General features: G+C 44.6%; 1 protein-coding gene across 1 annotated transcript; it reads right to left on the reverse strand.

Moving 5' to 3' along the window:
- Positions 1 to 38,029: 38,029 nt before the first annotated feature.
- ALDH8A1 (aldehyde dehydrogenase 8 family member A1) lies at positions 38,030 to 59,860 on the reverse strand. The gene is made up of 7 exons (XM_002915073.4): positions 59,035 to 59,860; positions 55,229 to 55,376; positions 53,806 to 53,961; positions 52,028 to 52,177; positions 47,684 to 47,940; positions 44,121 to 44,282; positions 38,030 to 39,129 (listed from the first exon to the last, which is right to left on the reverse strand). The coding sequence occupies exons 1-7, from the start codon at positions 59,281 to 59,283 to the stop codon at positions 38,677 to 38,679; spliced, it is 1,575 nt and encodes a 524-aa protein (XP_002915119.2). The 5' UTR covers positions 59,284 to 59,860; the 3' UTR covers positions 38,030 to 38,676.
- Positions 59,861 to 60,948: the final 1,088 nt, after the last annotated feature.

A 60,948-nucleotide genomic window follows, 5' to 3' on the forward strand; every position in this document is an offset into this window, starting at 1 on the left:
TCCTTACTATTAATTATTACTTACTTATTAGTTATTATTACTATTAATTAGAGTATGAACATGAACCTGTTGCTGGTCTGTTTGTCTGGAGAGCCCTGAGTAAACGAAGAAGCGTTACTATCACAGGACCCGATGTGGCCAAGATAGTTAGGTCTGTTGACTTAACCCAGTCCCCGAGAAAAGAGCAATGGAAACGGAATGTATGAGCCACCTCAGCTTTTTAGCCCAAGAGGGACTGCCGCCATTACAGGAGGGAAATGACACACAGGTCTACCGGTCACCATAGCCGCAGGGGCAGAAATAGACTTGGTTTTATGGGACTTGGCGTTCAGACCATGGGCTGTGTGTGTGGGGGGGCTGTTTTAAGAAAAAGAATCTGAAATAACAAAATTCTTCAGAAATAAATTCAGGTGAACACGTTATTTGGGCACCTTCCACAACCTTGGAAAGAGCTCATCTAAGGGACAGGCACTGAGGTTTAAGTTTCATTTGCTTTATGGTAAATCCACTTCTGCACAAGAAAACTGAGCTGGATGACCCGGAATCGTCCACCTAAAGATGCTGGCTCAGTGCTTACCCAGATTCGGAGTCGAGGAGAAGAAAGAAAAACAGGAGGGAGAATGAGGGCCACTGACAAATTTTGACAACTAACTTTTGAAATTATTTCCAGATTTAAATGAAGCAGCAGATGCCCTCCTAAAATAAAAACAAGTAAAAAAAAATATGCATTTTTACAAAGGAAAAAAATCCCCTAAATAAATAAAATATGGTTCGTAGATACAAATGAGATAGCAGCTGCTTACGAAACTGGCAGATTGTCAATTTCCAGTCAAGCGAATGCCGGGGGTGTAGATAGTGACTTCATCTCAAATCTGAGACAAGGGCACCCGAGTTGGCTCACTTCAGAGCTGCTCAAGCGAACATAACCATTCGCATGCTGTACGTGTTGATAAATGCAAGCTGTGGGGGTGAAGAACACTAGTCTCTTGTTTTTAATGCTTGCGATGAAAAGAATGGGTTGGTTTTCTGGAAAGTCTGAAGGGCTAATAAGTGTTATGTTTATACCATAAAGATAGTTTCGAAGTTTGGTTTACCTGAGATTGGGAGTTCATTTGGGTGAAAATTGACCCTACGTTCTCAAGCAACAGCATGCGTCCCTCCAAATTTCTTCTGAGCTGAACACAGGTTACTTCAACTGTGATGGGGAAATAGCTGTTTTGTTCTCTGCTGTGGCCATATAGCTTCTTGTAGGTTTCGTTTCTTCATTTTGATCCTCAGAATCTTAATTTATGAATGAAGGACTCACAACTACCAAAGCTAGTCACAGCTCTTGCCTTTATTCCTTTCAAAGATAAGGTGTTCTGGGGCGGGTAAAGATAACATGGCTTATTCCAAGGGGCCTCATTTCTCTGTTCTTGCTGATGAGCTAGTACAGAACGGAAGGCTGTCAGGTCCCCTTCTCAGCGGCTTCGACCCGCACAACCACCATCACCAGAAGAAGAGCAGGCAAGTCCTACTTTTCCCCAGCGGAATGTAAAAATGGTGGGCGCTATGTTGGGAAAGGTGATAGCACTGAGGAGTGAGGTGTTTATCTTTGTTATAAACCTCCCTGGGATAAACCTAACTATGGAAGGCTGGCCACACTTCTGTGCTCATTACATACCCAAGTGCTCTTTTCACTTGTTCACCATTGCAGAGCCTAAGGGAAAAAGAACAAGTGGCAGACCCAGTGCTTTGGGAACAGGAAGGAAGGCGTGAAGGAAAATACAAGCGAACTTGAAGGCCGTGATTACAAAGCCATTAGAAATAGTGACATATCGTCCTTTAGAATGTCCCCTCACTTCAGTGTCATTACAAGTCCCTTGCTTGAACCAGTCCTTCCCCTGCCTCAGAATAATGTGCATGGTGGACTTGTAAAGTAATGAGCTTGTTCCATACACCCCACAGACTGTGTGTGTGTGCGCGCGCACGCACCTGCATGTGTGTGGATACATTATGTATGTATCCACACACATACATATAAGCAAATGCCATCGATTCTCATTATTCATGGTAATTATGTTCTGTAAAATCACCGTGAACATCAAATTCGTGAATACTGAAGCATTGCTCCTAAGGAGAAATACAGGGTATACAGGGTTAGAGTCCTGCAAGCCTCTGGTCACATTTTCACCAACAGATCAATATACAACTTTGTTTTATGGGTGTATCTGTTTAAAAATGCCTTATTCAGTATGTGTTGTTGACTCATTAACATTGAACTCACAGCCAACAGCACAACTCATGACTGAATAAAGCTTATCAAACACACGTATCTTCTCCGAAAGGCACATCAGCCTTCTTGTGCTTGGAAACATTAGCACTTTAGCACTAAGTTTGGGGCCTGTTTTAAACAGTGAAATCATCAACAAAAAGTGCAAAAACGTGGCCATAAACAGAGCATGCAAAAGACACTTGTTTATAGTAGAGGAGCTGAAACAGAAGGCAGAACATTGCCTTTGTTCACCCTCAGCTGGGACGTGAACAACGAGCAACTCAAATTCATCACCCCTCCATGCATGTCCGTAAATGACAGCGAAAGCACTGTGAGTGTTAATTTTGGGGGTACAAATAAATTCTTCACAAATACAGAATCTACAAATGACGAGGGTTACCTGTGCATGTGTGCATATTCATAAAATTGGTGTCATTACTTTATAGTTTGACTATGATTTAATGAATATTTACTGATACTTAGTATTGGCTACAGGGTTCTGTGATGGATGCTCATCTTACAAAAAATATATAACTTACAATAGCTTTCTTCGAGGAGTGCACAGATTATTGGGAATCAAACACACACACATATATATATATATATAATGATAAAGCCAGAAGAAAGCCAGTGCTGACTGAGTGATAAAAGTGAATGAAAGCACAATTCCATTCCAAGTTTTGATCACTGTGTGATGAAGTTTACATAGTGAGGAACTGATAGAATTGTTATTAAACATGTGTCTTCGGCTTTGTTCTCCAGGACTCATACAGTACATGTGGACTTTCAGAGAGAATTAACTAACAAATAAGGGAGACAGTCAGAAACATGGAATATGTTTATTCACTTCTATATATTTCCCCCAGAAACTTCCAAATGTCTTCCCACCCACTCTGGGTCTACAGGAACCCTAGTAGCTTCTCCAACACAGATTCCCCAGGCTACCAGCATAGGAACGGCTGCCCTTTTGTGAGGGCATGAGGACAGTCTCCTCAAGGCCACAACACTCGGACTTTAATCAGGAATAAGACACAGATCCACTCCATAACACATCAATGCCCAATTTCATTTCCAAATTCTCTCCTCATTCCCATCCTAGCTTCAAAGGTATTTCTCCTATCTGGGGGAGACAGGGGGAAAGACACAATGGTTTACGTCCAATATCTTTCTAGCTTGCACTTGGACCTTTAGCTTTTAAGTTTAGAAGATCAAGAACTTGCTGTCTTTGTAGCTGACAACTTCCCCAAATCTCCCAACCACAGCAAGGTATGGACACAAGAAAAAAAGAGTATCCAGGTTGATTTCTCAAGTTTATTATCCCATCACAGACATCAGCCTATAGAGTGGATGTTTCTTTAAACAGATTAGTTATCAGTCTTACTTGAACCAGGATATCACATTGTCCCAATACCTGAGCAATTTCCTATCCAATTATCATCAGTAGCCATAAAGGATATAAAGAAGGAACTAACCTGGAGCCAGAAATGCATATTTGATCAGATCAACATGACAGATATGCCCATGGTCTATAGTTCAACCTTGGATACTTTCTCCATGCCCTGATCTACTTCATACTTCTTTTTTAAAAATTACTTCGTTTAGTCTTGAACTTCTAAATTTACTTTCAGAGACTGCTTGAGGAAAGAAACTAAAGAAATGGAGTTTATACTCCTGAAACCTGTAAGAAATATTGCCTTCCACCCCCTGCTTTAAAAAATAATCTGACACATCAAGAGGTTGAATTTTTTCCTTAATCTCTGTTATTCAAGAGAGGTTACCGACCTCTGATAGATTTAGTTTTTAGAAAGAAATAATGCAGATTTCATACGTGATTAAATTAAAGCATATTAAGTTAGAGACTCAGGGAAACTGCCTCAACTAGTAGTAGGAATTTAACATATTGCCCTAAAAACAAGTGTTCTTCAAAAGAAAGAATAAAAATTTTTAAACTAAGTCCTGAGTGTAAACTTTCTGAGTATGCAATTTTTTGTTCTGAAAAATGCTTTTCAGCACAACTAGCATTTTTCTAGTAACAGAACACAGCTGTACAGTTGTAAGCCCTCACCTAGGACATAAAAAGTGATTTTCATTCAAAAATAGAAGACAGCAAACGGAGTATGCAAATTTAAAATATAATAGGAGCAACCTTGTCACTTTACTGGTTTCCAGTAAGACAACTCATTCCAGGGATGAATTCCATCTCCAGGTATTATATCGTGCAGGAAACAACAGATTGAGTTGTGATCAGTCGTTTCAGTGATGAGATAGTCTGATTCTTCATTTTCCTCACTAGTAAATTACAGATGGGCAGAGTTCATTTCAGGTGACAATGCTGTCAAGAGGAAAAGATGCTGTCTTACCAAATGTGATCTTGTGCGTCTGTCTGTGTGCACGTGCACGCATGCATGTGTGCTGCTCAGCAGGTCGCCTAGAAGGACATTTTCATGTGCTCCTTTTTTTCTTAGACTCCTCCCATGCAACATCTGGTTTACAGTCTTTGAGGGGCCTTCAGTCTCTGAGCCTGCAGCGACCACTGTGTGCGGGAGAAAGAACTCAGGTGCGCCCTGGTCTCTTCCAGAGGCTCCTGGGAGTGCCTATCATTTCTACTTCCATGTTACTGAAGTCCATCACACTTGGCATCTTTTAGAATAGGATCTTAACACCTACCATGGATGATTTTCTCTTAAGGAATGTATAAAACATTATAGAAACAAGGCAGAGATGTTAGGGGGTGATTTTTTAAAAAATATTTTATGTATGTATTTGACACAGAGGAGAGAGAGAGCACAAGTAGAGGGAGCAGCAGAGGGAGAGGGAGAAACAGACTCCCTGCTGAGCAGGGAGACCGATATGGGGCTCGATCCCAGGACCCTGGGATTGTGACCTGAGCCGAAGGCAGACACTTAACCGACTGAGCCACCCAGGCATCCCTAGGGGGTGACTCTATACTGATACAAGTCTCTCATATTTACCTAGCATATCTACCTCGTGTACGTACCTAGAGTATTTAAGTCTCCTCCACTATAGGACAAAATTACTTTGAGTACAAATATAAAATGAAATAAGTAATAGTCAGAAAGTAAATCCAGAGGGTTAAAAATGTATTTTATTGAACTTTGTTTATATAATCATGCCAGTGAAAACTAAAGAAGTGATTTGAATAAAGGTGAAACATCCATAGAAGTTAAAATTTTGCTTCTAAATCATACCATTAATGTTTTCTTTTCTTCACCTTTTTGTTTAGTTTTAAAAAATTAACAATTAAAAAGAAGAAGAAAATTCTATTTTAAAGCTATTAGTCAAATTCGGAGAACTGTATCATGTAGGATGAAATTAGTACTAAGCAAACAGAAATATTATACCGGGCAGCCAACACTGTTCCGCTGTTTCTCATTTGAACGAAAATAAATACGAAGTGGTGACAAAGAATAAGGAATTGAAATAATTCATGTCCTATTTCTCCCTCTTCATAACCTCTGTACCTCGTTGTTTATTTCAAATCTATTATTTCAATGCAAGGAGTATGTAGCACCCTAGGGGTTGGAGACACGAACTTTGTCAGGAGTGAGCTCGAACAAATCCACACTATTGTGAGCTTAATCTAGAAAAATGTGTGCTGAACCCACATATGTTGGGGGACAATGAGATTGCTGGAAAATCTCCAAATTAATTTCCATGTACAATACAATGTTTATTAAAGGACAAGGAATAAATACTTGTGAATTTAGAGCTAATATATGTGTATATTATTAAAACTTAGTAGTAAGCATAAAAATTGTTTGGAACTTAAACCAACAACAGATTTTTTTCCAAGGAGCATTTCATCACGACATTGTCCAGAATTGCTAGCACGTGGTGATGATAAAAAGCAGACTGACCTGTAGTCAGTGTTATTACTGTTCTTAAATTCTCTATACACAATGCACTTCCGTATTGCTACACAGAGAGCTGACTGCTCCTAGCACCCCACACTCAGACCAGCACCGGCTTCCACTAATGGATTTATTAAAGATTTTATTTATTTATTTGTCAGAGAGAGAGCACAAGCAGGGGGAAAAGCAGACAGAGGGAGAAGCAGGCTCCCTACTGAGCAGGGAGCCCAATGCTGGCTGCATTCCAGGCCCTTGGAATCCTGACCCGAGCCCAAGGCAGACCCTTAACGGACTGAGACACCCAGGCGTCCCCCACTAATGGATTTAAAATAACAATATAACTGCAGAAACTGAATTTGCACACAAGTTAAAAAATACTGGAATTAATTCCCAATGGGATAAATTCCCATTGGATTTTTGCAGTTTCCTTTAATGAGATAACATGTAGGGGACCGTGGCTGGCACTTTGAGATGTTTGGAATTAACTGAAATTTTAGCTGGTTTTCCATAATCACTTACAGTACCCCTTTCATCCCAGAATTTCTCTGAACGCTTTTGAAACCTATTTATGTTTTCATCATGGCCCCCATTAGGGGCGTAGAAATACTGTACCTTTATGCCTGTTATTTATTTACTACCTCTACTTACAGTTCTCTTTAGACTTTATTCTTTCAAGCTTTAGGGGCAATCTGTGGGTTCTGGATTCCAGCATTCAGTTACATAATCGTGGTCACATTTCAGGAGTGTATTCAGAGATCGTCAAGTGAAACCTCAGAGGCTCCCTATTATTTTTAGGTAATTTTTTCACCTCCAGCTCAAGTTGCTAATCAGACATAAAACTGAACTGAGAAAGGAGAAAAGCAGGGGCGCCTGGGTGGCACAGCGGTTAAGCGTCTGCCTTCGGCTCAGGGCGTGACCCCGGCGTTATGGGATCGAGCCACATCAGTCTCCTCTGCTGGGAGCCTGCTTCTTCCTCTCCCACTCCCCCTGCTTGTGTTCCCTCTCTCGCTGGCTGTCTCTATCTCTGTCAAATAAATAAATAAAATCTTAAAAAAAAAAAAGAAAGGAGAAAAGCAATAACTCAGGTTTATTTGCCATAATACAACAACACGCTCAATAGTTTGGAGACTGTGATGATGTATCAGGATCCCAGAATCACGAGGCTGCCTCCAATTTGCATTTTAAACCTGAGATGATTGAACAGCAGTTGTCCCCTCCACCGAAAACACAAACACACCTGTGCTTCCTATTTATGTTCACCTGCTAACTAATTAATACCCCCGTTTTGTCACATAATGACTTTCCCGACAAACAACTTTACTATGTCTGATATTTTAACCTCTTACGTTCCCACTGTCACACCCATGTGCTCGTCCCAATCTGTCTATAGCTGGATATAAACAACGGGATGCTGGAGCCGGCTTGTACCAGTTCCCAAGAGCTGATGCTTCCGGAGAATCTCTCCCCAACTTATATTCAGTGATGTCGCACTGGTGGTTTGAAATTGGCCATGGTGGAAATATTTACACCACAGAAAATGACAAATGCCACAAATCAGGCCCCCCTTCATCAGAGAGTCAGTTTTGAAACGCTTACCAGCATACCCTTGGATATATACGTGTGTGTGTCTGTGGTTTTTGTTTTTGTTTTTGTCTTGTTAAGTCTGTTATGATCTCACACAGGGAAGCCCATCCCCACTCCTTCCTAGCCTGGCTCGCATGTGCCTGGTGAAAACCACAAGAACGCATATGCATGAATGATTAAAAAGGTGCAAGAGCTCACTGAGAGATGAGCGATGGTGACCTCGACTCTATTCCCTCTCCATAATGTAGCAGACGAAGAAAGGACACCAAAGCTTTCCAGAATACATGCTATTGCTTTAGTTAGCTCGTGTAAGAAGGCAAATGTCCTCTGAGCTATGAGTGTGGATAAGTGAGGATCACATTGGCATATTCAAAGGTTTACCCGAGAGGACAGTGTAATGAAGGCTATTTGCAAAGTGGCAGGTAACACTGAAAGAAATAGTGAGGAATGATGAAGCAACAGAAGGACGGGAGCAGTTACTTCTCCTAAACCTGAGGGGAAAAGGGAGGAGATACTCTTCCTGGAGCCAACCACTAGGAACTCTAACCACAGGCAGAGAACCTTCCAGAACTGTGGCAAGGCATGCAGAGGCAGGGGGAGATAAACACCCAGACCTCTCTCTATGCCTCCTTCCCTCCCTCCCTCCTCATGGGTCCCATGGGCCAGACCAACCAGAAAGCAGAGGGCAAGAGCTCAGGTGACAGGGTCCACCGAGGTGGTGTCCCAGGGCATAGAGCAGGGCACCCAAAGGCAGAGGAGGAAGCTGGGGAGTGGACACGAAGGCAGATAACGCTCCCAGGCTCCAAGGCTCTCCTTTCGCTTCGTTCTGCATTCCTTCTTCTGCCTCCCTGTCTCCCCCAAACAAGTAGGCAAGGGCATCACTTAGCTACGCGCTCACAAACTTCTGAAAAATAAAAAGATTTTTTTTTTTATTCTGATGAAAAGAAGGACCCTGAGAGAGACAGAGAGGGTCTGGAGGAGCTTAGCCGACCGTGGCTGTAATTCCAAACAGAACTCCCATCGCAAAGCATTTTTCACCTTTTACTTAGAAAAGCCATGTTGATTTAAAAGTGCAGAGTAGGCGCGCCTGGGTGGCACAGCGATTAAGCATCTGCCTTCGGCTCAGGGCGTGATCCTGGCGTTATGGGATCGAGCCCCACATCAGGCTCCTCTGCTGTGAGCCTGCTTTCTTCCTCTCCCACTCCCCCTGCTTGTGTTCCCTCTCTTGCTGGCTGTCTCTATCTCTGTCGAATAAATAAATAAAAAAATCTTAAAAAAAAATTTTTTTAAAGTGCAGAGTAGAAGGACGGTGTCCATGGTGTCAACTCTGGAACCTTCTTCAACAGGTCAAGGGAAGCTAGGACAGACCCTGCACAGAACAGCAGTGCCGGTCCAACAGTGCCTGACAAATGCACGACGGGGCCCGAGCATGAATCATCCCCCCGAATGTGTGGAGGACGTCTTCTTTACTCCAGCTCTCCACAGACTTATGCAAGAGCCGCTGCAGCATTCACGTCCCCCTCCAGGCGCAGAGATAAAGAAAATGCATTTTAAGATCATGGAAACTGTTACCATGAGCTAGCCCCAACACTCAGAAAAGGCTCAGTAAAATTATAACAGCAGCCAGCTCATCGTAAGAAACTCCACAGACTACCGGGCGCTCCCTCTCATGCCCCTGGCTCACGTCCCAGTTGGCCAGGGCGGCCGTACAGAGTACGACAGGCCAGGGGCTTCAACAGCAGAAATGTATTTCCTCACAGTTCTGGAAGCAAAAAGCCCAATGTAGGCAGGGCTGGTTTCTTCTGAGGCCTCTCTCCTTGCACGGTAGGGGGCCGCCTTGTCCCTGTGTCTGCCCATGGCCTTCCCTCTGTACGAGTCTGTGTCCTCGTCTCTTCTGATGAGGGCACTAGGCAGATTAGATTAGAGCCCACCCTCATGGCCTCCTTTTAACTTAGTCACCTGGTTAAGGATCCTGTCTCCAAATACAGTCACAGTCTGAGGTACCAGGGATTAGGACGTCAGCATATGAATTTGGAGGGGGACATAATTCAGCCCTGAAAATAAATAATATTTATTTCCTTTCTCCCACCCCACACGCACCACAGTCTCCTCCAGGGAGGACATTTTTGCCCTGGTCACCCACTCAAAATGCATCGTTCCTTGGTTCCTGTCTTTCAGTCCATGCTTTCTACTTTCAAGCATCATAGGCAAATTACCTGACAAGTTAGAGACTGCAATTTTATTTTTTCAATTTGTAAGTATATCTATCTCCCAGGTAACAGAAACCTTCTGAGGACAATGCTGTTAGTGAAAGAAAAAAAAATGGGACTAGCCTGGTAAGAATTTCTTGAATCTTTAAAGCTAGAAATGGGAATTTGTGAGGGACAGTGAAGATTTGCACTTGGCTTCCAATAAAGACCAGCATGGAAGTTCCCAGTGCAGGATCCTGGTACCCAGTGGGGTCTGAAGCCTCACCACGACTCTCCTGCACAGGGTCGGTTGTGTGTAGACCCGCCCACCATCCGGGATGGTCAGAGTCTAGAGCCTGAGAAGGGTGAGAGGAACACTTGCACTGCACGCCAGCCTGCTTGGGAGCCCTGGTCCGGTGCTGGGTGATGCCCACAGCCCAGCAGGGCTCCCATGGGTCTCAGTCACGCTTCCTGTTCCTCCGTGTTTGGGCTCTGCGTGTGTTCAGCTGTCCTGTGGTCCTTACAGTTTTCCAAAGCCATAAGAGCTTCAAATGCAAGAACTGTATATTTAACCTCCTGAAGGATGAAGAGAAAAATCAAGCATGGTCTTTCAATGACAGAAATGCTATGATTCTGATAAAGACTGTGATGTGTCGTGTAATCCTGGTTGGGAGCAGTGAGGTCTCCCGAGGCTTGCCTTTCTTTAGGTTCAAAGTCATTCATTCATCCTTAAATTGAAAATATACCATCCTCACTTGCCAACACACTCACATTTTCTTGTACACACACACACACACACGTACCCACACACATGCACCTTGTGTAAATGATTTCCCCTATGACTACACTCCCTAGTGCCCTTCATTCTACCTGCCTGGTTTCCAAAATAAAACTGGGAGTCACCCTAGATCGTTCCCCCCCCCCATCAGCTTTGGGCAGTTACCGTTGCTGTGGTCTACCTCCTTTCCAACCCTGAAGTCCATCCACTTCTCTCCCTACAGCCAGCACCCAGCACTGTGCGACTGGATCACCCAAATCCCTGCCTGTCTCTTCCCTCAAGGTACAGCCCTGCCTTCACGTGATCTCTGTGCCTTGGGCCCTGACAACATAGTGCCTGGCACCTAGCAGGTCTTCAATCATGTTTGCTAAATGGATGATTCTCTGATACAACCTCTTCATGCCTTTGCAAGAACATATGGCCGCCCAGGTGGTAGGACTGGCAGGCAACCAAATGCGGACAGGAGTGATTTAAACCCACCTCCCTCTCTACGTGATCCAATGCCAGAAATCTCAAAATGGCAGAATAGACATAACTCCTGAGCTGAAGCATCATGCTTCCAGGAGGCCTGTGTCTAACAATCAGATAAGAATTATCACCTCCTATCAATTTATTTGGTCCATCAGCAAAGTTCTGAATGGGACAGAAGACAAGCAAGTTTTGACAGCTGGTGAGGTCAAGTGAGATCCACGGCATAAGACGTCACCCCATGGAGGGACTGGGTCTGAAGGAAAATCACAAAAATAAAATACAGGGTTTAGGCTTTGCCTCTAGAATTAGATAGATCCTAAGAGAGAAAAAGCCAGTCGTCCATGTTGAGTCAGAAACAGAGGAGCTCTACTTCCTGTCTCGGGCATCGCCCCGGCCTCAGCTTCCGCGTACAGCGATAATCCTCATTCTAGACACGAATCTAATAAAATCAGGGCTCTGGATTTCCTGGAATTTTTCTGACTCTGAATATGGACTTGCTCCCAAAAATTTCCATATTCCATGTGCCATCATGAATGGGTCGTTTCCGTGATGTCAGTGGAGGGAACTCAGATGGCCTGCTCGCTGCTGCCAGACCTGACAGCCGGGGGGGGGGGGGGGGGANGGGGGGGGGGGGGGGGGGGGTCAAGATTGATCCTCCCCAAGCGAAGCACTGAATTCACCCTTCAGTGTAGGGCCTGAGTCAAAATAGGATGAAATGAGAGTTAATAAAATAATCCAGTTGGCCAAAAAGTGCTCTAAACCATGTTAAATCATCTCCTGAGCTACCACATGTCACTGATGATTAGAGTTTCTGCAAGTTCACTGGGCTTCCTCCCCCTTCCCTCCTCCTCCCTCACCTTCCCCCATTCTTTCCCCACTGCTCCCTCTGCTCCCCCAACTCCTTCCCCCTTCCTCTGGCCCCCCTGCCCTTCCTCCCTCTCTCCCTCTCCTCCCCCTCCCTCTCTCCCTCTCTTTCTTCTCTCTCTTCCTCCCTCCCTCTCCATCCATTCATGTTTTCTTTCCCTTCCTTCTTTCCTTTCCTTCCCTCCTTTCCTCCCTTCCTTCCTTTCTGTTCCCCCTTCCCTCTCTTCCTTCTTACCTTCTTTTCGTTCTTCATTTCTTTCCATCCTTCATTTATTCAACAAGTGCTTGTTGAGGGCTTACCTCAGGTCAGATGCTACAAAGAAGAGTGAGATAAAGATAATTGTACAAAATCTGTTACACACACACACTCACTCACACTTGCTCACACACCTTCCTATTTGGGGACTGCCCCTGGCATCTCCTCAGATTGAAATCAATGTTGGCTGTTGTCACATTGCAGTTAGTGGCACCGTATGCCTGATGTCAAGACACATTCTAAAGACCACCATAGTATGGGACAGCCAAGGTGACTGGGAGGACATCTGAGTTTGACTCCTGACACTGCCTTTGACTTTATGAATGACCTTGACCAAGGATCTGGGCTAAGAAAAAATAAGCAAATAAACACCTGGCTCTTTGAAACCCTTGCCTATCAAGGAATAAATAACGAATGTAAGCAAGTCTTATTTCCGCTAGTATAAAATATTCAAACTGCTTTTCTGGGTCAAGCCTTTGCAGGAGCAAAGTGAAAGCCAGAGGCCAGAGAGCGGATCATGAAAAATTTCCGCAGAGAAGCAGCGCCACCTGCTGCCGTTCATTGGTACTGCGCTTGGTAAACAGAAATCATGACCAATCTCCTGTCTGGGGCTTCCCTGAATATGGAATCAGGAGCGTCCGTTTTAATCAGAAGCTGAGCTTTTAAACTTTAACAAGACCACCAGACTGTGGAAAGATCTCTCCACAGATTAATTTTAGCCAAGGTTTAGATTTACTTTTGCATCAAACTCTTCAGCCATGCTACATATCTTTCTTTATAAATCAGCCTCAATGATATGCACTAATAAAAGCCACTTAGTCAAAATCTGTTATTCTGAGTGCATGCTATGCTCAAAGATCTAAAATGTCCTTTAATTCAGACTCCATTAATTAATCAACCAACTGGTCAGATCTCCAAATCTCCCTCCAGCTCTAAAATTCAGCCTTCTGGAGAAAATCATGTATCTGTTGAGTTCTGCTGAACATGGGACGTTTCATATACAGAGGGATAGAGAGAGGTATAGGACACATTCCTGACCTGTCACTGTGGAGAACTGAAGTGAAAATATACACACGTGAATAGCAATTATAACAAGTAAATAATCATGATGATCAACAAAGAAAATATGTCCCAGGGTAGAATGGACCATAGCTGCCTTGTGAGCCAGGGCTGTGGGCAGGCAGCCAGAGAGGCTTTTACAGAGGAAAAGTGTCTTGAGCTGCAGCTGAAGAATTACTAGGTTTTGGATAAATTCAGGGAGGATGGAAAAAATGGGCAAGCACAAAACAAAGAGGCAGAAAACATGTTAAAAGTTTTTGGCTAAAAAGGAAAGAAAAATCATGAAATGCCATATACTTGAGAAATACCAGGAAGATTAACTTAACCTGAGTAAGACTTTTCAGAATAGAATGAGATAAGGCAGGAAAGGGAAATTGAGACATGATTAGATATTTCGTAAATGCGAGGATAGGGAGTTAGAGCTTGTTCCTGTAAGCAATCGAAAAGCAGTAGATTTCTGGGAAAGAAAATAAAATGATCAGAAGTGTGTTTTAAGAAGACTCACCTGGCAATTAGATACAGGATGGACTGATTCTAGGATGTGAAAAGATGCCCTGAATGTGTAAAAAACACAGAGCTGAAAAAGGAGGGTTTTCAAGGTCACAGATGTGTACCTAAAAGCAGAAAAGGAATCTGGCTCTGTGATCATTTTCTGTATCAAGGAATACATAATCACTTAAAATTATTCTGAATATCAAGCCCCGGGGGTGCCCACTATATGGTAAGGAAGGAGAAAAGGAGCCACACACACACACACACACACACACACACACACACGCACCAAAAAAGGAGCTACTGTAGAGGGAAAAGGATCCTGACTCAAAGCCTAAGAGAAGCAATAGCAATGTTAAGTCCCCAGAAACATCTAGAAGGATAAGAATCGGAAAAGAATTGGTTAGACACGGTTATACATTGTAGAGAATGCATAAATAATGAATGAATTAACTGATTGGTTACTTGTTTAATATTAGAAACTATCTCCCTCTTGAAGCGGTAACAATTCGTGCTACCTCCCAGATAGCTTTCAGTTTCAGGGTTGTGTCCGGTGATGGGAGCTCCCTCCCATGCTAGGTGGGCAGTCCGGAGATGCCTCTGAACACTCAGACACAGGCATCGCAGCTCGCTCCCACGCCTGCCAGGTCTAGATAACGGCAATCGTTCCGGACGGTCTATTTTGTCAATGGCTTTCGAGAGCACTGAGCAGGCTGCTCTAGAAATGCCCTAAAAGTCAGAGGGACAGTAACATCTCCCTGCTTCAGCCAAGACAGCAGAGCCTGTGGTATACTCAGCCCGGGGTCTGCGCCGGACTCCCCGCTGGCGTTCGTTTTATTAGCGCCTCCTAATGAGCAAGGTCACTTTAGTCCTGTACTTGGGCCCTTGACTGTGTTACACCTACAGCATGTGCTCTTATGTTATTCCCTATAAAGTTTTTTTTTTTTTCCTTTTAGACAGCATTTCAGCTCACACCTAGCACTGGATCTGGTACCCGGTAAATACTTAATAAATATTTAATGTTCCAATTTAGAATTTTTTTTAAAGATTTTATTTATTTATTTGACAGAGATAGAGACAGCCAGCGAGAGAGGGAACACAAGCAGGGGGAGTGGGAGAGGAAGAAGCAGGCTCATAGCGGAAGAGCCTGATGTGGGGCTCGATCCCACAACGCTGGGATCACGCCTTCAGCCGAAGTTAGATGCTTAACGACTGCGCCACCCAGGGGCCCCTCCAATTTAGAATTTTAAGTTCGGCTGCTTTGCGATTCCACTAATGGCTGACTTTTTTCATTACTTCCACTTACATTTTATCTCTATCTCCCCGTAAAAATCTGAGTTTGTTTAGGGCAACAATTATGTCTCAGCATGTCCAATTCACCAAAACCTGGCACAGCAATTGATATGAGCTAATGAATTAATTTTTAAAATAGTAGTGCAAATTCTTGATGGATTAGACAGCGGATTATAAGACGAATGTTCTATTTCCATTAGAAATATTATCTCAGGGATGTATTTTTACGCTGTGACTAAAATGGCAGCAGGAAGATTTTGTTCTTGTTTGTATAACTTATTGAAACCATGCCTGTCAATCTACTCGTACATCATGATGCTGGAATATGAGTCAGCAGTTAAAAGAAAGGACAAACTACAGTTATGTGCCGTGCCATGGATGAGCTCCAAAAATACTATGCTTACTGAAAAAAAGCCGGACAAAAGACCACATGTTATGTGATTCTATTTATACAAAATTTATTTTCTATTTATACAAAATATCCAGAAAAGGCAAAGCTATGAAGACAAAAAGTAGATTCCTGGTGACTAGGGACGGGGGTGGGGAGTGTAAGGGGACAATGGAGATTATCAATAAATGTATATATTGGGATGATGAAAATGTTCTAAAACAGACCCATGGTGCGGGTTGAACAACTTGGTAAATTTAGTAAAAAATAACTTGAAGCGGGGGGAATATACCATATGCAAAATATGCCAGGACAATATTTTTTAAGTCAATTCAGGTCTCTGAAAGTTTTTCAACATTCTTAAGGCTGCATGAAGTTCTAAGCAGACACGAACATCTTTCATGGGCAAGGTGGTTTTTGAATACAGAGAGCAGAGAGGCATTTCTGGAGCATAGTACCCCCTAAATAACTCGTTAATGGACCCTCTATTATACCTAGATTGGAATTTCTGACCAGCATCTGCAACACTGTGAAGGTTTCGTCTCCACAAGATCCAAGTAAAATGTGCTCAGGTGTCGGCACGCCCTCCCATCACAGACCTTCCCGAGAACCCATCAACTGGATTCCCGTGTCAGATTCTCTAGTCCAGGGCGCCTGAGTGGCTCAGTTGGTTAAGCGTCTGCCTTTGGCTCAGGTCACGATCCCAGGATCCTAGGAGGAGTCCTGGGATCAAGTCCTGCATAGGGCTCCCTGCTCAGTAGGGAGTCCCCTTCCTCTACCCTTCATCTCGCGTGCTCTCTGTCTCAACTAAATAAATAAAATCTTTAAAAAAAAAAATTGCTAGTGAATGCGGTGGGTCCCAAGGGAATGAGAGACATGTGTCCTAATTTTGATTAAAGGTAAGTGCAACATTTACAAAAACAAAACCACCACCATGAAACCAGATCTCTTACTCTGTCCAATGCAACTACTTCTTAGCATTTGTATGCTTGAAAGACTCTCTCTCTTCCCACTCTCAGTTCCGTTGTAAGGACTCCCTTCTGTTTTGCTCTGTGTGTGTCCTGCCTCTCGGGGGAGACAGACATGCTTCAGGAAGGGAAAACTGAGGAGGACAAGCCGAAATCATGCCACTGACAAAGTAAACTTACGGTGTTCACACTGCTTTGTTGTCTTTTTCGTTTTTCACATCGCACCACAAACATCTTTTCCTTGAAAACTTGTGTTTTGTTTTGGCAGTAGTTCTCCCATCCAGCTTTCACACCATTTTGCTGTTCTGGTTGGAGAGGGGTGTGAGGTGCGGGGAGCCCCCCACCCTCAGGCTGCCGGAGATCAAGTCCTGAGACCCCTGAGTTCTGCGGAACACAGTTGGAAGGGTAATGATCACAACATCCACGTTCGTGGCTGAGTAGCTTTTTATTTATGAATGAACCATGACTTTTCAAACCTATTTCCTCTGTAGGACATAGAGTTTATGTCCAGTTTTCATTATTTTAAATAAGACTGTAGTAAGCAGCCTGTAGCTAAATCATTATGCATATTTAGTGTATTGTCTGAAATAAACTCTAGAAAGTGTTACTGCTGGTTCAAATATATGCACCTATGTATAGATGGAAAAATTACACTCTAAAAACTTTGTGCTGGTGAGCTCTTAGCAGCAGAATATGGGAGTGTTTGCTTCCTTAATCATTAGATAGTGTCATTTTTTAAATTCCTGTTGAAAACCAAAATAAAATAGAAACCCCTGTCAATTTAAAAGGTGGAGAATTATATTCATTGTTCAAATTTACAACTTTTCAAATACTCATGAGGCTGGATAATTTTTCTATATTTAGTTGCTATGTGTGTTGTTATGTTGTTCTATCTTTTACTCTTGGTTTTTTAATTTTTTTTTTTTTGGTCAAAATCTTTGAGAAGAAAGCATTAGCTCACTTTCCGCTCTCTTGGAGCTCAGGCTCAAAGCAGTGTTTGGAATCCAAGCACCCGCCGGCAAAGCATGCCAGACCGCAGGGCTGTGATTTGGGTCAGAGGCAGTTCTGCGTTATTCTCCTTCACTTTCAAGCAGCTGACAGACTCTTAAAGCACAATCAGATTTCTTGGACTGTATCCTTGGACACATAATTTCATAGAAAACTTCAAAGAGCTCTCTGTGCCATTTCTGCGGAGGAAGACCAGCTCAGAGGTCTTGGAGGTGATAATCAGAGAAGTACCTCCCTATTGAACTAAGCCTCAGGCTTGCAATAGAATCTTTGCAAGATATGTTTAAATCACAATGAAGTCTTGTGTAAAGTTAAAGAGTGGGGAGAATGTGACAGCCCCATTCACCTCAGAGCAGTCCTCAGGATTCCCTTACCATGACGGACTACTCAATTTCCTTCTTTCCTTCTTTCCTTCCTTCCTTTCCTCTTTGCCTCCCTCCAACCCTCCTTCCCTCCTTTCTTTCTGCCATTAGCCCCCTATTTGGGAATACCTGTACAAGGTATTGTGGGATTTCAAAATAAGAAAGTAAGACAATAAGCCCTGTTCCAAAGGTGTACATAGGAAATGCATTCAGAAAATAATTTAAAAATTAGCCCTTTCCTTTTGAAAGAAAAATCTTTCAATGTTTTGATACCTGTACTTTCTACAACCTAGTAAAAAGATACTCAAAAGTGAATTATTAATGTTTAAATTTTTGTATACATAAAAGTAACAAATGTTTGTTTTAAAAACGTAAGCAATATAAAACTGTATAAAACAAAAGTAAAAGTGGCCCCATGCATGCACAAAACATGGAAAAAAAGACAGATGCCCCATTCCCCAGAGTAAGAGCATGAGTGTGCCTCTGCAGACATGTTTCCATGTACACACACATCTGTAACATATATGTAGCAAAATGCTGTGTGAGCCTCCTCCTTTAGTCTTGACATCTCAGCTAAATCTCCAAACTGAAGGCCAGTCATCTCAAACAAGCCACACATTGTAAATAGTGTCAAGGGGTTGCCCCAACTCCTTTCAGCCTTATAGAGTTGGCCAAACTGGTCCTTCTACCCTTACCCCATGACTCCATCCATCCTCCAGAAGCAGAAGGTCAGGCTCTTGGAAGGAGAAATGGAGTCATCTGGATAGTGAAGTGTAAGCTTGGGGAAAAGTGCTTTGGCAGCAACAGGGATGCTGGCCTCCAGTCTCCACCCCAATCCATATAAGGAGGGTTCTGGAGCACCTAGGGAAGGAGCATGTCAACCTGCATGCTTATTCAGCCATGGGACCACATGAAGGAGCCTGCTATGTGTCCCTTAGCATATGAGCACACAAAGCCCTGAACCTGCTTTTCATCTCTCACCTACTGTTGAGAGGCCACTGAGGCTGCTGGTGATGGCAGAGAAGGAGAGAGGACAGCACCTGGAGCAAGGGGCCCACCCACCACCAGCACAGCAGTGAGGGGTGATCCGAGTCCCTGGGGATTAGGAAAATACAGGTGCAAATATTGAAACACCATTGTTTAATGGGTTGGCAAAATTTTTAATTCAGAAAATTTTGTGTTGACAACAGTCGGTGGGAAAGGGGACTCTCAGCATTATATCTAGGACTGCAAATGTAAATACCTTCTTTAGAAAAAAAAATTGGTGGAATCTATCAAAAATTTAAAGACATAATGCCTTTTCACCTAGCAATTCCACTTCCAGCGCACTATCTTACAAAACAACCACACTATTCTTCCTAGGTTATTGGGAGATTTTGAATACATCCAGACAGGGCCTTGCACGAAGGGGTTGGCAGTGGGATGAAGAGGAGGAAACGGACAGGAGAGATAGTGAATAGGTAGAATTAACAGGATTTGAAGGCTGTCATGGATTGAATTTTGTCCCTCAGAAAGATATACTGAAGTCCCGAGTACTCATGAATGTGACCTTATATGGAAATAAAGTCTTTGTAGATGTAGTCATGTTTAGGTAAGGTCACAGTAGTTACAGAGAGTCCTAAATCCAGTACGACTGGTGTCCGCATTAGAAGAGGAGAAGAGACCCAGAAGCAGAGGAGAATGTCACGTGATGATGGAGGCAGAGATTGAAGTGTTGCATCTACGAGCCAAGAGATGCTAAGATTATCAGAAACTAAGAGGAAGGCATGGACAGATTCTCCCCTAGACTCTTCAGAGAGAGCAGGGCCTGGAGACATCTTGACTCTGGACCCCTGCAGATCTGTAAGAGAATACATTTCTGTTGGTTTAAGCAACGCGTTTATGGTCATTTAAGGCAGCCCAAGAAGCTAATAGGCCAATTGGTGTATGTGGTGGAGAGGAGGGAGGAATCAAGTGTGACTTAGATGTGTCTGGCTTGGCCGCTGGGTAGATGCTGGTGCCGTGAACTGTCGTAATGAGGAGAACACATACAGGCAGGAGCAGCTGGGTCAGGGCACGATATGAGGAAGGGGGTCCGTGTTTTCCACGGTAAATTCACCGCCCCAGGGTCCACCTACTTGGATATGTCTGGTCTTCATTTAGAAAGAAAAGCTGGGGTACCTACAGCCTGAAGGTATAGGTGAGCGAGTCTTGAGAAATGTCAAATTTGTTTGAAAAACGTCTGTATTCAGACTGGAACCAATACAGGGAGTTCTGGGAACCAGGTCCATTTCCCACCCAGTCTCAAGCCGACTCTCGAGAGCTGATGTGGTTCTGCTCTGGCTCTCTGGGTGCACGTGGAAGACAGACACACAGCACGCCCCCAGAGTGTATGACTGTCCTGTGGGAAGAGCAGGTGGCAGTGAGGTGGGGGTGAGCCTGCCTTTAATGAGTGGGACAGCCCCCGCCAGGGTGCTCACACCTCAGAGCCTCCATTTCTCACTGTGAAGCAGCAATGGGATGATGTGTAAAGGAATGTGAGAACTCAAGTAAGCTCAGTCAGTTCCAGCTGTTTATTTTACAGAGAAGGGAAATCAGACACAGAGAAGTTAAGTGACTTATTCTAAGGTCATGAACAAGATCTAGAACTGGAAAGCGCTCTTTTCATTACACATTTCTAAGGTCTCTTTCAGCCTTTAGATCCCATGCTTATAAAAGCAATTTATAAATAGAATGGGGTGATAGAAGTTTCTAAATAGCACCACACAGCAAACATGGCTATTTAAGGAGAGAAGTAATTAGAATTCATCAATCTCACAATTCCAAGGTCCCACATTAATTTTGTGCATTATAGCAAAACCCGCGTGGCAGATCATCTGAATGCAGGAGATAATCAGGTAGATAGCTTCTTCGGTTCTTCAAGAACATTCAAGAACATCATCAAAATCCCTTCATTACAAACATTTGCAGTTGGATTTTCACTGATGTCCCCTGTCACACAGCAAGTGGGTTGGCTGAAAATTTTCCCTAACATGCCCCCACCCTAGCTCCAAAAGGAAAATGTAGCGACAGCAGCGTTGCCCTAAAGTCAATACCTAGGAACTGTGAAAAACAACAACGGGCTGCTTTCCCAGGTGATGTCTTCACTGAAAATAAGCATCCCTCTGGTCAAACTAAAGCAGGCTCCAGGGTCTGAGCTGGACTTTGAGTGTGCCTGACCAGTGAAGGAGAGGAACTAGAGAGGATATGCCTGAGGGTACATGCACCTGCCAGCTGCCATCTCCAGATGTGAGCATAGACCAAGGCTCAGCTGCTGCGGGCAGCTGCCGGCCGCAGGGCAGGAGGCTTACTCCTCGCAGAGAGAACAGGACAGAGGAAGGCAGTTATTCTCCTTATCCCGCCTCCACTTCTCTTCCTCTTTTCTTTCTCTCAGACCGTCCAGTTTCCCCCTCCTCTGCATTTTCTTTGTCTTCATTCTTATTCTTCCCTCTCTGCTCCTCTTTCTATCTCTTTCATAGTTTCCCCTTTACCATCTCTCTTCCCCCGAAACCTCAGCCCCAGCTCTGGTCTATTACTGGACACATGGAAATGAAGTCACTTTAAATCAGTATAAGTCAATCAGTATAAGTTACCAGTGCCATGATAACGAGCAGCTCTGTCCTTTCCTCCTAAAGGCTGTAGTGAGTCTAAATGGTCATGAGCTGGCTACCAGGAGATCATCAGCGCAAGGAGACACCAGGTTCCATAAAGGCAACACCATCTTGGTTCCCTGGTTCCATGGATGGCCAAGTATCAAAATCATCTGAATCTAGTAACAGAAATTCCCATCTCTGTTCCCAGTTGAGATGGTAAACGGAGCATGTGTAGGAAGTACCCCTTCCAATTCCAACACATAAAATGGGTAGAAATACCAGATTTAAAAAATATATCGATATCAATATAGATATATCACAGCCAAACTCCAAAGAAGGAAAATCTTGGAAACAAGACCTTTGAGGACATAGCTGTGAGAAGGTGTTGAAGCCAGGTAGTACTCATGTGTGTTGGGAGGAGATATGTTCCAGAGGACTGAAGTTCTAGAGATGACTCCCCAAGCCCCTACTCAGCAGGTGATTGGAACTAGGCTCCTTGCACACAGCCAAGGGTGAAAAAGCCAAGTGCCTGATGAGTGCCCAGAACACTCTACCCAAAAGTTTTAAGCTACCTACCAGCATTTCTTCCAATAACCTTGAAAGTTGATCAAGTTATAACTCCAATGGACCCTCTCTGAAGGTTTTAATCTAGAGAAATGACAGAACCAGGGGAAATCTTGCAATCAAACCTGCTTTAGTCCTGTTTTTTTGCATCTCAGTTTAGCAAATAAGCAGTTGACATAGAAACAGATGATTGGCTTCTAATCCCAAATCTTTGGAATTTGGCCTGAAATCAGTCATCCTTTTTATCCTAACGCTTGCCCTCTGTCTGGGAGAGCCACCTCCAGAACACTTACTAACCTAAGAAAGAGGTGGTCTCCACTTCCCACCCAGATTGCCGAGATATGGATTTACAAAGGGCTTTTCATCCCCTCACATAGTAATGCTGTCGTCTGTGTAGAATCTTATAAGCTCACAAAAATAATTTCACAGGAAAACCCAATTCCTACATGATAGGTAATGGGGCCAGGGTTTTTATCTATCAATGAGAAAAAGAGGCTCAGGGAGGTTTGGTGACATGCTCAAGGTTACACAGAAGAACTGCGACGTGAGTCCAGCTTTCTAGTCCCTACACCAGGTGCCCAGGTGGCCTTTCCTTCCAAAGACCATGACCTTCCACTCTCCCTGTCTTGACACTGGTTGACATTGGCTATCTTGCACTCTTTTTTTTTTTTATTGTGGCAAAATATACAAACCATAAAATGTATCATTTTAACCATTTTCAAGCATACAGTTCAGTAGCATGAACGATATTCACATTCTTGGACACCATCACTACCACCCACCTCCAGAATTTTTTCCCCATCCAACCTGAAACTCTGTCCCCATTAAACAGTATTTCCTCATTTCCCCTCCCCGCCCAGCCCCTGGCAACCAGTAATCTACTTTCTGTCTCTATGAATTAGACATAGGGACCTCATATAAGTGGAATCACACACTATTCACCCTTCTGCATCTGGCTCATGTCACTTAACAGAATGTTTTCGAAGGCTTATTCATATTTTTGCATGTATGGAAATTTCTATCATTTTTAAAGCTGAATGTCCATTGTATGTAAACACCACATTGTGTTCACGGGTTCATCTGTTGATAGTTCCCTGAACTCTTACTTCCTTCTTTGGGAAATGGCACTTTGATTTTCCTTTGAGAAATTTCCTCCTCCCATGGGCAAAGTCTGCAGGAAGATTTAAGATGCTCTGGGCTGCGAGCGCCTGGGCGACTTAGTTAAGTGTCCAACTCTGCTCAGGTCATGATTTCAAGGTTGTAAGATCAAGCCCCAGGTTGGCTTAAGAGCCTGCTTAAGATTCTCCCTCTCTCTCCCTCTCTTTAAAAAAAAAAATGCTCTGGGCTGGGAACAACTAGCAAGCAGCTGCTCTCTTCTAGAATTGAAACCCAAGCAATATGATAAGTAGAATAAAAATGGGATGGTTTTTTAAAACACAGCTATAACCAAGCAAAGCTAAGTAGTAGTTTTGGCTACATAAGAATGTTTCAGTTTGCATTTATTCCCAAGCTCTGGCTTCCAGCTTTCCTTTTCATTATGTGACTTACACAACAGCCAATACTAGATTCTGCTGTTAGAAATCAAAGAACTCTAACATTCATTGAAACCAAATGAACGACACCCCACTTCCACAGCCTCTGTCCTGGCTATGGGCATAAGTTATTTTCCCCTAAAAGAATGTGTTCAGTGTTTATTTTTATATTATTTATTTACAGAGATTTGTGTGGACAGGCTACAGAGTGTAGGGGATAGGGGTAAGGAAAAATCCACTAGGAGTCAGATGCCATGTTTTTGCCCAATAGATGAACTTGAGTTTCCTTAAGGAATCTACGATCTTCATTTTGCTTATTTGTATGTCAAACCCGGGCCTCCTGTGTAAGCACTTAGTCGTCAGTATTCAGAGGTGTTAGAACTCCCTCCAGTCTGGTGCCCCCAGATGCCCTGGGAGGGCACTGATGAGTGTTTACAGAAGGATTTCTTTTCATCAGTGCCCTACAATACCAGATATGACAGTCACCCTCCCGTTTTTGCCTACCAAAAAACTCCTATTTCTCTCAAAATATCCGTTCATTCAATGAATAATCGTTGAACACCTGAAACATTCCAGTCACTGGGGTTGCCAGGGTCTGGGGATCCAGCAGCGAACAGGACAGACATACTCTCTGTCCTTGTGAAGCTCACCTTTTCGTGGGAGAGACACCAAAGGTGATGCAGCAGTCAAGAGAATCTCTGTAAAATTCTAACTCAGCTAAGCGCCCTGGGAAATTTTGAAAGAGAATGTCACCTAGTCAGGAGTACAGGTAAGGCTTTCCGGGGAAAGGGTAATTGAAATGAGTTTCGGAAAATATGTAGAATAAACAGGGTCTGCCGAAGTGCAAGAGCAGGGGCTGCGGGTCCCCGCAGAGGAATGCGCAGCACGGGCAAAAGTTCTACGTTTGGAAACATCCTGGCATCTCTGTCTCGGAAAATTACAGCTCTTCCATTCTTTCTTATCTTATTGGATTGATTGATTGATTGATTTTTTGAAAATATTTTAACGTACCCTATCTAATGTTGCACTCACAACAGCCGTGTTAGACTGGTTTTGGCTGGGTGCCAGCTCCTGCAGCCCATTTCTCCCTCCACGTCCTTCCCCTCTTCTACGCATGCGCCATCCACCGGCCCTTGATAAACAAGCCCAGCCCAGCTGGGAAGAGCATCTTCTGGGCTGAAAAATAAGGGATTAAAGGAGCTTCCGGCTTAAGTCCATGTGGTGGGTCGTTTCACCTTGACCTTGTGCCTCGGTTCTGATAACCAGGTCACTGAGATAAGACCTGAAGGCCTGGTGACAGTTCCCCCTCTGGGTAACCTTCCTCCCGCTCCCAGCACTGTCTAGCATTAGGATTCTGTCTTGTTTTTTCCTATCTCCCTGCTGGGAATCAGAGCCCCGCTTGGGAATTCCAGGAGGGCCTGTCTGTCTACAACAACATGTCCTGAAGCCACTCCCTGCTCGCCACAGTTTGGAAACTTCTACTCTGTATTTCCAATAAATGATAACAGGTGGCCCCTGGTAGGACAGGCGCCCTTCGGCTTCCTGGTGCTTGCGATGACTGCCCCCTGGTGGTCATTGCCACGCCGCGCTCCCACTTCCTGGCCCAGCAGTCCTGGGCATCTGGCCCTTCAGCACCAGCCCCACTCCTTTTGGGGACATGCAGTGCAGGGTCCTGGCTCTTTCTAGTCTCCTGCAGGTAACCAGGCCATGGCCCAGTCATACCAGACCCCAGACTGAACCAGAGCCCCGCCACACCCTGCCCTCTAACCCAGAGCTCTTTCTACTCCATCCACATCCAACAACTAGTAAATAAAACTAGCTATGTTAACTAGGACTTGTGAACTCTGACTCACATGTAAAAAATCACTTGTGATTAGACAAGGATTTTCTTTTCATTATTTGAGGAGCACTATTATTATCAGCATGCATTTCCTTGGCTGGTCGAGAAGCATTTGTATGATGCCATCTTTAGCCCGATGTCACTCACACTGTCTACAGATTGACAGAGACCATGAGCCATAAACCAAGAGGCCAGGATCCAGGACGATTAGATCAGTGTGTACAAACAGATCCCAGATGGCACGCACTTCCTTTTGCTGAGGTGGGGCCAGGATTCCAGTGGGGAAGGTTATAGATGGTTGCAGTTCTCCACTCGGCACTCAGGGCCCCTGTGTCCCGCCCGGGCTCTCCCACCCCAGGACACTCAAGGCGGCTGGGAGGGAAACAGCATCAAGTCTTCCCGTTTGAGCAGCCCTGTGGAAGGAAACCCCTAGCTCACAAGGAGCTCGTATTTCCCCGGGGAATCTTAGCCAGCCTTGTACCAGGAGAGCGCATCAGGGTGTGTGAGCTCATACACAGGGTGGGTCGACACTAAGGATGACTAGCCAAGCTGGAGATGAGTGTTTCCTACCATGTCCCCTTTCCTGCCACCTGACCCGAACAGAACCGCTCAGCCATTTCCTTGAAAACTGCACAGGTTGCAAAGAGGCCAAGCTCTGAAAATGCGCCAGGGAACATTAGCTGTCACCCCACCTCACATGAAGTCTCCGATTCTGTAACCTAATACACTTCCCCATAATCTTAACACTTCATCTTACGTAGCAATCCTCGGTGACAGAGATGCCCGCACAGGTCGCTGGGGAGCCCATGACAGGAGCTGAGTACAGGCTGTTCTGACTGTATCTGAGAAATAACCTACGGGTGAGGGAGAGGGAGAGAGTGAGGTGGGGAATGTTTAACGATGGAGATATTAAAAAAAAAAAAATCCAGAGTAGGTACATTAACAAAACATACCAAAAAATAGAAAGAAAAAGGAGGGGAACGAAAAGGAGGAAGAGGAGGTGGGAAAGGAATGCCAACGAGGCAACGCAAGGAGTCCCCTTCTCCCCATTCTCCCCACTCCGGGGTGAAGGGCCCACATGGAACTTACACTCACCATGACAGCTTGTCACTACAAGCCCTCAATCTGGTTCCAGAGAGTTGTGGGGTTTTTTTGTTTGTTTGTTTTTTTAAAGATTTTATTTATTTATTCGACAGAGATAGAAACAGCCAGCGAGAGAGGGAACACAAGCAGGGGGAGTGGGAGAGGAAGAAGCAGGCTCATAGCGGAGGAGCCTGATGTGGGGCTCGATCCCATAACGCCGGGATCACGCCCTGAGCCGAAGGCAGACGCTTAACCGCTGTGCCACCCAGGCGCCCCAAGGTTCCGGAGAGTTTAATAATGTTTCCTTTTTAAATGGTCAACCCCCACCTGCTCAACTTTGCAAGCAGATGTCACCAGGATGGGCAAAGCTCCAGATGCAAACGAAGATGGGAGCTGTGGTCGTGGTTCCCCCACGGCTGCCAAATGCAGCTCATGAAAGTCATTCTGACTGGGGAGGACTGGGGGCTGGGGATAGCTAGTCTAGGTCAGGAGGCCGTTTTCTGCTTGCTTCCGCAGCGCCCAGATCTTGGTAAAGGAGGTCCCTCGTGGCAGCATTTCCCAACCACCAGAAGGTACACAGCACTGAGAGCCCAATGTGTCTGCAAAGGCCTGAATAGGACCCAACAGGAGTTAGGCACGGTGTGCCCCCCGAAATCTGGCTGGTTCAAATACGGCCCAAAGGGTGGTAGCTTTAGAAATATTTGTATTTTGAAATCCCAGGCTGACGTTTTTACGGTAAACCCTGCTGAAGAAATGTAACAGTTTGCAAACGTAGACTATAAAGGATTCAAGGCATTGTTAAAGAAAGTGTTTCTTATAAAACATTTGCTTTCAGGAATGTGATTATTTAATCCAAGAAAGCTATGCTCCGTTACAAATCAAGAATACATACCTAATGAGAAAACTCCATGCTATAAAATAAATATAGGGCAACCAAAGGTTAACAGGAGACCAGAAATTCCTGGTAGAAAGAAAATAAGGCTGTGAAATTCATCGTGAACCATAGCTCCACCGAAGACAGTGGGTGTTGCCAAATGAAACAGAGCTTCGCAGGACCAGGATGTATTGCTTCTGTTAGCCTCCCTTGATGCACTTGGCTTCTCGAACACGCTGGACACAGTTCACTCACAGGCTCCGCAGGGAGACACAAGATGTATCTGCTCAGACGCAATTCTCTTTTGCAAGCGCTGGAAAGGTCACCTAGGCCTGAAGAATGGAGTCATCCTCCAGAAAAGGGCAACATCATCACAATAATGTTTTATTAAAAGTGACTTCACATTCAAAAATACATCTCCTTTTCTAGAATTCCAGCCTGCCTCTTTCCCACCAGCCAATGGAACTCTGTGCTCTTTCGGACCTTCCCGACATTTTCCCACAAGGGAAATACCAACTCATGATAATTTCCACCTTGCTTTATATGTTACTTCTTTATCTGAGTTTGTGTTATGTAATTTTGCTTCCTTCCATTCTTCGGTTGTTCTTCTCTCACTCTCCCTCCCTTGGAAGCTCTGTGAAGGGACACACTCGGAATCTGCTTTTCTTTTGTGCTCCGCTGTGGAATCCTATCGATACTATGGGCATCTGAAATGCTCTCATTGGTATTGTAAGTATCCCACATTAAAAATGAAATGCTTGACGAAATCTTTGCTCTAAGTTACTATTGAAAAGATTCCTTTCAGATACAATATTTTGAGAAAAATACAAAAAAAAATGTCCATTTCCATTCTACGCTCATGACCTGAACCTCCCGTCCCCTTTATCATGACAGACTAATAAGTGTTGGCAGAGTCCTGGTGGGTTAGGGCCACTCCTTTTCTATAGACCTTCTTAATGTGACAACATCACCCACTAGAACTCGCCTGTTCCATTTCTTCTCTAGGCTGAGCCTGGAACTCCAAAGTGTGGAATTTATCCAGCACTTGTGTTTATCCCCATTCATACACTGCTCTGTGAGTACATAGAGACTTGAAGATTCTCCCAGAGCTTAGAAGCCCCAATTACCCACAGCATCTCATCACTTTTCCTCCAACTGGGCGTGTTTTTCTCCCAGAATGTACTCATCCAAACACAACACCCAAATACTCACTTAGACCATCATGGTTATTTTTTTCTTTCTTGAAGAGGTGGGAAACATATGAAATGAAGGGAATCAGGATACGAGACCCTCCTGCCAGAGTCACGGGCGTGCGTAGATTCAAGGAAGAAAGCAGAGATTTCGTGGTGGGCATGATTCTGAGCTGATCCCACTTAGTCAATCAAACGTGAACCTAGGTACTGCCGTGAAGGGACTCTGGAGAAGTAATTAGGGTCTCTAATGTGTTGACCCTGAGATAGGGAGATTATCTGATGGCCCTGACAGAATCACATAAGCTCTTTAAAAGCAGTTTTCTCTGGCTGGTCATAGAGGAGGAAGTCTGAGATCTGAAGCACAAGGAGATTTCGACAGGCCGCTGCTGACTTGAAGGTGCGGGACATGTGACCAGGACTGTGAGGGGCCGTGAGGAGCTGAGCGCCAAGAAAAGAGCGACCTCCGTCCTCCAGCTGCAAAGAACTGAATTTTTCCGAGAACAACAATGACGACAAAAATGTGGAAACAGATTCCCCCTCCCCAGAGTCTCTAGATGAGGAGTCAGCTCACTGACACCCTGATTTCAGCCTTTCGGGACCTTTCCTAGAGACCCCAGTCACACGTGCAGAGCTCTGAGCTAAGAAAGGGGTGCTCTTTCAAGCTTCAAAAAAAAAATACCACTTCAGTATAATGATTATTTTGAACTGAAAGTGCTTGAGAAAAAGCAGACACAGGAAACGCTCTCTGCCCTCCATCTACCTCAAAGGGGGGCATAAATTCCCCTTTGAAGGTGTCCCCTGCCCTTTCTCACCCCAGGAAGACGAGAGCAACCTTTATCACCGGAAATGGAGGCAGGGCCTAGGCAAGTCTCCATCAATGAACTTTACTAAATACCTCTCATCTAACATTAGTTTTCCCCGTTTGTTTACCCTCCCATAATTTATCACCCCTAGAAGCCCAAACCCCTTTCCTGCAGTTAGTCTCTTCTCTGCAATGTGTTACCCTTTCTTTGAATGGTATATAACTCCCCCGACCCCAAGCCTAACTACTACTTGGGGTTTTCATTTTGGGGGAGACCGGCGAGCCCCCATGCGTGTAAAATTAAAAGTAAAATCTGTATGCATTTTCTCTTGTTAATCTGTCCTTTGTAAGTTTAATTTACAGGCCTCAGGGACAGAACGTAAGGAGGTAGAGAAAATATTTTCCTGCCTTACAGAACTAAGATGAAAAACATGTTCACCTAATTTTTGTTTCTTCGGCGTGGATCAAATTTAAAACTTTACACCTGCCATCATAACAGAACTACTGCAGGAATAAAGAAAGAAAAGGGGGGATGGCTTCAGGGTTTTTAAGAACTGAGGGTAGAAGTTGCAGATGGACAAGCTGTGGCCCCAGAGACTTTTCCGTCACATCATGTCATCTCCTCGTTAAATGGCCAGATCATCTTACTAGAAGGCTTCATTTTATAAGATATGAATTCATTGCTTTAGTGAGTTTAATCCAAAACAGTCAAGTCAGTACATTTCTGATCTTAAATTCCTATGAAATTGTTAGATCATGCTCCCGACTGACTTTTTTCTTATTTGATTTATTGGCACCAACTGTCTCTCTCAAGTTTTCAACTATGAAGTGTTTTCTACTCTTTCAGATCCTAGGCACACACTTTGGAGAGCATTACAAAAAGTCTAGAATTTATTCCAGAAGTTATAAGGCAGGGACACAAGCGCTGCCTTCCAGTCACATGGTGTAGCCTAGATTTCCGGGGAGTGGTGCCCAAGGGGTCACAGTTAATGAACCCTAAATACACTGGAACAGGGGACTGGGCTGGGCCGCACCTGTCTGAGCGGTGGCCTGAGGGCCCCAGCTCCATTCCTCACCACCTGGGCCACAGCCCTCAGCCAAGAAATAAGAAACTGGTGTCAGATTCTGTCCTGTCTAATGAGCCAGGACACCTGTCTTTTGTATTCTTTTTTTTTTTTTAATTTTTAAGTTTTTATCTAAATTCCAGTGAACATACGATGTAATATCAGGTCCAGGTGCATATTGTATTTTTGTTTGTGGGACGAATGTGCCTGCTCAGAAATCGGTAAAGACTAGCATAATTGTTACCACTTGGTTTCAGCCTCATCATAAACAAGTGTGTTATTTCCCCAGGATGCAAGGCAGTTCATATCGTCATATAGTGATGTTTACTTTTATTTTATTTTTTTAATAAAGATTTTATTTATTTATTCGACAGAGATAGAGACAGCCAGCGAGAGAGGGAACACAAGCAGGGGGAGTGGGAGAGGAAGAAGCAGGCTCACAGCAGAGGAGCCTGATGTGGGGCTCGATCCCATAACGCCGGGATCACGCCCTGAGCCGAAGGCAGACGCTTAACCGCTGTGCCACCCAGGCGCCCCGATGTTTACTTTTATTAAGCTCGGTACAGCAAACGTGTATTCAATCTCCACTCTGTCTATGGTACTGATCTGCCACAATGATAAAAGAAATCTTGGCATGATTAATATGAGAATCCAATCCCTGATTTCCAGGAGCTGGCACTTGATGGAGAGTGAAAGGGGGTCCACAGCGCACTTTATGTGAAGCATGGAGATGATGTTTCTATCGGTTTCAAAATACGTCAAACACTCAAAAAGAAAAAGAAGACGGGCCACCTATGGCCCTTCAGAGCTTAAAAATCTGATGTTGCTCACTGTGTGGTTGACCCCTAAGGCAATCAAAATAGGATGTAAAAAGCTAGCTATTGCTGCCAAGATTTAAATCATTTTTCCCAAATGGGTTTGCCAAAACAAGAGGAGGTGTTCTCTGCAGCAAAGTGCTGAACAATCCCCAGTAATCACGGTATTTTTTTAGGTCTCTGCAGCTATCTGCCCCTCTGCCTATGATAGCAAAGCATACCGAACAGTCCGAAGGCCGAAATAGCAACACTCACCTTATCATGCCAAGGGATGTCATATTCTTTCTATAAACAATACGGTGCAAAGGGTCAGGAAGAGTGCGAAGTCTGACCTGCGGGATTTTTCCGCTACTCATCATTTTGGATAGTTACAAGAAATCAACAGAAGGGATTTTCTTGCCTAATGATTTCCAACCTTAAGTTCAGGGAGTCAGTCTTTCTCAAGATTAGAAGGCACAAAACACATCCTGAGGAAAGGGCGCAGTACATTTTCTGCGAATACTGTCCGGGGATGTGAACTCTCTGCCTTTATTTAGGATTATCAGAGGAAGAGCAGGACAGAGGGGTTCAGTCGGCTCAGCCCAGAGTAGGTGCTTCAGTAAGCACTTTATGTGGCTGCCGTGGGGACCAGGACAACATCCATTCTGAGGATGGAGCTCAGTCTGGCTGCAGACTGCGAAAAGCCCAGGTCCCAGCAGGTGGCCTCGGGATCCCAGAGAGTTATAAATAACCCCTCAGAACTGCCTTCTGGTGATTTATTCCTACAGAGAGTGCCTCTTTCCGAAGATACCTAAAATTAATGTGAAAAGGACTCTGAGAAACGTGTATTTTGGTGCACTTCACACATCAGAGACAGTTCGAAAACCTCCAAAAAGCATAAATAGGCTGATCGCCAAGTTTGTACTTATCTTGATGATCCTCACGTGCTTTCATTCTCAAGGATGTTACATGAAAATCTGATTTCTCCTGTTTAGGAATCTGCCCTCCAGGGGCTTCTTTCCTGGTGGCAGAGCCTGGGACCTGACACGCAGACACCTTGATGAGATGCCGGCTCCAAGAGCCGCTCCCATTCAGGCAGGTGGCACGTGGTGCAGCGGAGCCCCCAACGGAAGTGACACAGAATCCGTGACTGCTCTCCCACCCATCGCAGGGGCACCACCTGTGCTTGGAGTCCTCCAGAAAAGGGGTTTCCACCCTCTCCCACCATCCACTATTTCTGAGCTCAAAACACTAGTATAAAGTACTTCTAATTTTACATATAAATTCAAATGGTAATTAAGCCCCTTTTCTCCCCTGTATCTTGTCCTCTGTGGATATAGAGGCCAGCTGCTTACTGTCTGTGGGAGGGAAGTCCAAAATAGTTACTAGAATTTGCAATTATCTTTCATTGTCCTCAGAATACCCCCCTCCTCTCTGATGCTTGTCTATTTCTGTACCTCCAGTTCCACTTGGAGGGAGTGTTTGCTTACAATTTTGGGCAAGCCAGTTAACCTCTTTGTGCCTCAGTGGTCCATTGGGAAATGGGGAGTGACACAGGGTGATCTCAGGATCCCTGGCAACACTACCTTGCTATGATTCACTGACCTCACAGTCCTTAATATTCCAAGGAGTATTTTTCAGTGCGTTGTTGGAAATCGTTGAGTCACACTGGAATGGCAATTACGAGATGAGGTTGGAGTATAATGATACCTCCTGAAAAGAGATTGGACTGAGGAACGTGGATGAGGAATGCAATGAGGTGTGGGATGGGAAAGTGTAATCTGAGCAAGAACATGACAGATCGTACACTAACAGGCAACATTAGGCAAATTCCCAATGCTTGATGAATTACCGGCCGCAATCGGAAATAGGACTCTTCCCAGAAAGGCTGCCTATCATATCTTTGGCAGAAGCCTTCGAGTAGTGAGTCTGATGCTTTGCACAGACCCCGGGGTGAGTCAGCACTGATTGGGGTGCTGACGAGCATAGCAGCAGAGATCGACAATGTGAATGCTCAGACCTGTTAGGCTAATGACCATGAGGACATTCCAGAAGGCTTGCTTCAGACACCCATGAACAAAATGTCTTCCTAAAACTACACCCTGAAACCTTAATCTGAAAAGCCCGAAGTAAGGGTCTTGTCCATGTGACATCCCGGGGTGGGTCCACCCACTGTTAATGTAGGTCACAGGCAGCCACAGACATCTCCAAGAAAAGGACATGGGAAATTCCCAGCAGACAAGCAAATTCAAAGCTTTGGTGTTTTCTTTTAAAAAGTCTCAGCTCAGGCTTAGGGGAAACCAGTGTGGATGGCCTGGAGCCGGTGAATTATCCTAGACCGCCCCTCACCCTCCTGTGCAGGCAATGGGAAGGAGGTTCTCCTGGGGTCTGCCTTTCTGGAATCCTCTGCTGAGCAGACTGGCCATGTCAGGAGCACCGGAGGAGTCTTCCTCCCCTGACCTGACCTGAGGCAGGTTTCCCAGGCTCTCCACAATCAGGCTGAGCCTCCAGGACCCTGGGGGATCTCGGATCTCTTAAGGCAGCCAGAGCTCAGAGGGCCAGGGGCTTAGAATACTCTGGACAATGCAGAGAACATTTCTTCCCAATTCCCACATGTATAAAAAAGAATCGCTGGGAGAGCTTTTAAATATATATGCTATTATTTACAAAGGACCGTTCATAACATGTTAAAAAACATAAACTCAAAGGGTACTTAATGATTTAAATGAAAGTCTCTCCATTATCTAAACACCCCCTCACCTGGCCATAGTTCTACTTCTCAGAAGTAACTTTTTTTTTTTTTTTTTTTGGTCAGAGAAAGACTGAGTGCAAGAAGGGGGAGGGAGCAGCAGAGGGAGAAGCAGAATCCCCGCTGAGCAGGGAACCCGATGCTGGGCTCGATCCCAGGACTCTGGGATCAAGACCTGAGCCAAAGGCAGACATTTAACCAACTGAGTCACCCAGGTGTCCTAGAAGCAGCCATTTTTAAACAGGTCTGGGTTGAGGTCTTCTGTACCACAAAACTAATCCGTATGTGTGTGCCTGTGTTTCTAGCCTTACCAACTTCAAATAATACACATCTGATTCCTGTGAGGAAAGGTGTGTGCGTTTAATACGCTTTATACTCTGAGCTCACCTGTATTTCACCTTCCAATTTTTGTTAGTGACATTAACATTTTGAGATCTTGGATAGGTACATGCATCACTTTAAATCATCTGCTTCAGTCCTTGCTTCTTGATTCATCGCCTTCTGGCATCACGGACCCACTCCCTGTGCTGTCAGAGGAGGAAAGTAGATCCCCGCGGGCTAGCCTCCGGCTCACCCTGTCCGCTTCCAGACTTGTCAGCTGATTAATATCATCATCTGGGCTTGAACCTCTCTACTGTTCTGTCATTTTAAGTTTGTTTTCTGTACTTTGTAGCTCAACTTTAAAAATTGAAAGCCAGTGAGAGACATCCATAATATTAAGATTATATAAATACTACTAATTGCAGAACCAAGTAGCATGGGGACGCCTGGGTACCTCAGTCCATTAAGCATCTCCCTTCAGCTCAGGTCATGATCCCAGGGTCCTGGGATTGACTCCCACATCAGGCTCTTTGTTCAGTGGGGATCCTGCTTCTTCCTCTCTCTGCCTGCCGCCCTGCCTGCTTGTGCTCTCTCTCTCTCCCTCTTTCTCTTTCTCTCTCTCTCATTCTCTGGCAAATAAATAAATAAAATCTTAAAAAGAAAGAAAGAAAGAGAGAAAGATGAAAGAAAGAAAGAAAGAAAGAAAGAAAGAAAGAAAGAAAGAAAGAAAAGAACCAATCAGTATGTAAGGCCCATAAAGATGGAAATGCAACTTTATGGCACCCAAAACATCCATCCAAAAAATAATGGAAAAATGGATTCCCTTTATTCATACCCTTTCTCTTTTTCCAAGTCATGTCACACTTCAGTTAGCTTCATCTTATCATCACTTCTGAATAGTTTTTGTTCCCTTTACTCTAAGGGAGGGAATAGACATAGGCGGACCTTTTCACAGATTGAAGATCTTCCAGATCATTACACATCTTTTTAATCAGTGTTTGTCAATCACCACTTCCTGTCTACAGTGTTCTACTTTGGGCCAACTGCTTTCTAAGCCTGTGTGCTGCTGATAATTTGAAATTTCTTTTCATTTTGTTCCTTAGCAGTTGTTCTGTTCATTGGATTCATTTTTCTTTCTCCTGAGGTACATCCCAAGTCACCCTGGGAAGAGTAAACAGGGTGGGCCATTGGCTCATTTTGCCTGGATCCTTGAGTAACAGGCTAGCTGGCTGTAAGATTTAGGTTCAAAATAACATTTCCTGAGAGCTTCGAAATCTTGCTCTAGTGTCTTCCAAAATCAATATCATTAATGGAATATGTATGATGACAACCTTACACTTGTATTTGTGGTTTTTTGGGGGTTTGGGAGGGGTCTTGTAGGTATCCTGGTAATTCTCTCTGCAAGCTTTGTGCTAGAAATTTGTAAATTTCAGCAGAACAGTTCCGGGCACAGGATGAGTGTTTTTCATCGGAAAGTTATTTTTTAGTTCAGGGGTCATTGTTTTTATCGTTTATTTGCTTCTCCACCTCTGTTCTCTCACCTCAGATGAATTACGTATTATCAGCTTTCTGGATTTATCCTCCATCTCAGCTTCTCTCTTACATTTTCCTTTCCTGTCATTCTCTGCACCCTGAGCTACTCTCCTGTCAGCCAAACCAATGATTCAATTCTATGATTTTTCACTTTATTTGGGGAGCCAATGTTTAATTTTCCAGGCCTCTTTCGAGCCCCTGGCTCGAGCCTTCTGCATAGCCATGCGCTGCAGGGACTAACGTGCTGGGAGCTCAAATCTCTGAGACGAATTCAATGTACAACATCTTTTTTATCTCTCTCTCCCCGGTTCCTTGCTCTTTCACCCAATAGTTCATGATCCTTGATTGGTCAGGAGTAATGCTGAATAAAAAGCGTACTGGTTGATTATTACAGGTAGTCAGCCAGCCAAGTTAATTTTGGGGGTTTGGAAGAGCAGTTTGCCCGTAACACCCTTCCCTGGATCTCAGTCTGCATGTGAACCAGAGCCCTCAGGGACTGGGAAGCACCGCTAGGCACCCTCAGAAGCTCGGCTCTTCTAAGCCCTTGTTCCTGCCCCCTCAGCTCCTGCTCTCCTCTCCATCCGGGCCGCCGCGGAGCGGGCACCTCTGAGGCTCTCAGCTGCCTCCCGGCAGGGTCCAGGCTGTCCTTCACTACCCTCTCCCATCCACTTGCCCTTTTAGGGATGTATTCCCTACGTGTGAAAGAGGATAGCAGACGCCCAAGCACCCACCATGCAGCTCAGAAATAAAACTCAACAGATGTGAATGAAACCCCCGTGCATGCCGTCTGGTGTTTTGCTAAGCAGTCCTGAGTCCGGCAGGCAGGGGACCCTGCAGCCTTGCAGCCACAGAGGTGCTGCTCTGCTGGGACCCCGTCATCGCCCTGGCACAGACCCACAGGGCACCCTAAACTGACGCGGGGCCTGAGACCTTGTGGGACGGCCTGGGAGGGGAAGGTCTTGGAACTAAATTCACCCAGGTAGACTAGAACAAATGAAAAAAGGCGCCGTGGGGTGCAAAGACATCAAAGCCACTGATGTTCACGAAACCGAGAACGGGGCCCGCGTTGGGGCAATAAAGAACAGCGTCTGGTCCAACACGTGTTAATGCGACTGCCTCATGAGCCCAGGGGAAGCTTCTGAAGATCCAAAGAGACACAGACAAGAGAAATGGCATCCAGAATGTCTGTCGGCAAGAAGCAGTTCCCTCCACAAGACAGGATCCAGAGCCCAGACAAGAAGGGACAGGAGCAGGGCCAGCTCCATGTCCTCGAGAACACAAGCATGGTGGGAGGGGGGTATTGAGGCACAGGGAGCAAAGACGTTCAGTCACCAGAATTTGGAATCATGATGTGGCTTAGGTTTCAAAAATAAGGACAAGCTTGGGCTCGACCAGGTACAAGAACAAAAATATGGGTTCTTAAAGACTAGGAGCTGCTGAAATTCTTCTTACCGACTCTTGGAATTGACTCTATACTTAACTAATGAAGACTGTGGGGCCTGAGCTGGAGAACAGGGCAGGTGAGGAAAGGAGAGGGGAAGGGGGGGAGAAGCTGGGAACCAGATATGATCCAACACCATTGCTTGACCTCAAAAGGGCTTCTGTTTTCAGCATTTGTGAACAAGCCAACATATCCAAAAACCTACACAAACCGTGAAGACTATTCTGTCCCCATTCCACCCAACCCCCATCCCCACACACCATGCAACAAACACCCCAGAGCACTAGGAAGACCTCATTCCATTCCTGGAAATTGTTTTGAGCTCCTTCTGTGTGCCAGGCACTGTGCTGGGAATGGAGACTTCAGGGGAGAGTGGTATCTGCCTGGGCCTTCAGGCAATTCCTGCCTAGCTGGGCAGTCAGGCGTGCAAACAGATGGTTTCAGTTGGTGTAGGGAAGGGCTGTGCCTGAGGAGTTCCTGGTTTGCACGGCTGAGTGGGACAGGGGAGAGAGGGAGAGGGAGGGAGACGTGGAGAGCAGAACCAACATGATGTGTTCCATGAACCATAAGTATGTGGCTGCTTCTGGAGCAGAACCCAAGGCAAGTGTGAGGTAGTGAGAGATCGTGGCTTTATAGAACTGAGAGCCCCGGGTTCAAATCCTTCCTCTACCCCATGCCATTCGTGTGACCTTGAGCATGCTACTTTAATCTCTGTAAACCTCAGTTTAGGGGATCCAGAAAAAAGCCACTAGAAATACCTTTATTACTTTGTATAAAGCCCATACCCCTAAAGGATGGGGATAAAGGGGAATAAAGGATAATTCAAGAAGACGTATGTCATATTGGCTCCTAAAATTGCTTAACATTTATTCTTTTAGGATTAGTGGGTTGCAAGTCTCATGAGAGACAGAATTGGAATTGATGAGACTCCAGAGTAGAAATGGATCAAACTATTTCCTTTTTTTGCTTCAAGTTTCCTCCAAAAGTGTCATTATTTTATTTTCCTTTGTCCTTGGACAGATGTATGTAGTGGGGCCTCCCATATAGGCCTGCTCTGACAAATTCCATGTTATTTCATCACTGACATTCATACATATACTTAAGAATGAAAAAAATGAGTATCTGTAAATTCCCAAGAATTCATTCAAAATGATGAAAAAAACTACAGTGAAAACACAACAGAGAAGGAATGTGACAATTACTTGGCTTGCTTTGGTGCCTTCCTGCTCAGAAATCTTCTCTTCTTCGACTCCACAATGAAAACAGACAGCCTCTCTTTGACAACGAATAAAAGTACGAACTACTGAGAATAAGGTAGAGAAAACCCGCTGAGCCAAGATGTGGCTGGAATTTATTCTGGTGTATCTGCTCACTGCATTGGACGACTGACTCTCTGCAGCCAGGCATGGACCATAACAGCTTCTCCACTGGCCAAGGTCAGTGTTTAATGGTGATGGTTTTGATTTCAGTGAAAAATTCATAAGAGTCCTTGGCTCCTTCTCTACCCACCCCAGAGCTCTTCATCCCCCCAAAAGGGAGGTTGAGCTCTCTGATGAGCCAGCAGTTGGTCCAGACCAAGCCCGTCTGCAGCTTCTTGGCCACCCGGTGGATACGGCCCACGTTGCTGGACCACACTGTGGCTGCCAGCCCGTATTTAACGCTGTTGGCTCTTTGAATCACTTCCTCTTCACTATCGAAGGGGACGACACACGTCACTGGACCAAATATCTCTTCCTTCATGCAGCAAGAGTCATCCTTAATGTCTGTGATCACTGTGGGAAGCATAAAGTATCCTGCTTGATTCCTGGGGGGGAGACTCAACGTGTCCACCCCCTCACCGCACAGAATCCGGGCCCCTTCCGTCCGGGCTTTCTTGATGTAACTTCTGACCTGGGCGAGTGAAAACCGTGATTAGCAACATCTTACCATTTGACTTGACACAAAGCAGCAGAAAATTCAATATTTTTGAATCATGTAGGAAATATGTATAAGGCCACTGCTAAGAAATCTAAAGTGGATTATCTTACCGCTCAGCTGCTAGCCTGAGGGCAGAAGTGCTCGGACCATCACTTGGGCGTTCAGCCCTCCTACGGAAGAGGAGGGAAGTAATTTCTTTACTGTCTAAGTCCCAGGCACGTAGATAAATGCTTTTCTTACATTCTCATTTAATTCTCTCAAAACTCTATTAGCTATATATTATTCTCTCTTATTTGCTGATGATAAAATTGAGCCTCAGATAGGGTAGATGGTTCATACAACTAATAAACGGGGGAGCTAGAACTCACACTCAGGTATTTTCAGGAGTTAAATACACAAAAGAATAGTTACTCAATTTGGGGTGGGGTGGGGGGGGCGCTCTGTCAATTGCAGAATGTGGGAAGTTGAATGGTGCATAAGATTTCATGAAAGGCCAAGATGCCCTTCAATGGATAGGCTTCCAGAATAATTCACTTCTAACTTCTAGTCTCATTACTGATTATGTTCTGAAAATACACCTAGTTAATATAGACTAGGTAACTATAATGGGAAATAAATTATGTAATAAGTAAACCCAGTAACTTGGAGACAGTGACAGATGCTTATTAACAATGGTTGTAGAAATGGCTCATTATGAAATGATGTGTATGTTTATATATGGAAATTTCATTGCAGTCACAGTGATACATTATCCTACCCCTGGAGGATAGTAAAGCATAGGAGAAGTAGAAAAGTAATCCCCAAAATTAAAAGTATAGAAAAACAGTTAAGCAGTACATCAAAGGCAGGGTAAATTTTGAAGTCACACTTTGGATTCCTACTTATCACATATTTATCTGAGCATTTGGCCCCAGTATTAGATTAGTATTCCATTGTAGAACTATATTCAATGCACAGCTATGTGTTTGCCATGTAAAAATTAAACAGTAATGTTGTTTTATTATTAATTTTGCTCTAGTTTACAGAACACTTAATAAGCCATGGAGTCAAAGACTTCTAAAAAATATATTATTTGGAACAGCTTCGTATTCCGCTCTGTTACACATTTTCCCCTAATGCGCCCAATGATCTCAAAGCTCTCCCAAAAAAGCCCTAGTCTAGTTTGTGGGTGGAGACTAAATTAGGTCTGGAATTCCCTTTCCCCTATTCTCTTACTCCTGTTGAAACAACCCACTCAGATTAATTAAAAGATGCCAAAGGCAATATAATGAGTGAACAGGGAAGTTGAGGCAAAGATCTCCAGGAGCACCTGCTAAACTCAGGGCCTGAACATTTTTCTATGATTCAAACACAGAGTGGCTTTAGATTATCTCGTCTACATGGAATTTCATGATTATCTCTTAGGGGCTCTTGGTTAATAAAAGATGAAAGAAAATTTTCAAATGGTGAACTTTTCCAATTTGTAATATATAAGATGATGCACACTAAACCAAATTTATCTTCTGGAAAAAGTATCACTGGACGATAGAATGATATCTATACTAACGGCTCAGGGACGGAGATTTTCAGGAAAACTGAAAAAGAAAATGTTGTGACTGGTAATATGCCATAAAATGTAATCAATTATTACTATAAAACTTCTTCTGAGGGCAGAGAGTAGTTAGTACTTCGTAGCTTTGCCCATAAAATCCAAGCACAGAGGTCAGATGGGCAGGTGGGGGAGCCCAAGGGTTCAAATCCCAGACCCTCCACTTGCTTGTTGAGGGATTTTCAATGCTGTTTCCCCTCTGAAAAATGGGATTAATGTTCCCACCTATTTGTAAGATTAGATAAAATGTATTTAAAATATTTCGCATAATGCCTGGCATGCAGAAAGTCTTCTGAATGCCCGTCACCACTGGTGCTGTTGGTGAAGAAAGTGGTGGTTTAACACACCATCCGATGCTTACTAGCTCGGAGACTTCAGAGATATGCCCACCCTGCAGGTCAGCTTTTTTTAACCTGACAAAAGAAGAGAGCAAACTGCAAAGGTGGACCTTTACTAAGGGCCCGCAGCCCGGCCCTACTGGGGAATGCCCCTGCGAACTTGCCCTGTGCTCTGCCAGCCTGTCAACACTCAAGCATTCCATCTCCGATCACCTGCATTATGGGCAGGCTGGCATCTAGCCAGGCTCTCCAGACAGTCACCTGGAAAATAATTCGCGGCGGTAAAAAGAAAAACAAAAGCAAAAACAAAAAGCAACCTGTGAAACAGGCAGAGAGCCTTTTCTTCACTCCCAGAGGACAGAGTCGCCTGATGACTGGGACGCGGGAGAGTCACACACCCACTTACGAGCGACCTGCATCCCTGTGAGGTTCTGCGCCCTTTGCCACGACAGAACACTTCTACGTATTCTAATTGCACTCTTCTGTCACTGCCTCGCCATCTATCGTGACAACCACACAGAAGTAAGATGGACACGAGACCCAGACTCTGCAGGGCTAATTTGCTTCAAAGAAGACACAGACAGACTGCAGTGGAGAAGTGCAATACAAAGATGGCAGGCAGGCCCCCCCTGCGACGCAGCCCCCACAGCTTTCTGGGAGAGGGGAGGAAGGATGGCCACCAGTGGAACGTGTCCACTCCCTCCTTGATCTCCGAAGCATAGCAAACTGAAAAGCGTCCCACTGCAAAGGCCACATTTACACTGCCTTAGCTGCTTCCATTAGTTCTCTCTTTCAAGGGCCGAGATACCAGGGCCTTCTCACAAAAATTGACCTGCCAGGCCCCATCCTGGGTCCACCTGGTGGGAGACTCAGAAGGGGAAGCCGAGACTCCTTGCATCTGGGCACTCGTGCTCAGGGTGGAGCAGTGAGGCTGGCGGATGTCGAGGAACCCTCGGAGCCTCAGCAGGATTGCCCTACGCTTCATGTGGGGGAGGCAATGTAAGGCCACCTGAGGGCCGCTCTACAGGGCGGGGGGAAGGGGGGATCCAGTCTCCACAAAACAAGAGAGCTGCATTGATCGCAGCACGTTTATATGTGGCAGAGTAATGGGAATACCATCTTTAGTGTTCTTCCCTAGAAAAAGAACAATAAAATAAATTGGCCAGGGCATCTGTGTGGCTCAGTCGGTTGAGAGTCTCCCTTTGGCTTGAGTCGTGACCCCGGGGTCCTAGGATCAAGCCCCATGTGGGGCTCTCTGCTCAGCGGGGAGCCTGCTTCTCCCTCTCCCTCCTGTTCATGCTCTCTCTCTCTCTCAAATAAATAAACAAAATCTCAAAAAAAAATTAAAAAAATAAAAATAAATTGGCCAATGATAAAAAACTATTTTGAAATTTTTAACCATGTGTACAAAATCTTTCTCCTTAAAAGCGGTAGAGCCATGGAGCTTTCTGAGATGAGGGCAGAGTAATTCATTGTACTTTATTTTAATAATGAAGTGGCTGAAAAATTATTTTCTGTAAGGATCAAGTAGAAAGTCAAGAGAAGTTGATTGAAAAGTCTGCAGTTTGGCTCATAGTTATGTGCCACCCTTGGTTTCTTAGTGTGGACCATTGTATCATGGACACGGAAGACATTAGCAAAAGGGAAAGCTGTGTGCGTGGATACAGAAACTCTCTGCCTCATCTTTGAGATTTTTCTATAAATCTTCAGTTATTCTAAAATAGAAAGTTTATTTCTTTTCTTAGTTATTTGACCGAGATAGAAAACATATGATGGTAAAAATACATGGGAGTTTTAAAAGCTTCTGTTTAAAAGATAAATCTGGGCTTATGTTTGAATGTGGTCGGGAAAAAAAAAAACTGCTTACTGTAAGCTTCACCATTTTCAGAGTTATTCATGGCACCTAAGTGTACTACATTGAAATGACAGTAAGCAAACAAAATCCAACCAACATGTTAAGTAAACGCTTGTCTTTCCGGCATAATTTGTTTTCATTGACAATGGCATTTCTGGGCTAAGATACGTGAGAGAGAGGTTGACACCGGGCCTAGAACCTCGTCAATGTTTCAAGTCTTTAAAAAAATCAAATATCATTTGTGGTTTAGATCTACTAGGATTCTTGGCTTCTGTCCACAGCTTCTGTGGTTACAATGCTAGAAACAACGGGAATCCCTCCTGGTGTCCTGCAGGACTGTTTCACACCCTCTCCTCCCTCCCGAGCCCTCAGCACCTTCTCCCCTCCTCACCCTGCTTCCTAGTTCACTGAGAAAACAGAAGAAATAAGAAGAGGCCACCGCGCTACTACTCCCTCCGCCAAGAGCATCTGGGCTTCACAATGTCGTAAAGGTCAAAGGTAAAATGCAGTAATTCTGTGCCGTGTCAAAGATTTCTACAAACTTAAGTAAGGGCTCTGTCCCTCACTGGCTAACTGACGGGGGCATATTTTCCTTGATGGGTCTCCGTTACCAGCGCTGAAAACGGGGCCTCCAGCTCGAACATTCTATGATTTATTTTGGGAGTCACATGAGGTCATACATAACGATCACCTTAAAGACCTAAATTCCACATACCGGCCAGAGACCATCCGCAGCTTCCCCCGTGTAGACCACCACGAACCCTACCCACTAAGACCACGTCATTTGGATCGTGCCTGCTGGCACGTCCAGAATTCCATCTGCTCTAAGCCACCAGCAGAACCCTTTCCACTGAGAACTTTTATCGATGGAAATTCCTGCCACCCTTAGTCCACATCATTCTTATCAGCTGACCCTTATGTTTGAAATTTGTCTTCCTTGCTCTTGATGGTATCTCCACGCTGACCTCTCAAACTCATTCATTCCAGATAGATGCTGCTTTAATCTGGACTACATTTTGTGTATTCATATCTAACGTCTGTAGACTCTTTATCCAGAAACCACTTCCTACAGGTAGGAATTTTTTAAGAATAGGGTAGTAATTAACAACATTTCAAAGCATGAGTGTGTGCTATGCCCTGCACTGGGCTTCTCCCCAAACTCCCATTGCAGAGATTTACTTACTTTCTCCAAATGAGCTTTACTTATCAGAGCCCCCATGCTGGCCGATGGATCGGAGGGAATGCCAACTTTCCACATTCTGGTAGCTTCTACAAACTTCTCCAAAAATTCACTGTAGATGCTCTTCTGGACAAAGATTCTGCTGGTACAGAGGCAGATTTCACCCTGTCAAGAATGACACGTGAGGACAATGGCAAGACACACTCCTTCATGGGTAGGTCACCCTGCATTTCTGAGCACCTACGTGCCAGTTGCCAAGCACTGGTCGAGGCCATGGGAGACACTGATAAAACAAAGTCCCACCATGGGGAACACACAGTGTTGTGGGGAGGTCAGACAACAGCACAAGTAAATGAGCTCAATCAATAATATAATTTTAGGTCATGAGCAAAGCAATACAAGAAAATTAAGCAGAGGATGGGAATAGAAATCAATGGAAAAGTGCCGCTTCTAGTCCCTTCTAGTAAAGGGAGTTCTGGAAGGCCCTTGTGAAGAGGGGGTATTTGAATTGACATTTGATTGATGGGAAGGAGATGCCTGGGCTCCACGTGGAAGAAGGCAATTCTCAGCAGGAAGGGTAGAGCGGCTTCTTGCTGCAGAAGCGTTCTTGCCGTGGTGCGGTGTGTGCGGCGAAGCAAGAAGGCAAACAGGAGGCAGGAATGGGGGGAGGGAGGGTAGGAAAGGAGGACAGGAGGTAAGGAGCAAGGCCATACCACGTGGAGTCCCACAGGTTCACAAGGAGTTTGCATCTTGCTGCCGGTCTCGTGAAAAGACCGCGGAAGGCTTTAAGCAGCAGCATGATAGTATATAATCAGATTTCCATTGTTAAATGATCGTTCCGGCAGCTGGGTGGAGAATAGAATGGAAGGGAATGAGAGTGGGATCAGAGTAGAGCTCAGAGAGTATTCCAGAAGTCCAGATAAGCGGAGGTAGCTTAGACCAGGGCAGGACCGGCGGAGATGAGCTAAGTGATAGGCATCCATGACGTCACCAGATTTGTAAAGGGACACGGGAGCCCAAAGTGCAAGAAAACGAGTATCGATGCTCTGCAGAAGTGATGGGTTCCAAGATATATATGAATGATTGAACCGACAAGATGGGTTGATGGGTGAGTGAGATACAAGGTCGGGGTAAGAACAAGGTTTTTGATGGAGCCTCTGAGCAGATGGTAGTGCCCCGGAAAGGCAAGCCCAAGGGAGAGGAGCGGTATTGCAGGGAAAGGAGAGGGAGGGAAGTCAAGAGTTCTGCTTTGCACAGTGAGGTTCAGATGCCAAGTAGACATCCAAATAGAGATACTGTATGTTCTGCGCAGAGGGGCTAACAGGAGCCCGAGTGAAAGTGATCCTTACTATCGTTTGAATATGGCATGCAATCACTTACAAACCACGGTCTAGACACCTCAAAGCATTATGTATGTATGGTAAGTATGTATCTATATAAATAACGATTTTCACATTTATATTTGATCTTCACAATCATCCTAAGGATGGAATATTTCTAATTATTTTGATAGTTATGCAAAGGTGTATTGTCCAAATTAAATCGTCCCTGTTTTGAAACAAAAAATTCTCTCTGCAACCCAGAATCACTATAAGAACCAGCTACATATCTGGCCGGGGAAATGTCCAGACACAAGTGCCCTCTGCCATGTGGGGAGGGAGGGCGTGGTAAAGAGAGTTGAGGGGTTACCTGATCCGGGTTTCCCTGATTACTTAGTGCCAGGAAAGCATAGGTAATGCTAGGATCTCTAGGGGCATGACTTTGGAGGAAATGAGAAAAGGGAAATGTTATTTATTGCATGCCGGGCACCGTGCAGGGTGCTTTTCTCATAATAATTGGGCAGTGCAGTAGTTTTCCCAGCTTACGATTTGGAAAATGGAGCTTTAAACAAACACAAGCCCAAGTCCACCAGGCACAGGAAGTCTCAACTTCAGTCTGAGTGATTGATGTTCAAGTCCGCATTCATTTCTTCTGTGTCCCACAGCATGTCGAAGTGTGAGTGTGCCCCCGGCCAAAGGCGACTACGCGTGACGGAGATGTTTCGAAGGGGCCCATTATGTTCAACTGAGGAAGAACTGCTCGCTACATGGGACTCATCTCTCCATTCAGGAAAAAGAAACCAGCCCCTCGAGTTTGCCTAAAATCTGTTTGTTGTCTTGAATTCGCCAGTTGGGTTCCTGTCCTTTTCCCCACTGACATTTAAAATACCCCCAAGGGGAAGGCTCTCCCAGCAATTTCAAGTTCTGGCACAATCCTGGTAGCCAAGAAGCTACCGTCCATCCCCATGCTCAGAATGTTTTCCTTCATGCGGAGTGCACCCAATGTCTTCTCGGTTGTTTCTCCCTCTACAGCTTGCCCCCTACCCTTGTTGCCACTAAGCCACCCAAATGCTTGATTTAATTGTTCACTTTGGTACTTGTTTATTTTAATGATTAAAATAGCTATATCATGAAATTGCAAGTCTATTTTCCAAAATCTAAAATTTAAGTCTATTGATCCAGAAAAACTCTCCTTATAGACACAGACGTACCTGTAAATAGAGGTACAGAGAGAGATACAGAAAAAAGGCCACTTTCTCTAAGAATTACAGTGAGAGAAATAATTACAATTATAATGATCACCAAAAGAACCACCGTCAAGCATGGTTTTCAGTCTACAACTCACAAAATCGCTACTGGAAGGCATCATTTCTGCTTCCATGAGTTTACAGGTAAAGAAATGAAGGTTCAAAAGGTTATGGCAACTTATGCAAGTTAAACAGATAGACTTCATTTCACTCATCTTTCTTTCTATGGCGGCTCTAACTCTTTAGTTAATTCTTTGTTCGCTGCTAAAATTTTTAAAAAGCAGACCCTTTGGAGAAAATCATTCAGTATCTGTGCACAGCTGCTCCACCCTAGGCCTGATCCTGGGCGTTGAAGGTCAAATGCGACCCCAAAGCAGACTCTTTGTGAGGCTTACAGTCTGGCCTGTCTGGGTCAGGGTTCCTAACCCTTTGGGATGCCATGGCCTCGAAGAATCTGCTGAGAACTGTGGCCTCCAGAAATACATCTGGTCACAATTTTGGAAGGTGCAATGTTGCTCATGACTCCATGACATCCATGACTCCAACATCAGAAACGTGCTCTCGACTGGTTCAGGCATCATTTCTAAGTGTGTGCTGCATTTGGGATGCTTTGGGGGGAACGCAAGGTTTACTGGAGATAGGACATTTAGACAGCAAAAAGAGAACGGCGGTAACTATGAATAAAGGGATGAAAAAGCTTGGCGAAGCAAACAATCCACCGTTTTGCCCGTGGCTGGTAATGCCTGACAAGCCGCGTAACTCAAGAACTGGAGCTTGCACAGCAGAAGCTGTGATTCCGCAAGACCGCAGACGGACATCGAGACAAAACAGAGAGGCAGTGGAAGAACACAACGTAACAACCTCCTCTCCCTGAAACGGCACCAGACGGACCCCCTCGCTCCTGGCTTGGCCCCGTGATGAAACAGACCCAGTCTGACCTGGTCACAGCGTTTAAAAGCAAACTAACTAAAAACAAACCAAACCAACCCAGAGGACACACCTGGTTGGCGAAGCTGGACTTGACCGTCGTTGGAATGCACTCCTCCAGGTTGGCGTCCTCAAAGATGATGGCAGGGTTCTTGCCCCCCAGCTCCAGGGAGAGCTTCTTGCAGTGGGGAGCACTCAGCTGTGTGATCCGCTCGGCTGTGGGCTGGCTCCCCGTGAAGGAAATGAGAGGTACCTCTGGATGGGACACCAGGGCCTCGCCTACCCGGGGCCCCGTGCCAAACACAATATTTACCACACCTGGTGGAACACCTGGACAGGAAACAGAACAGTCTCCAGGTCTGTATCTGGATGGGATACGGAAACAGTGACAGAATTATAACAGTCATTCTTCTCTGTATGTTCAGAACTTCGGGTGACATAGAGGCTCTCCTGGAAAGTACAGTAGCCCGAACGGGTGGGAGCAGACTTTGATGCCTGTCTCCAGTTTAACAGCAAAGCAAAGACTATAGCACCACCTTGCTCCAGGGTGCCCTAGGTGGGATTCTCCAGGTGCTTGGCCTTAGAAAAATGAAGAGTAGAACATTCGAATTAATTCATTCCATGATATTGACTAGGCATCAGGGGCAGGGGGCGCAGAGATAGCCTCAGGCAGGTCAAGTCCTGTAAGGTAGGAGAGCCCTGCTCCAAGTTGGCATTCAGGAGTCACAATTCAGTGTGAAAATGTGAAGCAGAGGGAAGAAGAGACTGACTGTCTTGGCCCAGGGAAGTGAGGGAGGGCTCCTCCGGGAAGGTGAGCATTGAGTTAAAGATCAATGTGTCCCATGACACGGACATACACTCTAGGGCTGACTTAAAGTACCAAGAACACCCAAAAACAGGTGCCCCCATCTTTCTAGCATGAGACCCTAGCCCCACGTTTGCATGTATCTTTTTATGTGTTTATGGCTTTACTGGTTTATTACCTAGCGAACACTGGCAGGTGCGCTATCTAAGGGCAGAAATGGCATCTGTGTTCTGCTCCCCATGCACTCCCCCCCCATGCCATGGCCCTAGTTTGCCAGATAGATTAATTCCAGTAAGTACTCACATTCACTGTGGGCCAGTCCGTTGCTGGAAGCGATTTAGATTTCCCGGCCACTGGATGAGGTAGGGAGGATTACTATCCTCACCTCATCCCAACTGAGGCAAAAATGAGGTTGAATAGCCACCACTAGGAGGCAAAACCAGGTGTAGACGGTTAACAAATAATCAAGTGAATGAATGAATGAAGGCTTAGTGTACATCATCCAAATCAGAAATGGTCCTTGATTCTGGAAAGCTTTATGTGTCCAGGAAAAAAATCTATGTGCAATCGTGTCGTGTCCAGGAAGCTCTTAGGGTTTCCCCGGAGGTTAGCTGAGTTTACTCCCCACACTTCTTCAGCCTGGAAGTATAGCAGACGCAGAACCCCTCCGACGTGTAAGACTTTGAACTACTTCCCTGCTCCCAGTCTTCCCCTGTCCACGTTAGACATTCTGTCCTGACTAGAAACACACTCTGTGGGATTAGAACCATCAACTCCAGAATGTGCTTTTAAAGCACATAAATAACAAGTTCTCATTGATGATCCGTCTTCATCCAGAACACCTTCCCATCAAGCCAGAGCCTTAGCCCGGTCACTTGAGGGGACACACGAGGCCCCCTTCAGGTGAGCCTCGGTGACAGGTGTGGAGAATCAATGACTCATGGTGGCAGCTGGCAGAGCTGGCAGAGCTTCACCTCTAATGGCCCCACCTTTATATGCATGTGTGCACTCACTGAAATCTAGCATGGGTCGGTCCTGGATCACAGGTCACTGCCAGGAAGGGCAGACCCAGGGCCAAGCACCATGTGAGAGCTGCTGAGCCCTGCGTTGGGGCAAAGAGGAGGCTCAGGAGAGGGGCCCTCACGGCAGTTGATGGGGGACAGACAAGGACGAGTTTCCCACCATTTGCAGGCTGGGGTCCTGCATCTCCATCAGACCGTGGGCATGTGAATATTTGCCCGATATTTTCTGATTGGGGTTTGGGGGCAAGAGAAGGTGGACTATTGGGTTTTATAAATCCTGAAGGCAAAATTGGACCAAATCACTTCTAACATATACAACAGCATTTTAACGAAGAGTGAAGAAAACTTAGAAACACCACATACTTATCATCCCAGGAAAGTGAGCTCATTTCTGCAGCCAATTGCCTTCTACACAACGGCATTAATGCTTTACATTTCCTTGAACTTTGGTGTTAATACGTTAAGAGCCACCTACTGGCCATTATTTCTCAGCACCACTTTGCCATTTGATCGAGACAGTAATGAATTTTTCTAGATACATCAGCCCTCTATCCTTAAGATACGCCACTTATCAGAGAAGAAGGCACTACGTTGGCAAATAACAATTCGGTAAAACTCAGAGTAGCTGGCTAATGGACAACACAGGGACCAGAATATGGCAGGATGGCAACAAGCTTCCATTGGGCGGAACAAAACTAGGAAGGGCCCTAAATCCACACTCCAGGAAAGAGGCATACATTTGGTGCCCCCAAGAAGAAATAAATATTTTAGAACTATAAAAGAGATACGGTATACTTTTTTAAGTGATTTTACCGCAGAGGAAGTTCACCTGTCAAGTCTGTTTCAATGCTCAGGACTCGAGGACTGGCTCTTTAAATACCCAGAATGCACAACGAGGTCATGCTAGCTTTCTTTTTCTTACACTATTAAACATGTCTCATACAGATTCTCAATCCAAATGGAGAAACTAGGGCTTAAGACAAGTGCGATTTGAGCCTTACACTCTCTGTGGTGGCCAGAAGAAGAAAGTTTAGCGAATCCAGCAGAGGCAGGGAACGAGAGAAGAACTGTCTTGGTGTAACAAGCTTATTCATTCACAAGGAAGAAGATCAATGCTGTGCAAATATACGGAAATGTAAAACTCTCGTGCAGACCAGGGGCTGGGTGTATAGAAGCAGAGAGTGCTTAGGGAAGAGAAATCATCATAGATCAAGCTGTGGTTGACTTCAAGAGAGAGTGGCTCTGGGGGCACAGCTCTGTGGCACCATCCCACCTGCATGGGTGCCCTCCCCAACATGGATCACAGCACAGCATCGGCCCTACTTCTGTCTACTCCAGGGAGCCTACAGTCAACAGACAGAGAAGAAAGGCCATGGACCTCTGTAAACTCTTGGCAGTTAATTTGACAAAGAATGGCATTAGAATGTGATCCCTCATGTAAGGAAAGAATGACACCTGTGGGACATGGGAGAGGTAGGCACATTTCTATCATACACCCTCCAGAAGCCTAAGGCATCCATAAATATCATCCCAAAGACTGAAGCTGGGAGGTCTCATTCCTCTGTATAATACAAGGGAAACGGGCAGCTAGGCTCATAAGACCACACAGTTCAACCTGCCCTCTAAATCCTGGAGTAAAGAACTGTCCCAACTTTCTTGGAAGCCAACGTGTAAGTTTTTGCTTGGAGAGATAAAGTATCCAGAAGAGGGAGATATGGGTTCTTTCCAACCACCTACTTTATGGATATGGGTTAGCCCAGCAGTACTGTCTCTGTGGGCTTGAAGGAAGTATGTACAGCAGAGACTGACAGAAAGACAGCCTGTTTCCCACCACCCACCCATCATCCCAGCCCAAGGTGTGTATGAGGGACCTAATAGTGAGGGGCTTTCTTGTGGGTTGCAAGCTAGGGTCTCCTGACTTCCTCCAACCCTGGTGCGGTGTCAGACTGTGCCCGTGCTGAGTTATACCCCAGGACGTACCCAGGAACATACCTCAAATGTGGCCATGACATTGTTGACATAAAGAGGACAAGGAGCCATATTGTATCAGCTTCCACACAGTGGCTCCAAATGCAGGGAAAACTGAGGGAGGTATATTCAAATCTCCTGAAAATGGCTACTTCTAGTGGGTATCGTATAACCATACAAACCAGTGAAGTACCTAACAGTAGCCTTACTTGCATCAAGATTAACATGTGGTTCAAATACGAGATTTAAATTGACCATTGAAGACCATCTCTGGAGCAGGCTGGTGTCTAAGATGACTGGGTTCTTTAAGCCTGCTGTCACTTCACAGTTGTGCAATCATTTCGCTGCCTGCCTACCCCCGCTGCCAGGGGAACATTCCTGCAGGGGCACAGGCAGGGTTGAAGAGAGGAAGCAGTGTGATTCAGCCCTGTGCATGAATGGGATTTCTCAGAAAAGGATCCGAGAGAGGAAAACCAAAGATGTCAATGGAATCAATTTTGCTCCGAGCAGATTTTTATCCAAAACAACTTTTCAAATGTCAGGGAGGCTGAGGTGGCTCAAGCCCACAAAACTTGCAACCCCAAAGCCAACCCTGTGCCTGTCCAGACCCACAACTCATTACCTGCTCTCTCCAGGAGTTTGCACATCATCCACGCAGTCACCGAAGTCAGCTCGCTGGGCTTGGCTATCACAGTATTGCCAGCAGCAATGGCCGGCGCCACCTTCCAGGTCAGCAAGTAGAGTGGCAAATTCCAGGGGCTGATCAGACCGGCTATAAGAGGAGAACAGAAACACTGCCACCAATGGCAGGCTCCTTAAAGTAGACCGGCCAGCTGGGTTTCTTAACATGGAACTCCTTCAACCTGCATAAAACTTAGGCTTACTTTTCTAAAACCCCAAACTTTGCTTCCTTGTAGCCAACCTCAGGGAAATAACTCTAAAATGTATTACAAGCATTACTGCGCCTTTTAAAACTATCAGTCAATACAATTTACTCTTTTCTCGATGATGTAACATTGCATGTATGAACAAGAGCAATGTAAGTTCCAGGGCCAAGAGTTTGTCACCTGTTACTAAATAGTTTCAGAATATGATGAGTTTTGAGATTTACAGACTGACTTTTACATTTTTTTTAAACTTCTATCTCCTTCTTCATCATCAAACTGTCTAGCTACTATTTCTTTTAAGTTTTTCCATCACTATTTCTAACCTGTTATGGATTAAGACATAAAATCTCAAGCTTTTTAGAATTATTGGTAAAATGAGAGCAAATGACTTCTGAGTCTGCCTTGTGGGGGCCCTCCTATTAGTAAAGCCAATGAATTTTGATGCATAAACTGTGAAATTCATTTTAACTAGCCAGAGGATTTTTTAATAAAAAATTCTCTCTAGGTTCTCACCTTTATCATGAGCAGATAAGATTGCTAAATAAGTAATAGAACCAGCATCCAGAACGTGTCTCCATGTAATATTCTGAAACCAACTAGGTTTCCAACCATAACACACACACACAAACACACACACACACACACACAATCTACCTTATGAATACGTAAATGGATTCATCTTATTTTATACTCTTTCCTTAAACCTATGCTGTGAAAACAAACATATATTTTTATGTGATTATTTTCTTATTAGAAAATCTTTTCTTTAGAGGATAACAGAATATTTTTCCTGCATTATATATCACCACATTCTAAGAGGGAGGTTTGAGCTTTTCCTAATTCCTTAAAAATATGATTTGCAAAGGGCTCAAATAACCGAAGTGGTAATATGTCCCATTTTCTTTCCTTTTAATTTATTTTCTTTTGTCCTGTCATAAAATGTAACAAGGGTGTTTGGCGGTTGGAGGAACAGTGACATCTAGTGGATATTTTCAGTCATTGCTCGTGTTTATATGTCCTCCAATAGAAAGAGGGAAGCAACTAATTCAGTCAAGACTAATCTACCTGGCACTGTTCTAAGTGACCTACAAATATATAAATACAAAATTAAACTATTCTCCCGGTTTTTAAAATAAGAATCCTCAAGCATACAAATGTTATGAAGCTGGCCCTGCGCATATCCAGAATCCATGCTCTTAACTACAAGACCCTCTGGAAATAATTTTTTTTTTTTTAATTGTAGGGGTAGGGGGAAGCTTCTTATGTGAATTTCCTCCCACCATTATTCTTTTCCTGATAATTTCCCAAGAACAATGTTCTAGGAATAAGCAGGGAGTGTGACACAAAGGAAATAAACTAGAAATAGATTTTTGAGGCCCATTAATTTTCGGTCAAAGTAGAAAAAATTCGCTCTTTCCCTTCTTTTGGTCTGTTCCTCTGGATGAGTTCTACGGCCCCGAGGGCGCACCCCTCCGCTCTGCCGCAGGCCAGGCTGTCCCTGGGCAACACCTACCGATGCCCACAGGGGCGCGCACGGTGTAGTGCAGGCAGCCCACGTGGTCCATCTGCGTGCACTCGGATGTGTGGTGCAGGATGGAGGAGGCGAAGAACCGGAAGTTCTGCACGGACCGGGGAATGTCCATGGTTCTGGCCAGTGTTATGGTTTTCCCTGTAAGAAGTCAACAACAGAAAGCACGGTCTGCATACTTCGCCAGGACAGTGGAGACACGATCATACGTGATCCCAGCTCACGCTGACCGAGCCTTGGTTCTTTCCAGCCTGAGACTTCATCCCCTGACGACACAGAGAGTGCATCACGGTTTCAGAGAAGCATGAAATAATTAGGTATGAAGTTATCAGATGAAGGGGGGGTGGTTAAAATCAAGTGAAATAATCTTTGCTTGGTGGGCTGAATAATTCGTAGCTATCATGAATTCGCCAGATGCGACCACTCTGCTCATATCAGCTCTTTCCATTCAAAATCACCAAGCTTTGCACATATTGCAAAGGGGTTGGAGTAATGGGTGTTAAGAGAGCTGTATCTGCAGGACACAATAAAACCACTTAGACAAACATATGATGTGTATTAAATGTCTCCCCAACACATGGTGAAGTCCTTAAGATGGGCACCTGGCAGAACGGCTGAGGGGACCCTGAGGATGATGTGTGGCACTGAACAAAAAAAGAAACATAGCTTTTCTGGATTGTTCCTTAGTTGTCTTCGGTGATTCAGGGGGACTCCCGGTGTCAGCTGGACCAACAGGAAACATCTTTTTCTTAAGGGTTTGGACTCAGGCTGCTTCCTAACTTTAGGCTGATTTATAGCACACATACAACTTTAAAAGATCTCAGGTTTTCCTAACAGATAGTACTGCAAGGATTTATGGACATTTACTCCATTACCCATGCCTCTGGGAAGGAGATAAAAATTAAGAAGTTGTGTTGGGAGTGCAGTACCGACATACCGGATTCTTTCTAAATAACCTGAGCGTAACGGCTCTTCAGTTTCTTTTGCTTTGAAATGGTCTACCTAGAATTGGTGGAGGATTGCATGATTGGCCCTCTTCTTCTTCTCTCCCCACATCCATGCCCTTCGCCAAAAACCTTGGCAATGCCTTCCACCAAATGGCCAAAGTGTATTTATTTCCTTGCCCCTGGAACTTGGGCTTAGCCGTGACCTACTTGGGCCATCAGAATGGGGCAGAAGCCGGCCAGATGCAAGCCTCCTGGGTGATTTTTCCTTCTACGTCTACCTCGGCCAAGAGAAGCACAGGTCCGGGCTGGCCCGATGGGCCCAGGGGGCTAATATGGAGGGAGTCCCTGAGTCCCATCCATTGCGGCTAAGAGACAGAGGTCACCTGACCTACTGGAAGGAGGGTAGGCATTGCCGGCATCTGAGTAATTGTACTGCCCTTTTCCTAAAGCACTGCACTCACCTTGGTCCCTGGACTCTGCCTGCGCCAGCTCCTCCAGGGACTGTTCCAGCAGATCGGCCAGCCGGTGCAGCACCTGCGATCGTTCCTGGGGGCTCCGGGCCGACCAGCCAGGGAAGGCTGCTCTGGCCGCCTCCACCGCGGCTTCAATCTTGGAGGAGCAAGAGGAAGAGGGTCACCTTAAGACTATTGCTCCTGAGGTTGGATGAATCCAGAATCCACAGGGCCACCCACGCTTAATTTTTTTCTGCCTAATTTCAAATATTCAGTACTCCCTCCCTCGTGCTGAGTTACCTGCAAAGTGGTGTTTACGTGACCAGTGAATCGGGGGCACCACAAGAACAAAGAAGAATGCTCCATTTCAGCCAGGGCATTCAGATGCAGCAATCAGAAAGAAGCTATTTGAATTTTAATAGATGCACATTTTCAATCATGCCAAAATACAAAAAATTTTTTGAATAGCATATGACGGAGAAAACTTCATCTAGATGTGTAGACTCTCTCAACTTTTAATCCAGCTTCAACATATCTGATAAAGCCTAAAATTTTGTTTGAAATCATATCCTCGGATTGTCATTTCCACTCAGAATGACTAGTCATAATAGTCATTTACTGACAATTTTTCATATATATATAAAGGAATATGCTAAACACACAAATTATTTCATTTAACCCGTTTTAAAATTCTGTACCAGGACTATTGCTATGCCCATTTTGCGGATGAGGAAACTGAGGCACAGAGAACTTAAGTAACTTGGCAGAGGTCACACAGCTAATAAGTGACAGCATCAGGATTCAAACCTGGATACTGGTGGCTCCGAAGACCACAGCTGGCCTGCTAAGGCAGAGCCACAGACCCTGTGCCCTGCCTGGCTCTGCCCAGTGAAGGAGGCCCCTGTGGGAAAGGAGGGCATCTGTGTTTGAATAGACAGCTTAGAGACCTGGTTTTGGAGCAAATCCAAAAGGAAGCAATATATGGAAGGGTTTGAGCAAGGCCAACTCCCGCAAGGCACAATGAGTCTTCTGGTCTTCATCAAAGTCGAAGCAACGTCTTTCCCAGAGATAAGATCCATAGCCTGTGTCTCGATCCTCTCCTCTCTCACAGGCATGACAAGACGTTATTATCACTCACAGCTTTCTTCCACCCCTGGCCCAGGCCCAGCCTCTAGAATCCTTTTCCACAGGCTTCAGGCAACCACGAGCATCTTTCTCAAATCACATGACCTGACAATTCCACCACCCTCTCCCCCAAAATCTGATCCACACTGCTCCTTTGTTTTCTTTATAAACAGAGTCACTTCCAGCTGAGCTGAATAAAGGATGACACGATTCTCATCTTAATTATAAATTTCTGGAAAAGTGCTGTTTTGGGTTCTTCTGTGGACCCGCAGAAGGATGAAGGAAGAACGTGGCCTTGGTGTTCTCCAGCAGAGGCTGCAGCCTCCCCGAGGCCTGACTGCCAGCCAACAAGGGGAGGGCGCCTTCCTCCCGGGCTCAGTGGAAAAGCTTATCTTCCTGAGGCTGTCGCTGTAAAATCGAAGCTTTTGCTATGCAGAAAACTCAAATCCAGTCCTATTTCCTAAGTTGGTTTATGTCTGTGTACTATAGAATACATATTAATCTATATGAGCAAAAGTTAATACCTAGAAAGCATTTACTATTTGCCAAACACTAAGGGCTTTACATCTACCAGTCTGTTTCCTCCTCAGAGCCACACTAGAAGGCAGGTGTTATTGTTATTCCCATTTTAGAGGTCAGGAGACTGAGGCGCAAGGAAGTTCAGCTCCAAGTCAAGATGGTAGACACTAAGTGGTGCAGCTGGTCTTTGAAGCCAGGCGGTCTGACTCCAGTCTGTGCTTATGACTGCAAAGCTATCACGTAAACACCACCACACACATGCGTGCACGTGTGTGTTGTGTCTGCGAGCGCGCGCGCGTTTGTGTGTGTGTGTGTGTGTGGCCACTGATCCAGGCGTCAGAGATGAGAATGTTAGCTCACTGTCGTCTGTGGAGTAAGAACGATGATAGAGTCTTATTTGTAGGTTGTTAATGACTCACATGGGGGGTAATTTGTATTAGAGGGTTTAGTGAACACAGAGCACAGAGCAAAACCTGTTAGCAGCGCCAGCCGCACTTTCTGTAAGAGACTTTCTGCGAAATTCGGCATGCAGCTTGTATGTTGACGATATTTTTCAAGCCAGCAAAACCTGGGACTTGAGGGATCAGAGAGGATATTTGCAAGTTAAATTGCTAGGCAATCCAAAATATTTATTCCTCTACCAGCAGATGCATCCATACTGAATTCTATCTTCTTAAAAGGCCATTAGCCGGAGAAAATACTTCAACTAAATTTGTCATATTTGTTATTTTAACTTTTCTTTACTTTGGAAACACTTCAAGACCAGGAGGATTGGATAACACAAAGCTGGATTTTCCACATCTATCCCAGGTCATTTGAAACAAACAAAATCGTGGGTTATAGTTTAACCAACAGATTAGCCAATGTTTGCAAACTTTTATCCACAAGTCTAAAGGTTTTTTAATGCAAGACGGTTTTAAAATATTATTAACAAAAGAAAAACAATAGTTTAGGATATTGGAAGGCTTATTTATATATATTTATTTGCATATGAAGGCTACAGTTATCTTTCAAATAATCTAGTTCTTTGTGTCTTAAACATTAAAATCCATTAGGCATTAGATTACGGACATCAGCCACATTCATCAGCCCGGACACACTTACATTGCCAATGTGATAACTGATAACTAATCAAATATATTGCCAACATTTTATAAAACTTCTCAAATAAAATTCTATATCACTAAAAAAATTTTAATGTTTGGGGCCTTTAAGCATTTTGTGTAAGAAAAAGGATGGTGTTAAATTTAAATGCAAAACTATATGGGAATTTGATTTTGCATTTCATCATTCAAGTATCAGTTTTACTTCACTAGATATTTTAAAGACATAAGGCATTATTAGAGGATAATCTAAGATAAATCCCTGGGTCTTTCACTTTTGCTTGTTTTAGTGGGGTAACAAGGTTTTTTTTAGAAATCCATGAATATAGTGGCAGTTAGGCAGCACTTGGTAAAGAAAAGGAAACAGAAACACTGATTATTCTTAACAAATAATACTTTTTACTAGAACCCTACTAAGGAATGTCTGAGAAAGGCAGCTGTGTGTTGTCTAGATTAATCACTTGCTTCTGCACAAAGTCATGGGCTTTGTTCCAGACATAGGTATTCCCTTTTGAAAGTTCACAGGAGGCCACTTCGCTTTTACATTAGCACCTGTTTTAACTAACCAAAAGAAATACGAAGAGGATTTTCACTTCTATGAAAAAAGCCGTTTTCATACGGATGCTCTTCACTTTACGCCATTTCAAAAAGTTTCATAAGAACGCTCTCCTTTTGGATAGTGGGGGAAACCTGCATCTTTAAAGTCCCATTACAAAGCAAATCTTCCCAGAACTGAAATCTTCCTTCTGCTTGTGTTTAACAATTCTACACCTTTTCCCAACTCTCTTCGCTCCTAGAAATGTAAGTGATGTGTAATTCATCAACACATGAAGTACATGTCGGTCTTCTCTAAGTGAACATACTCACCCCTTTTTTAAAGATTTCTTTATTTGAGAGAAAGAGAGGGAAGGGGAGGGGCAGAGGGAAAGGGAAAAAGAGTCTTTAAGCAGACTCTGCACTGAGCACAAGCCCAGTGTGGGGCTTGATCCCACGCCCCTGAGATCATGCAGGTCCTGAGCAAAACCAAGGAACGCTCAGCAGACTGCCCCAGCCAGGCGCCCCACTCACCTCTTCTTCTCCACTGTTGGGCACTCTGCAGTACACATCCCCCGTAGACGGATCATAAGAATCAATATAGGAGTTACAAGGTACAAACTTTCCATTAATGAAGTTTTCCAGCGTCAGAAGTGCCTTTGTTCCAGCCATGGTGGAGACAACTCCCGCTTTTCTCCGTGGCAGTTGTTCCCTTTGGCTCTCCCTGCATGCTTCCCTACCCTGAGTGAGCCCTGTCCTCACCTCCAGGCCCAAAGTCCTCATTTGCCAATCAGTAAAAGTGGGAGGTGGCCTGACACTCAGGAATGTTCCAGTCTCCAAACTCTGAGTGAAGAGGATTGGGGCATATGTCACAGACTTCCAGTATTTTATGAGAAAGGGATAATAACATGGTGAGCTAACATCAGCTTATGTGTCCATGGCCCTTTGAAATGTCAGAAGGCACCTGTGTGTCTCCTTTTATTGGGTTCACACTCTATTGTTCAAACATGGAGGGCCAGACCCTGAAGCAAGTCTTTGACATGAATTTACTCATTTATTCCACACAACAATCCTATTTAAGTGAAGTCATTAAATCCCCTGTATGATACAAGGAACCAAGCCTCAAAGAAGTTAATTTGTCCAAAATCGCAGTTGCTAAGGAATGAACTTTAATCCTTTTATCTCCAAATCATGTGATTTTCCTCAACACATCACTGCCCTCACCCCACAGAGGTGACTGAAGACAGATGCCCTCTTTCCATCTCTCGTCTGTTTCTCCTTGCTGTGGCTCCCTCCTCTGTGAATGGTCCCTCAATCCAGAAACCAGCAGCTCCCATCTTCCCAGCTGTGCCACGCCAGTAAGGACACAAGCCACATCTATGCACGGGTAGAGGAAGCACACGGGGACTCATAGCCATGATGCATGTAAGAATTTCTATAAATTGGTAAGGGAACTGGACAATCCAATTGAAAAAATATAAGCAAAGACTATAAACAAGCAATTCACAGTAAAAGGGATGCAATTGGCTAATGAAGGCCTGAAAGGTGTCCCACCTCATTGTTAATCAAGGGAAGGTGAGGTACAAAGAGGTGTCCTGACTCCCCAGTCAGACTAGAAAACATTTTAAAAGGTCTGTAATATCCGCTCTGTGTGCAGATGTGGAAAAGCAGGTGCTCTTCTAGTCCCCCGACGGGGGTGGGAGGGGTCACAGAACGCCCGCCCGTGAGGGCAATCTGGCCATATCAGCATTTAAAACGTGCCCATGTGGAGGCTAGTAATTCCCCTTTTCGGAATCTCTCCCACAGTATTTCTTGCTCTGGTGAAAGTAGGTAAGTCACAGGGCATTGTTTTATATTGTAATTTCAAAATCGAAAATAGAAATACCTACCAACTGACAATTATTATAATGAGTTGTGACACCCAGAATAAGGAATGTTATTTAGCCATTGAAAGGATGTACTGTTAAGTGATAAAAAGAAAGCTAGTGGATAATATACACGATAGGATCTCCTTGGATGCCTGCTTGAGGGGGATGCAAGGGGGGAATGAGGGTTTCTTCTTCTTTTCACTCCATATGTTTTAAATTTCTTGAATACTGTATGATGAACTTATATCAATATGCAACTTTCGTAGTTAAAATTTAGTCCAATGAGATATCGATATTCTAAATTCATTGGTCATTTGGGACATTTGCTGGCTGTGCACGTCCTCACGTCCTCCTGCTCCTGCCTTAACTGGTCTCTCTCTAAATAATCTCCCAAAATTCTTGCCGATCACCCATACAAAGCAAGAGGCACCCCATTCCCTGTGCAAAGAAGCTTCAGGCCTCTCTGCAAATCGAAAACTGACCTATGATGGTCTGCTGAACAAAGGACCAACCCCTCTGGTCTTCTCACCTTTGCAGCTCAAAGCCTCTGCAGAAACTTTGGAATTAGAACTCATTTTAT

This window comes from Ailuropoda melanoleuca, chromosome 10 (assembly GCF_002007445.2).
Source record: "Ailuropoda melanoleuca isolate Jingjing chromosome 10, ASM200744v2, whole genome shotgun sequence".
NCBI classification, from domain to species: domain Eukaryota; kingdom Metazoa; phylum Chordata; class Mammalia; order Carnivora; family Ursidae; genus Ailuropoda; species Ailuropoda melanoleuca.

Excerpts from the sequence above, each read along its gene's own strand:
- ALDH8A1 (XM_002915073.4), bottom strand. The coding sequence starts at position 59,283 with ATGAGGACTTTGGGCCTGGAGGTGAGGACAGGGCTCACTCAGGGTAGG. Across the intron at positions 52,178-53,805 it reads GCGCGCCCCTGTGGGCATCG|CCGGTCTGATCAGCCCCTGG; the intron begins GTAGGTGTTGCC and ends CTCCTCTTATAG. Across the intron at positions 47,941-52,027 it reads CAAACTCCTGGAGAGAGCAG|GTGTTCCACCAGGTGTGGTA; the intron begins GTAATGAGTTGT and ends TTTCCTGTCCAG.